This window comes from Argopecten irradians, chromosome 14 (assembly GCF_041381155.1).
Source record: "Argopecten irradians isolate NY chromosome 14, Ai_NY, whole genome shotgun sequence".
Classification (NCBI taxonomy): domain Eukaryota; kingdom Metazoa; phylum Mollusca; class Bivalvia; order Pectinida; family Pectinidae; genus Argopecten; species Argopecten irradians.
Genome location: NC_091147.1, coordinates 5611049 through 5678801, shown reverse-complemented (window position 1 = coordinate 5678801; position 67753 = coordinate 5611049). Strand labels below are relative to the sequence as shown.

The following is a 67753-nucleotide window of genomic DNA, read 5'->3' as shown; positions in this document are numbered from 1 at the left end:
AATTTATCGGTAATTTACATTGTTTTTTGTGTGTTTGCAAACGAATGTACACCTTTTAGCTAATCAGTTTTCGGATATATATACATGTATATCTCAACGTCACTCCAACTATATATATGCTGGTTTGCCTCAATTTTCAGTTATTTTGAAGGAAGTTGACTTTTTTTTATATTTGTTTCAAATTTTGAGAATTCATTAAAGTAAAAAATGGTGTAAAAATCTTTTGACATACAGCAGATTTAAGAAATCTACACTGAACGAGGGATAAATTAAAACAGAAATTTGTTTAACATCTCAAGACTAGAAGTATCTATCATTCACCTTAGGAAAAATGACATTAATAGTTTCAATGGTATTTGTACAAGGTATAAGAGGTTCGTCTATGATTTCAGATGATCAAACAAAAACGATTCAGAAAGTTATATTTTTACTGTCGTGTTATCAAACTATGGACAATGTACATATTTTGGTAATAGGCTAAAATAAAGCATTCTATATAAGATAATCATTGTTTTAACATACAATTTCTCAGTATCTGCATTTACATGAAAACCTACATATAAGAATAGGCTAATGAAAAATAACTATATCAAATTAACTATAAAGGAAGAAAAGATACATTTGTTATTTTAAATTAACTATAATTTTATATTTAAATTCTACAAAATGATTTTTTATTGCCATCAATATATGGAAAATTAACTATTTGTAAGTTTTGTGTATAATAATAGATCTTTACATGTAATATGTGATTTTTATTTTAGAAAAATAATATAAGAATAAAAGTAGAGTACCAAAGTACATGTACTTACTGTGACCTTATGGTACAGGTGTAGCACAGGTAAATACAGGTAAGTCATTTTCTAAAACAGACTATAACTTACATGTAATTAGCCCCATTGTTCTCTATTGTTCCTCCTCCTAATGTTAAAATAGGATGTGTTGGCTGAGTGGGAAGACACCGTCAAAATATATCATTCAGTAATTTGTTTTTAAAATCTATGGCTTTTTTAGGGTTATCGCACGACGTCATTTCCCGGAATTTTTTTAAATGTTTTTTAATGGTTAGATAGAGATAACAGGCAACAACAAAAAACGATGTATCAAAATTATCAGTTACTATTTAGCACATTTATTTTGTTCAAGACAGTTATTGTTAGTATGCAGTTATTTCATTCCATATCAGTCAACAATCAAAACTTTTTCCGGAGACCGAGGGAAACAGTTCCTACGATTGGTCCCAACACCGAGCGGAAAAGGTTTTGATAACCGTTTTGTTATCTGAATAGTCCCAAACATATTAATCGCCTCGGTGTTAAATAAAGCAAAAGTTGAACTTGAAAATTCTCTAGGTTTGTATCATGCAACCCCGTGCGAATTTTTATCCGTGTGTATAGCGCTTCTCCTTTCCTATTTTTCCATAGCAACCAAAATGCCATCGGCCCGAAACTTCATCAAATCACTATTACGCAATCTTAAACTTGTCGCAGCTTCTGTTGAGAATGACGATTGTCGAAAGAATATTTGTTCCGGCGCGCCGGTGTTTATGACGTCAGCAATTAAGCTTTAATCTCCTCGCTGCTCAACAGTCAAAGTAATGCATTCAATAGTTTCTGGGTATTTGTATATATATAACGATTTTCAAGCAACTTCCTGTAAAAACAGTCGAAACTATTTCATTTATATAGAGAGTAATGTAACGTAACATAAAAATTATGTATCAAATATTTTATATAATGTGTGTGTGTGCACTTTTAAGCTCAATGAAATATAATAGGTGCATTTTTCTAGTCTTCTTAATGTTTTAAAATGGGAAGCAAACAACAATATAGCGTTCCTGAATTGTCCTCTGTATATATATGCATCATACTGAACTTTTGAAAAATAAAAAACAAAGATGGTAGATATGTTGCATTAATTATTTAATACCAACATTTATACCATACACGTGTAATACTCGGTTAATCTATTCAAATTAACTTAAATGTCTTCAACACAAATTTTGCCTTTAATTTTATCGAGACGGATTTTCAGGGGAAATGCTTCTTTCATTCACAGAATATTTTATTGCATTTAACAATTATGTAATTACTCGAGGCCCCGGATAAATGTAACTGTTGTGTGCGGGCTCCTGATGTCTTCCCGTAATGATTTCAAGCATCCGTGTTGAGATTCAATTATTGCCCTGAGTATTCGCGGAGCGATACATTCTGATTCTATTTATACCTGGCCTACACAGATAAAGATAATCATTTACTTTTACCCAAAATATCACACTAATGTCAGGATACGCTTCAAGTGATCGTGTTTGTACCATTGTAAAACAATTAGTTTGGTTCTCAAAATATTCTAATTATAAATCCTAATATTGAAAGAGATGCTTAATACATCATTTGTTAACTGATATAAAATATTGATTTTCATCGTCGCATACTCGTATGTTCATTACTAATGCGCTTAGTACATTGTAATTAATTAAACTCAAACATATGCTACCATTACGATCGTGCTACAGATTTATCAGTATCAAATAAAAGGTACATACTATTTGTATGATGACATAAGATAAGATCTGTCATAATAAGACTCTGTTTTAAAACTGTCTAGATTGTATACATCAGAATGGGATCCGTCAATCAAAACAAGGCGATAAAGTTCTTGTCAGACAATAAAACAAAGACCATAGATAAAGATTGATATTCGATGGTGATGCTTTCCACTCCCCTGCACCGACGGAACTCCCTGAGCTTCTGGCCAGCCAGAACAAGCCATCTATGTTAGCCAGATCATTGCACAGACTAACTTTGAAGTCATCAACCTGAAAATCAAATCTCGCCTAAACAATGATTTGGGTGTATTGATTAATTCAAAATTCCAATCTTTCCGCGTTTTCCGGAAAAAGCGGGGAGAGCCGATTCGTGCAAAATAACAACGAATACGTATTCCTCGATTTTCGATCGATAAATGCGAGATTAGTCTTTTTAAACGTAGAAGGCAGTGCGAGCGGTGGGTATAGGCACAGAGCGAACCTCATACGACTTATTGACACTCACGGCGGAGATACCTGCTGTCCGAACAGGGCTACTGGAGATAGCGGAGAGAATCCACGGATCACTCAACTCCAAACCTCGGAAACGTGACACACGATTAAATAAAGGTTTATGTATTCTAATCAACGTTGCGCAAAGGATAAAGATTCGTGAAGTAGCGAGGGCGTGTCATAGCTTTCAAAATTATGTCTTCGTGATTAAATATTGATGTTTGGATCTGTGACTTTTAAAGAAAGACTTGACGACATTTGGAGTTTTTACAGCCACAGTGATACCTTATAGGAGAGAGCGCTGATATGATGCGCCAAGCACAGCACAGTGGCTGCTGATAGAAGCATTGCTTTCTCTCCCTGTGGACGATGGAGTGTGATGTGACGAGGAGAGTTTTGAATTTTACCGACAATATACAATATTGGTATAATCGTTAAATAATAGGCGAGGGCAAAATAATATCTGGAAATTGGGATTTTCGCTGTTTTGGGCTATTGTTTGACTATTCTCATCTACAGAAGGAATAAGTTGTAGGAATCACACTTTCGACACCAGTGAGGGAATAAAGATATAAGTGGTGATTTAATCAACTCATGATAGACGAGATCGACAAGCATTAATTAATTCCAGCATCATATCTCTCATCAAACTTTATTATTCATTGCACCATTATAACAAAATAATAGCTATTTAATGGGGACAAATGACTGTATTTTTGTGATTTACAAGCAAATTAAAACTCTGAAAAAGGGAAGCCAAAATTTTAAGGCTTTTTTGGACATATTCCTGATAATCATTTGAAGGTAAATACATTTAGAAAAAGCATTGCATCCGGCTCTTTGGTTTGTTGAGTTACGGATGGTGAGCGAAATAGACCAATACTACATTGATGTCTGTTATAATTGGACTTTATGAGACATGCCGTGACTTAGAGTGAAACGAGCCCATTATTATGTTTTCTCTACTATTCCAAGCAACGAAATGACACTATGCGCTTAGGAGTTAGATAAACTGTGCTAATGTGTTTTGGTTCCAATTGTCTACTGCAAATTAAGACTTTTTGGAAATAGGAAAGCAATCGTGGAATACAATGAGATGCGGCCGCGTGCGACTGTCCGATTTGACAAGGCTTTCTTGGTCATTTGAATGGTGTCTTATAGCTTTTCTATGTTCTTCTATTACATTTTGTCCTGTCATTCAAGCTACACAAATTGATATAGCGATCGTCTTGATTAATTCGGAGGCCGATTTTACGGCCACCAATGTACAGTCCCTAGCAGAAACAACACAGACTTTATTCTCGGACAACGTGGTGACCGGAGCGTCAGTAGTTACTCACCTGTTTAAGTACGCTGACGAACTCCAAGTCATGAATGGAGTAGAGCAAGTATTTTCAAATTCAGTATATGACGTCGTCGTTGATTTTACTTCTGAAAGAATAAGTTCCCTAATGTACATGTATGCTGAGGCATATCAGAAACCTTTGATATTTGCGAATAACTTCTACAGTCAGACCTGTGATCCTTATTTGGTTTCTATGTTTGGGAGTTATAAAGCACTTGCAGACGGATTAATGGAATATCTTAGACAGTTTCAATGGGGAAATTTAGCATTTGTGTCCTCTAGTAATCCACAATGGCGGCATATGGTGACTGGGATTCAGTCCCAGGTATTGAAGCAGGGATACTCCGTCAAACATTCAGTTGAAATAAATGACCGCCATAATAGCACCACCATTCTCAAACAACTTCAGACAATCAGCACCTCGGCTAAAGGTAAGTGGCTGGTTAAACCCGTATAAAACCTGTAATTATAAGTAGGAGATAAAGTGAACAAGCTTGCAGTGCTGATGAAAGACACTTTGTACCGTCCCGGAGCTATTAGTGTCTCTATCAATAGTCGGTTCCATTGATTATCTGGACGGACCTGAATAAGGCTAATGCCATGATGCCTCAAATAGAGATCGTGTTTAGATGATTATAGTTGATTTTATTATCTTTTATCATCTTTATTCATGAATATTTGTAATATGGTAAATAAAGATAATCGGGGAGGGAACCGTCCGTCAGACATATACTTAAAGGTCCGATACAACAGGTTTTGTATATCACGTAAAGTACCAAAACCAGCTGCTTGAAACCGGCACAGTGCAATACCTTCATAGTGACGTTTATACCTTGTACCAAAACATTAACCCATTTTGTTACACGTAACGGAGTTACAATGCAATCTTTCTTTCTACAATTATCTAAATGAAAATCTACTAATATATGGAAATAAAAACAATATGAAAATTATAGCAGCACATTGATCAAAACAATGAAAAAATAAGCATAAGTGTTAGTGTTGAATTATGATAGGGTTCTATATTGATCCAAAATCAGATATATGTGGAGGTTAAATAAAAACGAAACAATTTTCTATAAAACAAGTAATGAAGTGTAATGAACCATATACATGGACAGAGTCGACACGGTTAATGGACAGTGCGTAATTGTGGAATGTGTGTCCATAACATCATTATATACTCTTACATGTAGTTCGTCATGGTGCATACTTTGTCTGGAGATACTAATCAAACACATTCCGACGTACATAATACCAATAGCACCAATCACTAGTTACAGACACAATGTATTCCAGTATATTGCAACTCAGAATATGAAAATACAAACAATGTGTAGTTAGATTTGTATCCTTGCTTCACGACAGAATACAGATTTTGTTACGTGCTCTTAAACCAAGCAATAATCATGCTTTTGTTTCATTACGCTAGTCTTTTTATTTGATTTTGACTTGATTGATGACAAATTACCACTGGCATTGTGTCTTCTAGCGGACAATAAAGCATTACAGAACAGATCAATAATAAGGAGTCAACAAGATGTTGCAGTTTACTTAATAAATTGTCAAACATTTCCCATCACATCAAGTCTGTTATTTTAGAATAACAGTAGACTATTAAAATATCAACGATCATGTTAAGTGAAACGAATTTCAAGTAATCTGGTTCTGTTCGAAACGTAATGTAATATCATAATTAAGTGATCCCGGCTGTTTATATGACGTTTATATAATAAACCAAAATAAAGTCAAAAAGAATAAATATAAGATTGTATCTGTAGTTTTGTGTAAACAATGTAAATAAGGTTGGTTACAAGCTCGTCTTTCCTGACAAGTAGCAATCAAGTTCGGTAAGAGTTTGGAATAAATATTGCACTGCTTCCGGTAGAAACCTTGCAACATTATTTCAACTCTTAAGGAAACGTTATGTGAATAATTTGAAGAGTGAAAGCTTCTTATCTTGTAAAAATTGGGAACAATTACAGTCAAGGTAAAAAGGAAATATGAAAACAATTCAGCATTAGAAAATAACTAAATCATAGTAGCTAGTTTATTATTATTTTCGGTCACTCGCCATACAGAACGTAAAAATGTTAAAAGTGCTCCGCCGCTGACAATTGGTATTTGTTCTCTATCAAAAACAGGAGCAGATGGTAGAGTTCTTTTCTTCAGTTAAAAAATACCTATTTTACATCATTTTCACCATTAAAAAGTTAGAGCTTTTAATTTTACTTCAAGAGGAAAATAATAAATAAATAATTGAGTCCCGAAAAAATCAATGGCACTACATCCTATATGGAATGAAGTACTGATTGCGCATGCACCAAAAGCAAAGAAAGTTATTTTATATTATTTTTTTGTGTTAATTAGACACATATATCTAAACGATTAAACACCAATTATTGTTCAAATGATGAGTATCGTTTATGTTCTGTTTGTGATGGATCATCTTTAAGCGTAGTGTTGAAGTATAAACGATAAATTAATTTTAAAAAGAATAAAACTTGTATAACTTACAATGCTTAGTCTCCAATTTTAACATACCATATTTGCATACATGCCCTTTAAACTGAAAAATAATATTAAGTTTTGTCATTTTTTTTTGTTTTGTTATGCCTGTGAAGATTACAAAAACATGTGTTTAACATATATCGTTTGACAACTGGCCTCAATTTCCCGAAACAAAAATGCAGACTTAATTCAAACCTTAAGTTTTCACCTTATGTAACTTATGACTTAAGTCGGTTTTTACTTTAGTTTGTTTCAAGAAATCGGATCCTGATCACATATACTGTATCGTATGTTAAAACGAAAGTGGTGACAGATCGACAGGTTTTATGCTTTAAACAAAACAAATCTGAAACATTTAAAGTTGTGTTTGTCGTTATTTTCATCCTAAGAGTTTTATTATCACAATCACAAACATATATTATTTATATTCATTATTAATATTTTTATTATACGGTTCATCAATAGATTAGCTTTTGGCTAAGCATGTTATCTTCTTCAAATAAATTTTATTATTATCACCATTATAACTAACATTTGGGACTTATAATGCTTAACTTACTTTTAATTTTACAAGAGCAAATTAGAGCTCAATATGAATTTTGGCAGTACTTCAGACCACGAAGCCAAGTTTTGATTTTCAATTTCATTTCACCTTTTTTCAATTTCAATAATAATTGTAAATTGATTTCTTTTTTATTGATATTTTTTCATTTACACATACATCAGACAAGATATAAACAAGATTTTTACAAATCATGATTTGTTAGCTTACAAGCCATCATACATGTAGCTGGAAATGGTTTTTCGTGGTTTAATGCATCAAACCTTTTGATTTTCTATAGATTACTGAGGAAGGAACAACATGAATTGTATTACTACATTGAAACTTCGGTAACAATTGATATCCTCTGTTTTGGTCCAATATATAAAAGAAGAAATCCAAAAGTTTATTAAGAATATACCGAATGCTAACAGAATGGCTAGAAAAACTGACTATTCAACGGAAATCAGGTGTCTGTTTAGCATAAGTGTGGCATGACATGTGATTGGTAACGGAAGCATAAATCACATACATTTTACAAGTATCTACAAGAATCATTATCTTAATATATTTTTGGATATTTATCGACATGAATAGTTTAGCGGTATTTGTATGTATACTAGAACTGATCATGGAATTGCTAGGAAACCTGATTTTCGTCGGTATGTAATCTGAAATGTAGTTATGACGTCATTCGTTATAGACACAGCAACATATATATCGGGAACAGCAACAAACATGTATTTATCTGATAAACCGTCGATACAAATATATTAAAGAGTACCGTATGAATGTGATGTAATGGTTGGAGGTATTAATTGTGATATAAAAGTTGCTTTAGTTTTGAAATATGGCAAATAAATGGGAGGAATGGATTTCCCCTACATTGGCGATGCTAAGGTTTAGTATTCGACAAATAGAAAATGTATACAGTTGAATATATGATCAATGACATCCATGAAAAATCTGATTTTCTCGAAGAAAACAGACGAAGTTATTTTAGTGAACAAGATATCTTATGTCCATTCCGATGTAATAAAACTTACAAAAAATTACAAACGTGTTTCAAAATGTGAAGGGAGTTGATAAATAATTTTCAAATAAAGTGTTCATATTAGGTCATTTAATCAAGTTCGGAGCATATACCAAGATGAGCTGTTTTTAATTTGCGACATTGATATAAAATATTGGATGTATCATCTGTATCATCTGTAATAGTTATATTATGTAATAGTGATGCGTCGTCTCAATAACAGTTGCCATGCCAATCGGTACGATTACAATACACTTACAAAGCAAGCAAAACCTACATAAACAAGTCTGATAAAGTATAGGTTTGCTTGGAATCACATTACCAATGTATTACAACAAAACATCGTAAATCATGACTATTTGATTCCTAGATAACACACGCATGGATACATTTTGTCTACGTTCCCCTCACACTGCACGCATAACTATCATTATACGAGTTACGTATTGGTGAACACTGACTATTTCCCATTGTAATGTATGCCCGTTAGACGTTTCCATATAATACTGGCGTGATATATCTCTATATCTTCTGAAAACATTTCCCATCAGCTCCTCATTGTTGGCAATGATATGAGAGCTCGTATCTATAAGGAATGTTCTGGGTTCTGTCCCCTGGCCGTGACACACTTATATATTATTGCCTCTATAAGGAATGTTCCGGGTTCTGTCCCCTGGCCGTGACCCACTTATATATTATTGCCTCTATAAGGAATGTTCCGGGTTCTGTCCCCTGGCCGTGAAACACTTATATATTATTGCCTCTATAAGGAATGTTCTGGGTTCTATCCCCTGGCCGTGACACACTTATATATTATTGCCTCTATAAGGAATGTTCTGGGTTCTGTCCCCTGGCCGTGACACACTTTATATTATTGCCTCTATAAGGAATGTTCTGGGTTCTATCCCCTGGCCGTGACACACTTTGTTTTATAATAACGTTAGTTTCAGCATACGGGGGTGACATCTGTTTTGCCTGTTGTTAGTATCATGTGAATGTGTGGGATGTGCTTTGTTCTGTATATCTGATAGTATGATTCATTGAGATAGAACAATACAACGGAAAATGTCCCACAGTTACAAACGGCACGAATTGACCACTGTCACCATAACTGACCGCTCACTCAAAACAGTGTTCAGTCGCCATAAAATGACCCTGTACGTGTACCATGTGAAACCATATGTGTGACGCTCTCTCTTTCCTTGTTCCAATCTTTTCCCCACGTTCTGATAAAAATGTTTATTTGTTTGAGTATTTAACGTCCTAGTTACAGCCAGGGTCATGTATGCAGTGTGCAATGTGTATGAAGTGCGTGTTGCGCGTTTTGGGAGACTGCGGTATATTCCTGTTATGTCTTCCTGTATAATGGAACTGTTGCCCTCTTTATTTTTTATTCTAATTTTACAGTGATATATCACTGAAGCATACAGCCGATGACACTATTTATTATAAGGTATACCGTCCTACAAATACGTGAAAAACACATTCGGCGGTTCTTGACCATAGCTTTAACACAGGGACGTAAAGTCAATAGGTCGTTTAGCAACACAATATATCTGTGAGATGGTCATTTCGAAGTAAGCGAAAGGCATACAAATGTATTTATACTTTAAATGAACAATCAGCACACCGTCCTCCTGGATGATGAATATGAATAAAGATTTTAAAAGTTAACAGAAGCCCGCGTATATGTGGTGAGATTTAGAAAAAAGTCATTAGCCTCTAAAACGTTAAGTTTTATGAAATTTTGTACAGGTCATGTTTGTAGAGTCATAAAGAATGATAAAATCATTCCCTATCTATGAGAGTGTGACATCGAAATCACAACCCTCGGGGAAATTCATGAACGTCCAACTCGAGGGGTAATTCATGAACGTCCAATCCGAGGAGTAATTCGTGTACGTCAACCCGATCCGCGCCGAAGTTTGGACATTCAGGAATTTCCCCGAGGGTTGTCAATTTCACTGAATTTATCAAATTTTGCCAAGACTTCTTGTTCCGGTATATATCGGCTATAACCATAAAAAACATAATCCTCAAATGTTTGCAATGATATATTGCGACAATTTGTAGTAACCTCATACTTAAATTTATTTGTTTAAAGTGAATAGTCGGGCAAAGAAAACCAGTATAAATTCGTTCATTGGCCTTCCAAAAGTTCTCACATATTAATACGACGGTCAAGTTCTGCTTAGTTTCCCAGTTCTGACCATTAAAGTAAAGAAAAGTTGAAAGTATTGAAAGCGAGGCTGCGTGGAAATGTAACCACGGACATAGTGAGCCGGGGGACGTTTTAGAATTTCCATACTTTAAATTAATTTCTTCGTACGCAGACAGATTTTGACTTTATTTTTCCATTTCATAAGAAATTATACTGGATACATTCACACCATTTTTACCGACTTTAGCCATCCTTGCCCGACTGTTCACTTTAACATTTAGATTATACAATTATACAACAGTACAAAGTTAGTAATTATCTATTACTTTCTGGTACCTATGTGATGTGAGTGTCCGTGCACGGTGTCACAAAGCGACATTAACGGTATTATAAGACTGATAGTCTTGTTTTATAGTACTGATACCAGTCTGATGACACGCCGGGATCGCATGTATCCGACACTGAACCCTTTGATGATCACATAATGCTTGATAATGATAGCGAAAATGTTATTTCATTGAAAACGAGCTGTGACTTTGGTGTAGAACCGGAAACAACCAATACTGTTGGAGTTTGATAACAAGATAAACCGCTGCCTCCCTTATGTTACATATACATACGCGGGTTAAACCGCATCTACTATCGAACCTCATATTACACAAATACATGCTGAATCATTCACCAAGGGTGTTTTTGCAGATTATTTGATGATACTTATATTACAGATGCTCCACCGCCGACAGACCATAAACGGTACTCATCATTTGAACAACAATTGGTGTTTAATCGTGTATATATATATGTCTAATTAACACAAAAAAATAAAAAAAAAAATAATTTATTTTGCTTTTGGTGCATGCGCAGACAGTACTTCATATAAAACATAGTGCCACCAAATTTTCCCGGGATGAAATTAGTTATTAATTATATTTCTTATGTTTTTATCTTGAAGTAAAATAAGAAGCCCAACCTTTCCAATGGCGGTAATGGTGTGCAGTAAGTAATTTTTGTAACTGAAGAAAAGCACGAAATCGTCCGATCCTGTTTTTGATAGTGAAAAAATACCATGTGTTAGTGGTGGAGCATCTTTAAGCAATCTATATCTTATTGTGCAATTTCAATATTATAATTTTTACGGGTTAAGCGTACGTGACATGAGTCAAAACCTCAGCCCCGAAAACTGCGTCTTTTTCTCTCATGATGTACTTTTCTAGTACACTTATTATAGTACAGGTCACAGGAGTCGAGAATGTACGATCACTTAGACGCTTCCACAGCGTCGTCTAGAAGCCGCAATCTTACCCAGTTGACATCGACGCCGTATCCATACTCGTTGTTAAGTTATGAAGTAGAATATATAAATGAACCCGTCTCCGTTTATTACTGAAGTATCCGATCAGAGGTCACGGAATGTCACGGGGTCCGGACATTTGGTCAGTTTGTTCAGCCAAGCAGAGATAATTAGATTGGTCTGTATTTGTCTAGAGACATTGCAGCTACAGCGTCTGAGGTTCTTCAAAATTACAACCAAGCTTACACAAACAAAGGGGTTGTTTTAGGGCCAACTTATACATCATCAACATACACAAGCAAACACTTGTGTGTATTAATGAGTGATGTACGAAGTGTTTACATGATCAAATAAAGTACAGATGACATGGTTATCAAAAGTTTGAGAAATGTTGTCGTTCACTATCAGAATCTGTATTTGAAATATTGTACTATATTACTTAATGTGATCCAAGAACAGACGTAATTGGTGTAAAAGAATCCTAAACGACATATGACGAGTTTTTTCTTTGTTATATTAGTCAAAGAACTTATCCTCTAATGGAGTGGATCAATCGCCGGCGACTATTAAGCTGGTTCGATAGAGCATCTGGTTAGTATTTGGAGGTCCCTGGTTTGAAACTAGTCTAGACTTATGTTTCCTCTCCGTTCTTGCTGCATACAATACATTTGCATTTTGCCGCCGGAATCGGTATACCGTTTGGATGGTGGATTCAATATTGTTCGGCATACAGTAATTTTCTTGTCATAGCAGTCTAAAAGTTCTGAATTTATCAATATCTATTTATTTACAGAACTGACAGGACCTCAAATAAACATAGGTTTCACTGAGTTGATATGCACCTTCATCATTCTGAAGCTTTTTGAGTGAACCTTGTTTTTGAATGAACAACTTTTGTATGTATGTGTAAGTGAATGTTCAAACGTAAGCATGAATGCGCATTACATTGCATTATATCATACAACAAGATGTATGCGTGTGTTTTGTCATCAGACACTTATTTCATTTTTTTCTTTTTTCGTTTTCCTTGCAACTGCCAAATGCTCTGCTTTGTGCTGTAAGGAAGTCTATGTGCTGATACAAACGTTTAAACATGCCCTGAACATAATGTCATGGTTATATACTGACAGAAATATGTTTCATTTGTACTTGGTTTTCGGCTTCATAACCCATATTTTATTTTATATCTTCTAGTATGATGTTAATAGCTATGTTTGTTTGTTTGATTGATTAATTAACGACCAAACAAACAAACATAGCTGTAAACATCATATTAGAGTACAGCTATGTTCTTGTATTATGTTTAAGTATGATTTTTACAGCCATGTTCTAGTATGATGTTTATAGCTGTGTTCTAGTATGATGTTTACAGCTATGTTCTAGTATGATGTTTACAGCTATGTTCTAGTATGATGTCTACAGCTATGTTAAACTATGATGTTTACAGTCATGTTCTAGTATGATGTTTACAGTCATGTTCTAGTATGATGTTTACAGTCATGTTCTAGTATGATGTTTACAGCTATGTTCTAGTATGATGTTTACAGCTATGTTGTAGTTTGATGTTTACAGCTATGTTCTAGTTTGATGTTTACAGCTATGTTCTAGTGTGATGTTTACAACTGTGTTCTAGTATGATGTTTACAGTCATGTTCTAGTATGATATTTACAGCTATGTTCTAGTATGATGTTTACAACTATGTTCTAGTATGATTTAACAGCTATGTTCTAGTATGATGTTTACAACTATGTTCTTGTATATGATGTTTACAGCTATGTTCTAGTATGATGTTTACAGCTATGTTCTAGTATGTGATGTTTACAGCCATGGTCTAGTATGATGTTTACAGCTATGTTCTAGTATGATGTTTACAGCTATGGTCCAGTATGATGTTTACAGCAATGTTCTAGTTTGTTTACAGCTATGTTCAGTTGTGATGTTTACATCAACTCACAGAAGGGATATTGTATTTATCTAGGTTTTTTTATCAATTTCTTTTCTAGAACATTTTTTACGTTATTTCCACTTAACTTGAGTAATTAAGCGGTTGCTAGAGAACTCGGTAGGGGACACCTAAACACACTAGACAAATGGGATGACCTTTGTCGATGACGTGATATTTTTGACGCATAATGACGTTCTGTGATGACAACTAAAGAACTTCTTTTCATAGGAAGAAGTTTGTCAACTGTAGGATTGTAGAGTGGCTAACAACACCTCTTTCAACTGATTTGTTTGGTGCACTTGGAGTCGAATAGAGAATCCAAATTCATTTGAATATTTTCCCAAATTAAGAAACAGGTATTTTAGATAATCGTATTCCATCGGATTTTTTTTGTTATTTCGAATATTCGAAAGGTATAGATTCCGAGAACTATACAGTATGACAATTGCTAGCTTTGACAAGCCAGCATCGAAACACTCGCGTGTGGTATTCCTGTCCATTTCCGATTTTATCAGTGATTTCGACCATAATTGCAAAGTTCGAAAATAAAAACTCATCTGGGGTTGGTGCGTTTATCAAACCTAAAAATGATAATAAAAACAATGATGATAGGAGCATTCTAAACATGTTATTGTCTACGCGCTATACCAGATTAAACATCAAACGCGTATGTGAACTATGTAAAATATATTTTTGTTATTTTCATTCGATTTCAGACAAATAATGGATCAGTGGTTTGTTGTTATATTGATTTAGAACCCATACTTTATACTTTATATGTTTATGACCTGTTTTGATGTTTCCACAAAAAGGTCGGGAGACTTAAAACGATCCTTTAGTAACAATGTAACCTAGTTTTTTGAAAGTTGAATCAAATCTGTTGTGTTTAGTGTGTACAAAAATGAATTCTTGAGTGTATTGAAGCAGCAGTTGATGTTTTTTTTATATTATCCCAAAGTGCTGAAATGCCATTGATGGGTGTTTCTCTGTTCTTTTGAATATAAAATATACAAGGTTCTAGTCAAGAGTGGCACTGAAACAAGTTCTGTCTGTCAGCCTAGTTTTGTTTCTGTCATAGACTAAAACTTTTATTCGTTTTTATCTCTTTTTTGTGACTAGGAACATTTCACGAATGTTATCGAATGACAACCGACATAGCTTTAACGCTTTGCCTGTTAAACTTTATTTTACACCATATGTAAATGTACATTTCAGTACGTTGTTTTATCCATAATATATATCTGTGTTAACTGATTGCTAAAATTTGTCACATCGAACGCGCCTGCGTGACGAAAAGCGTGGGAGATAGATAGCATAATACTGTCTGGCTTTCGAACGTCTAAAAGGGTTCTGTGACAGTACTAATATAGAGGTATTACTAACGATAGAAGATAAACGATCACGACATTCGGCTAATTCATTGAAAGCATGGTAGTTATTTTATCCCTTTTTACGGATCAGATGTGTCAGTATGTGTTCGCACATAAAATAAAAATCCTTTCTGAGGGAAAATACAACTTATTCCAATATTAAAACATATAAAATGATATTTAAACTTTCAAACGTACATCAAAACACCTACAACCCCAAATAATAAGCAAATAGACAGAGAATATTGAGGGGGGGAATAATTTCAGAATATCAAGTTTCTCAGACAATAATGCTGTTATTCAGTTCATATCAATCAATGTAGCTTCTGTGAATCACTGAACTCGATAATGTCCCGTAGACGACAACACTGTTAATGGTTACCGCTGTTAGGATAAAATAAAGTTTCAAAACGTGTTCGTGTATACTGGGTTTAAATGTCACCTCACCTTTGATTTTTCATAGAGGCTGTCATTTTTCATTAAAAATCAACACAATTTTGTTATGAATAATCTTCTATACATTCCGACGAAAGACGTGGAATGTTAATAAATACCTAATCAGCATTTCAAACCAATAACCCCACCCACCCCAAACCCCCGGGGTCTGGTTGCATTGGAACGGCATGTTTGACGGGAATATTCCTCTCGCAAGCAGGAAAGATAGGAGGGACTATTTTCCTGTTTAGTAGGAGACATGTCCAGCTCATCCGCCGACACGAGAGAGCAGTTTCCTTGTCAAGACTTCCTCGACTTTACTCTAATTTAATTTTGCAATGTTGAACCTTGCGAGTTTTGTTTCTGGTTTGTGACCGATTACGATTCTGTCAGATTTAAAGAGTACTATATTGCTTGCGCCGTACGTCCTGTGTTGATAGTTATATCGATATCTACCTTACTGTCGGAGATAACTAGGATCCAAATCATACACTATTGGGTGAATCTTCTTTAAAATAGATCTAATCCAAATACATTTTATGTGTACTGTCTAACTAGAATCCAAATAATACAATATTGGGTGAATCTTCTTTAAAATAAAATAGATCTAATCCAAATACATTCTGATGTGTATTCTCTAACTAGGATCCAAATCATACACTATTGGATGAAACTTCTTTAAAATAGATCTAATCCAAATACATTTTATGTGTACTCTCTAACTAGAATCCAAATAATACACTATTGGGTGAATCTTCTTTAAAATAAAATAGATTTAATCCAAATACATTCTGATGTGTACTCTCTAACTAGGATCGATTTCATACACTATGAATGACCCTTCTTTAAAATAGATCTAATCCAAATACATTTTTATGTGCTAAAATATCAATCGAAATATTTATTTTGATGTTTTGGAGCTCAATACTGACTTCTAAAGGAACTTTAACTGCATTTACACCATTTAAATGAAAATTACATTTTAGCTGAATCATATTGCTTAACGTTGATCAGAATAAAACCAAACAAGATAAACGTACTTCGCAATATGATGGCACTCATAAAATGCCCAAATAGGACTGGATGGCTTGTACTGCACTTTAAAACAGATCTGAGATGTGTGTGTATTATACTAAAAGGCGTCTAGTAAACAGGTCCAAAGCACTATAAAGTCATCCTTAGGGATAGCTACATCTTGTCAAATAAGCTTGATGGGACATAAATGTGGTATATTGTAGTCAGTTTATCGTACATTTATTGTATTACTGAAAACGTCTACAACTTGCTTCTTTTCCTAGGCTGCATAGTATAGTTGGCTTCAAGATAAATATCCGTATCGGTAACTACTGAATACTCCAACATTAAGCGGAGTTACTGTGACACCGTTAGACGGTCTAATGGAGATATGTGCTTTAAAAGTTAAGAAAACGATAGGGTAAATATTGGTTTTGTCGCCGACCTTTTGTTTACAGAGTGAAAACCTGACTTGTTGGAATCTGGAGTGTGCGGTTATTGAGTCTTGTGAAGAATTGTGCCACATGTTTATGCGTTTCCGCTTTCACACGTATGTTAACCGTATCGACAATTTAACCCATTTACGGGAAAGATAGCCGGAATCGACGGTACTTTAATTCGGGTCGATCATTTGCCAAAGTCGATTAACCGTGATTTAGATTGAAAGCCATGTATAATGAGTATGTTATCAGCCTCCGCAGCCTAGCCAGGCTTTAGCTGTCCGAATACAACAAGTCTGATTACAGCCTAACCACGTCAAGTACACGGTCTCATGTAGTCAGGACACATGTAAGTAATTAAACACCGATAGGATTCGCTGGGATACAATTGAGCGTTTGACGTTTTTGCTTTTTTTCCATTTGCATTCGTTATCAAAAATACTATTTTGCTCTTTTTGTCAACTACAATTATTTAAGTGTGTTTTGTTTGATTTTTTTTTTTTTTTTTTTTTTTTGTCATAGGTTGTTTAGAATATGAAACAATTATAATTTATATCAAAATTAAATTGATCGATAAAATAATTAAAATATCTAAATAAAAACATTAATTGTAAATTTAATTTGATACTGTGTAAGACAAGTTTGTGTTTTTCTATTGTCATTTTTTTCATTAAATATGATATTACTCTTTAGTGTTACCTATACAATTCTTTTTTTATTTTTCATTATCGATTGAATATGACACAACATATATCAGATGATAAAAAAAAAAAATAAAAGCGTATGCTACATTAATTCTACTTAGTCAAGAATTTGCTTTCCATTATTTTATTATGTTCTGGCTTATTAAGTTATTCGATACGATTTGTTCTGAAAACTTAGTTCTGATTTTATCAAAGCATATTACAAAATTTGATTTCGTGTGTTATTTGCAACATTCATCATTCATATAATAAATAATGTAACTCAGCTTGAATCTGAATGTGTTCGTTATCTAAGTATAAACCGGTATCTATCTACAGGTCTACATACCCAATCGGTCATCAAATCAAAATATATTGTGATGTGTCCTTATGCATTATTCTTATTTCACCTTCCAATGGTTACTCGAGAATTATGAATGTGTCCATATATAAACGTAAAACAATACAGAGACATGTAGGAACTATGAAAATATTTAGGGATAAATTTGATTATGCACCTGTCGTCAATAATAGAAGCCCATTTCATACGTTTTATTTCCAGCTAATTATTAACACTTTGCTGAGTTATTAAACTCTCAATATCCGCATCTGTCGTATTTTTTAATGATTTAGAAGAAATATGAAAAAAAATCTTGTTGTAAATCATGCAAAAACTTAATCAAAGTCAAGATGAGCAATAATGATTCAGAAACGACTGCTGCATTAAAGTGATTAAGAAATCATTACAAATACTATTTGATATAACTTAATTTCAACTACATCTACACATACTAACAATATCGGGGTCGAATCTGACTTGACTTTTTGTTGATAGTTACTTTAATGTGACGTTAAATAATTCTAAATAAAATTTTATTGTTGTTACTACATCACTTCTAACATTACCGTGTGTGAGCCACAAAAATGAACAATAAATACCCTCTGTGTTCTAAAACACAGGCCACTTCAATGACTGATGGTTTTACCAAATAACACGTCACAGGTGTTTAATATGACACAAACATATTTATTGGAAACAAGTTTTAAATCATTTTATCTATTAGAAAATGTTGTATAAAGTCTTGTGAAATTATTACATGTATGATGTAATTTGTCTTGGTTCCTGTTGTCATGTGGAAGTCGTCACCACCTTATAGTGTGCACCATTAGTAGCCAACATATTCTATCTATAACGAGAAGGCATATCTTGTGTATGAGAAGACATATACATGTCTAATTGTTAGTGGGCATATACGATATCTCCTAGTGTATAATCAATAATTAAATACATTAGTCAGCCACTACTTCGGATACTTCAAATATAGTGCAATTTACCACAATTGTTACGATTCTGATATTAATATAATGTCTGCCACGGGCACTCATAGAATTCTAGTTTACGAGTCGGAGCTTAGGTTTAAGAGCTTCGGCGTTAATGACAGCCCATTGTTACCTATCATATGTGCCACAGCTGACTTTCCTCTGGGACGCAGTTATCATTCATATACTTTTGTTAAAACATGCATTCAAGCCTATTGAAGTTTGTATTGCATGCATTGATACTACGATGTATTAGAAGGACCGTAAATAAAGTTACAACAAATATTCCAAAATGAACCGTCAAGTCAAATATGCATCAACTGAAAGTGTATGAAGAATGAATCATTATGTTATTTGCATTATTTTTTTGTTGTGTGTTGCTCACACTTGAGGTAATGTTCGTACTGACAGCCCATTTACTCTAGGCAGGAGCATTTAGAAATACATCTAGCTTACATTATGTTAGGACAAACACAGTTCATGTCAAAGCATTGTTATGTTTGTCATCTGTTTCAAAAGATTATCATTTATTTGTAATGCACGCCGTATTATGAAGGTATACTATATTAAATCGCTCAATTCTTTAAAGAATCATTGTAATTTAATTATAGCAGCATTAGGTTTGCAGTACAATTAATACTCTTGTCCTTTATACAATACATCCTCAGTTAAGTGTAATTATATGATAATGAATAATAGTAACAATACTAAATTATTTCGTTTGTCAAAATCGATATAGCATAGCGTGTGTATATGTAACAAGACATAAACACAAATAATAGTTATATTGTACCAAACAGTATTGAAACCTCAAGGTAGTCAGATCAAGAAGACATCGGGATCAAGAATAGTGATACGTTTGATATTGATACAATAATATAGCTCCTTTTCAGTAATTTACTGTAAAAATCACCGGGAGCTACAAATTTACGCCTATTCCTTAACAATTACACCCCGGCTCAGTGATCCACAGACCTTGATTTGAGATGCAATACAGACAAGGCTGTCAATGTGACAGCTCATCTTCCAGACAATCCGCCTTCCTAATCACGAGCTGATCTACTGGATGTTGTCTAGCATCAATTTCCTTCATCGGCTCTGGTGACAGAAACATTACAAGTAACATGGAAAGTAACGGTCATTCAACGCCACGGTGAAGTCTCTAAGGAAACGTACGCCTCCTTAACCGGACACTGGCCGGAGTTGCTATTCCTAGTTAACACGTGTCCACAATTACATAGAAAACATAGGGAAAGTCGTGGGTATTGGAAGATCACAATCTTTTATTATAATCAAGTGAAGTACAACAACATATAATAAAGGTATTTTGTTCAGAGTTATGCCAGATGTCAACAAAAGTTCCAAATCTACTGAAGCAAAATCATTCATGTGATATTGAGATAATCAAACATATAAAACTTAAAGTCGATTTAGTATAATGTCCTGACAATCACTATTCGTTGTAAGTTTTTTTTAATATTTTCAGATTTACCATCAGATTTACCTGCAACTTGACGTTGTCACTTTAATTTTCCTAACAACAAAAATGTATATATTAAGTGACACAAAATAAATCGTTTGAAAAAATCCTTTTGGGCTCCAATTCCGCATTTTGGTTTTCACACAGAAAGTGATGACGACATTTACCTGATTTTTTGTCATTATACATCTACTTGTTCTTTGAAAAATGATAAGAACTTCTTTTATTCCGTATTAAACATATACTATTATGTACTACTGAATAGTGAAATGATTTTTGCTCTTTGGTTAGTATATTTGAGTGACAGTACCGGGATCTTAGTGAAGCTATCCCTTCTGAAGTGAAGCATATGAAGCGCTTGCGTAAAAGAGGCAAGGAAATAAAAACCAGATATATTAAAGTTAAAAACGATGACAACAATTTGGCGGTCGATGACTTACAAAGCAATGTTCTATAAAGGCTTTGGTGGTGCATGTAAAACGCGTTGATCGGCAGTATTGAACTGCTGATATTCGGCGCTACTTAAGATCAGTGTGCGAGACCGTTTATTTTAACTTTCACACATCAAAACATCTTAAGGTTCCCTGCACTTTCTGGGATTTTCCATTATGCTAACCTATGTTACAGTGAGGTAAATTGCGATTTTTCTAATTCGTTAATTATTTCATTAGCTGAACTGATTCCGCTCTATACCTGTGTGTTTGCTGCGCGATGGTATAATACCTTCATAATACGCCTACTGACATTAAGTCCTTTATACGCCAAAATCAGACCAAGAAATTGTTATCTCCCTTAAAACAAGTGCGTGTTGTCTGACACATTATGTCTCAGATATAATTTTATACAAATATTGGTTCAATTTAATTATTCTACATCTTTTTATTACGTTTTTGACATTTATGTGTCTTTAGGATTTCATATATTCACAGTATACATATTGATAAAGTCAATGCAATCACTGACAATGATATCTACAAGTTATGATATAGCATAGATATTCCTTCGATACAAATATTTAATATTGTTAACGGCTAGCTGGAATTAAATATTAAAACTTTCTTTCAACCAACAACATAACGATACGTGTCCAATTATTTCGATAATGATAGCTTAATGTGTCCAAATATATATATATAATTGTGTTGTTGTTGTTGAAAATAATATTTTCTCGTGAAAATACTGGGTTTTAATACATCAATCATATTTTCAAATTTATACTTTTTCGTTTGAAGATAACAAACGGCGACAATACACTCATTAGATATCACCAGCATTACAGCATGTCGTCATTCGATTTATTATTTTGCCTCGTTTTCACAGAGTTTCCAAGTGATGCGTCATCGAGCGTCACAAAGCCTCCAGACAGCGTCACACATGTTCATTTCCAATCGATACCCATCAACCTTGCCACATATCCACGGGGGCGCTAAAAACACTCGAAAACATTCTCGTTTAAATGAATTGTTGTATTGATAGTAGAAACGGGCGATGAAATTTCCATAATGTGACATTATTGACTGGCATGGCACATCTTCACACTTGGACTATGCCTAAAAAAGACATAGAGATACACTTTTCCGTAATTAGTTTCAATAAATTATAAAGAAAGAAAACACAATTTGAAAAAGTTAAATGTGACACATCCATATTGATATTACCTTGTTTTTTAAAGAATAACCTTGGATAAATGATCATGTGAACGGCAGTTGAACAAGTATAATATGAATATCACAGAATTATATGCATGTAATTTCACTCCGATAATTGAAGGAGCGACTTTATCTAATAAACTAATACAATATCATGAAAATGTGAATGTTTCATTAGGGATAGAAAAAACCGAAAAGGTTGGAATCACCTTGAACTCTAATGCTGTTTTGACTCGGCACTGGTCATGCATTAATACATGACTTAAAAGGTCAAGAGAGCGCTCAGACAGATTGTTGGCGGGGCCTATCGTTTGGTGGGTTTGTTATTGAAATCATTTGTCTGCTTCATCACGAAGATATGTCAATAAGGTGTTTGTACGTGAATGTGGCTACACGACTGTACATTGGGGATCACTTGTCTGGTGGGAGGAGTGGGGGTTGGTTATCGAACACAAATTAAACAGACAGTCATACACATCCATATGTACCATTTATTGTTATCGTGTGAGGCCTGCGGGTAATGTTGAGAGATTCTCATCCTCAACCTTTTTGTTTGTGGTTCGTTATCTGAGCAAAGAAAATTGTTACAATTATAACTGTTTTTTTGATTATTTTAACGCCCTATTAACAGCCAGGGTCATGTAAGGACGGCCTCCCATGTAAGCTTTGTTTTTTGTTTGATTAATTAACGACCCATTAACAGCTATGGTTATGTAAGGACGGTCTCCCATGTATGCAGTGTGTTGTGTGTGTAAAGTGCGGGGTGCGTGTTTTGGGAGACTGCAGTATGTTCTTTTTGTGTCTTCTTGTATAATGGAACTATTGCCTTTTTTATAGTGCTATATCACTGAAACACGCCGCCGAAGACACCAAGCAACACACTCCAACCGGTCACATTATACTAACAAAGGGCGAACCAATCGCCCAACTCCCGTTTTGCTGAGCGCTAAGCAGGAGTAGAAACTACCACTTTTATAGACCCAGAGCCATCCTCACAGGGGCGAAGGCTAAACTCAAGGTCAAAAGTGAGGCGGTGCCAAGGAAGGCGTTAGGAAAGATTAAAGTCAGTAAGAAGAAGAAAACAGATACGGTCCAAAATTAAGTCACCTTATACGATCATGCAATAGGGGCAGCAAGTACAATTCTAACGCCCTACCTGCAGGGCAGAATTATAACTGATATATGGTACTAATTAACAAACAGAGAATTACTCTTCGATATATATTGTATCAATATTTTCAAAAATATGTTATTTTTTTCTTTAACAGATTTACCCTCATATATAGGCATAATGGTAATGATGCGGCTTTAAAACGTATTTGCAGACAACACAAGCTGCTAGTACCATATGTCGTCGCTAAGTTTTAAAATGTATTGTTCAAAAGTTAAATGAAATTAAACCTGAAACAATGATTGCGATTGCAAAAGCATTACTGCCATCAAAAAGCAGTGCATATTGTAATGTTCACTGAGATATACAGATGGGCTTTTTCGCATTGTCATTATGTAAAATAGCCTAAATTGCATAAATTGCTAGCCCATCATTAACGCAATTGAGGTTTATATTCCAATTGATCTGTATTATTTTGATACAGAATGAATATCTACTACAATGTACCTAATAATGTTACAACTATTCGATGAAAACGTGACAGGCACTTTATTAAGAAACAACAAGCAATGATGTAAATATCTCTCACTTGTAATCTCGTACAATAATCTCTCACTTTTAATCTCGTACAATACTATAAATGCACAAAATTATCAATACCTATACAAAACAAACCGGGTCATACAACACATTACCGTACATTATTTCGAAATCGTTCTTCTGATTCTTCAAGGAGTAGCGTTTTACTCTTACATACGGACGTGGTGTGTTCTATCACGGTATGTTGGCTATAAAGGTAATGGCTATCTATAAATAATGTGTAAAAATGTGGGCATCATAAAATGGTCATCAGAGTCAACGAGGAACATTAGCTGTGAGTACCAGTATACAGAACTACAGGTATCGATTGTCCTTTTGATGACATTGAAAAACTGAAACCTGCAACCATCCTATCATTTAATTAGGTGGTTCCCTACATATTTAGCAATAAACATTCATTTTACTACATTTGTCGTTCATATTCTTGTTTCTGTTGCCAAACGACAATTTTCTGGCTTTAGAGCTATGTTTGTAAACACGTTAACTAGATCACGAATTCCCTGTTTACTACAGGAATGTCGTCCATCAATTCCACTATGAATCGGAATATATATATGCTTGCCAATTTGACCTGCGTTTTCCTTTTCGAAGACGTAAAAACTATAAACCCAAATTTATAGAAATGAATAATAAAATGACTTGTTACATGATTTTTTTAGATGTAAACCAAAAATTTATAGATTTAAATAATAAGAATAACTTGTTAGATGATTTAAATTTTTTAGATGTTCCGTGGTTCCAAACATTAGCATATTATAAACGTATAAACGTGAATAAAATAATTAATTCTATTATATTTGGATATGTAACATTGCCCCTCTGTTTGCCAATGTTAGGTCTACAAATATCAATATCGACCCCTCCCAGTATGATATTTCTGATTCTGCTTCGTAGACGACAGAATGTGTTAGTTAAAATTCAAAACGCATACATGGATGACAGATTCTAATCTTTTAAAGCATATACGTCAGTTTTTTCCGTCAGACATCGATGTTGCGGTAACAGTAGTTTTGACAGTTTCGTGTATATCATATAAAGCGGTCCTTCGGTGACTCTGAGGCGTCAGGTAGCTATTATGTTACTGGAAATATGTCTCAAAATAATTCTACGACATGAAGGTTTCATTATTTTTATTTTTACACATTGTGTGTCCAACGTTTGGAAACGCTGTGGAAAAAACAAATACCGGGTATTGCATTAAAAGTCGGTCTATACTTAGTGTTATCGATTTAAGGACCTAGGACGTCCTCAGCTAAGAAAGTGTTCTTGGGTCCATAAATCCACGTACATACTTTATCCAAGTGCTTTAATTTCATAATATCGAGATTTTTGTATTCTGCAGATACACATAAAAGATATCCTTTATTGAAACAACATCGTCTACTAAACGTTTCAACCTGATATAAAATATAATATTCTTAACGTTCTTGCTGTTTCCATTCTATACAAAATTATGAAACAATATAGAAGTGCTGAACAATATGATGTTTTAAACTGCTGGTTTTATCAAAACAGAAGCCTTGATAGTGCTTTTATCTGCGAAGAATATAACTGTCACGATAAAGCTGCTTAGCAGCCAAGATACCGAGTTGTACCATGTACTCACATTCACACTCCAAAACATATGGCGGCCTTTTATGTTTACGTCGTTACCCGTTTACATCGCGGCCGTATTATCCCGCCCATTGGAACCAAACGTATAAATAACCAAGACTCCAGCGATTTGTGTCGGAGACGGGATGGGCTGGAGACTTGGACAGCAGTAGGGATATAGAATCAACGCTGCTCAGATACGGCTGGCGAGGAAAGTCGGGCTCCCCTGGGAGGACCCGACAACGGCCGATAAATTGACATTAGGATTATTGGAATGCGCTTGATAGCTGTGTCATGATACATGTCCCAGACTTGTCCTAAATTCTGTAGTTATGTCACTGGCTTGAACTGTTTCAGCCTCCCAGCAGTATTTATAATCTGACGACATCGTGTGGTTAATCTCTGTACACGGGAAAGTTTTTGGTGTAGCCATGTGTTGTTGACATGTCTAACAACGGTAACAATGCTCAATATAAATTAATTCCAATTATGTATCTACCAGATGAATTTAACATTGATATCACACCGACTGTTTCAAGATCCAGCTAGTTAATTGCTGTTGTTATCGATAATAATTAATTTAACACGAGTTTTTATTTAGTTCATCCTAGAATAGCATAACCGGGTTCATCCTAGAATAGCATAACAAGGTTCATTCTAGGATAGCATAACCAGGTTCATCCTAGAATAGAATAACCAGTTTCATTTTAGGATAGCATAACCAGGTTCATTCTAGGATAGCATAACCAGGTTCATCCTAGAATAGAATAACAAGGTTCATTTTAGGATAGCATAACCAGGTTCATTCTAGGATAGCATAACCAGGTTCATCCTAGAATAGAATAACCAGGTTTATTTTAGGATAGCATAACCAGGTTCATCCTAGAATAGCATAACCAGGCTCATCCTAGAATAGCATAACCGGGTTCATCCTAGAATAGCATAACCAGGTTCATCCTAGAATAGAATAACCAGGTTCATCCTAGAATAGAATAACCAGGTTCATTCTAGAATAGCATAACCGGGTTCATCCTAGAATAGCATAACCAGGTTCATCCTAGAATAGAATAACCAGGTTCATTCTAGAATAGCATAACCGGGTTCATCCTAGAATAGAATAACCAGGTTCATTCTAGGATAGCATAACAAGGTTCATTCTAGAATAGCATAACCGGGTTCATCACATATTTATGCATGCTTAACACTGGAGTCCATATGATAAACTCCACATAACAGTTGACTCCTTATTACGTTTATACACTGGAAACTACAGACCCAGTATGTTAACACCTACATAGAATCTCATTGGTCCCCTCCAAACTCTCCGATTCCGAATTGGTTGTTACTTGATTTTGAATATCAATCCATAATATATATTTATTTCGCATCTTTTGATGAACCGCAATATTGAAATGTTTAAGTCGTTGATTGTCCTCTATGTGTTATATATCATTAAGTACTAAATATATTGAACTTTAATTATTTAAGTTAATGAAAACCTCATGGAGTACTTCATGTACCAAAGGGACCCGCATAGTAAATTATGTAAACGTGATGAATACGGCATCCATAGCCTCTGTCCAGCACTTTCTATCTATTATTACTTTAATTGTTCATAACTATAACATTGATTTCCACGGTTCCGTCGATGGAGTGTAACCTATATTACCTATACATTACTTAAATTGTCCTCTATTTATAGGACAATAGATCTTCAGGACGCTATAAAGGGCAATCTGTGTAATTGATATGGGAATTCCATGAAGAGGATATAATTGAAAATGTTTTAAATGGAAACAAGAGCCTGTAATCTGTCTTTTAAATACGTGTGGTTTATAATCGGTTTGACCTATTTATTCTTTACTAATCCTTCTTTCTATTTAATTTTAATGAATGCCCTTTTAGAACCTATCCAGCCCTACAGGAAGGGCGTTGTAATTTATCCTGGTATAATTTAACCTGCTGACCCAATTGCATCATAATAAAAGGCGTCTAAATTTGGAATCTTCTTCCTGTCTGACTTTCACCTTCCGCACATTGTTTAACACCGCCGCACTTTTGATCTTCAGATGAGTTGGTTCTGTCCATGTCCTCAGCAAATCATATTGGTTAGTTTTACTCCAGTTCAGAGGTTAGTATATAAAATTTCGTCGATACCTCACCATACTTATATCTAACATATTATCTCTTTCAAAGTAAGTTATTCTGTCAAAGTTAAATTGCTGAGTGACTTTGCTATCCAAGATTTGGTTCTATTCTTACTGCATTTTGTTCTTAATTATGGATAATGTGAATATATCCAGTACAATTTGCAGTAAGAATAAGGCAAAATGCGGGTCGCAAAGTCAGCGATTTTACTTTGACTGTATAATTTACTTTGACTGGATACTTTACTTTGACTGGATAATTCACTTTGAATTGATACTTTACTTTGACTGGATAATTCACTTTGACTGGATAATTTACTTTGACTGGATAATTTACTTTGACTTGATAATTCACTTTGACTGGATATTTTACTTTGACTGGATAATTTAATTTGTTTAATTTGTTATCTGGATCTGGAATATTCAGGAATTATAATAAACGGAGAAAATATATTATTTGTAAATTAGTTTTTTATTTTATCATGAATCTTCTGAAATAAAGTTAGGCTTTGGTTTTTTATATATGTTTCCTTATTTTCTCTGATTTAATTCACATTATGGTATATACGTGATAAACGTGTGTTTGCTGAGCTGGTTGGTCGATTAGATTTAACGTCCTATTACCAGCTAAGGTCATTTGAGGAGCACTACCCATGATGCACGAGCGTTTGGATTGTGTTTGTCCTTTGAGTATTGACGTTCTGTTTTTCCTGGCACAGCCAACGGCGATGCCTCGTTACGTTTGTTTTTATCCGAGTAATATCCTAAAGGCTTTTTAATTAGGGCCATATCATAATTCGCCGCTAATTGCGTTGATCAATACATCAACATCGTGTCCCCTCCAACCATATCAAGGGAGAGGATGTATATGTTATAATAGAAATACAAATGTATGAAATACTAGTGATGAAATGAACGGAAATGAACGCGTATATACACAATAGAAGAATGTTTTTGCAGTTCAGTAAAAAATGTGTCTTATTTTATCACCACCTTAATATCTAGAATACGCACAGTAGTTAACGAATTTGATATATGTAAGTTATCTTATTTAAATTATGAATAGTTCATGTTTAGCAGTTATCTATCTGAGTATTGAATATTATCTGAATATTGTTGAAATTGACATGAATTATTTATCATTTATCATAACTGACTTAAAAAACCTGTAATAGTATGAGGCCTGCCGCCTAAGTAGCGAATCCATATTAATTTTGTAATTGGCCAAGGACCGATCCTTCAACCAATAACGAACATCAACGAGATCTACGCCTGTCGTGGTACGATATGCTCGGTAATGAAAATGGTACTAAAGGAGTTTAAATAAAAACACTATATAATCATTTATGTTTCACAAATATGTTCTTATAATTAAAAGAGAAACAAATCCATTCGTATTGGCTATTAACATTTTAAAAGGTCTTTCAGCACTCTTAAATTAATACGGTTGGTAATCAACTTTCATTTTTTGTGTTTTCAAAAACAGTATCGTGTAGTTAAACGTTTTGAGTGACACATACATGTATATATAATGACAACCTTCTGTGTATAAGTTTTCAAATTAACAAACTTTAAAATATACGAGCTGATGATTACTTTTTCGTTTTACAACCTATCAACAACGCGGCTATTGCAAGTAATACCCAAAAGTTCATTATAGATTTTATGTCTTAGTGGCCTTCAGGAAACGTGAAATATATTGTTTACAAGTACTTAACGAAAGTATATCAACGCCGATATCATTGTTGTTCTCAATCCAGTCGCAGCGATGACAATACTACTGTGATATCACTCCCAAAAAACCGGAAGCGTCCGTGGATCGTGCAGCTATTAGAAATGTCAAGGTCGAACTTTAACAGCCAAAACACGCCAAGCTAATAAAGTTTGACAGACTGTGTTCAGTGTGTGCCATATACTCCAACATCCCCTATAATTGGTCCCTCACACTAAATGTCTCCCAAATCATCGATCCGTCCTGCTTTCTCATCACGCTTTTCTACGATCGCGCCACGTCGTTTACAATACCAAATAGGTCACACGCAATTAATAGCCTCCAAAAGCTGAAGAGCTCGCAAAGGTGGATAAGTCTTCTTCTTTTGTTTAAAAAGGTGAAAATTATCAAAACAAAGCCCAGGGAAAGTCTCCGTTATTATTATACAGAGGCTCGCAATTACATTATCTCCATTAACTCTCCGTTAACTTTGTTGATAGTCATCACATGGCTTAGAAGTGTTCATCCGGGCATCAAGGCATTCTGGTCTTATCGCTGATCCTTGTTCATCTGTAGCATTAATTACAAGGTCGCATTTTTGGATGTTGCGATTATGTTATTTACATTATGTTTTTATTATGTTATTTACATTATGTTGTTATTATGTTATTTACATTATGAACCGCTCCCTGTCTCCACCAATATGATCTGTCTGCTATTTGTTTCTATATCTGATATTTGTTTCTATTTAAAGTTTATATAATCATATATATTGGCAATACGTTTAATATAATAAATTAATTACATGAAAATGACACAACCATCAAATGTTCAACATAAAAGAGCCGACCTTGATATAATTTGATATGTAATGTCTTACTTAAAGATGCCCCCGCCGATAAAGCATAAACGATACTCGGTTTTGAACAATAATTGGTGTTTTATTGTGTATATGTATATGATTTGTATGTAATGCTTTACTTAAGCATTTATGCCAATATTTTTTACTTTCATCGGGCTATGAAAGACATTTTGTTTGCAAAACTGTATGAATTTCAAATCAATTTATACATGTAACGTGAATGTTTCTATTGTGACGTCACGTTTACGTCGAGTTTCCGCACCGACATAAATTATATGTACAAACAAAGAAAATATTTTTTTTATTTGTTGGGTATTTAAACATGTTAAAAACAACTTTGAATTCTGCGTATCGCAATATAGGCTATATCTGAAACACTTCTACCTGGCTATGCGATATCCAGCCCAACACACACACTCCACACTCTTCAATTCCCCATAGCGCGTTGGGGTGTAACTCTATTTTGTTGACGGCGTCAAACCAGTTTTTAAAAATGAAATCAATAGACGGAATTACTGGGGAGTAATTCAATTGAGTTGAAAGTGCAAGTAAATAGCGTTCTAACACCAGCCATCTTCTCGTGGAAGTGTTTGAACAAAGCATTATATCATGGCAGTGTACTGGTTATCCCTTTATCTGTACCTAAAGTAACCCGTTAAGAGATGCACCGAGATCCTACAAAGTTACGTCTTGGGAAAACAAATCACTTTAAACTGGGATAAATAGAGAGTAGTTTGAGAAGTAGGGCTACACACTGTGATGATCAATACTTGATTGTCGTGATCGGCCTTACTTAAAACAGAAAAACAAATATGTATGTATACTGAATAGATAAACCAGGGGCACGTATTGTTCAGCAGGGAATCGTAGTAAGTAATCTTCCTTTCTTCAGCCTGCTTCTATGGGTTCACTGTGCGTACACTGTAGCAGATTAAATAACCTACGGAACAACAGGGTTACCAACACAACCCAGGATTAAACAAAGGAAACGTATTTCGACCTGTCGATCTGAAATGTTTTGTTAATGTGATTACCATGAAAGGTTAGATGCAATTAATTGTATGGGTAAAAATGCAACAAATAAGTCAATGATTAAATAGAAGACTTTGTTTTATATTTCCATAGATAAATGTCGAATAACATCTGTCTTAGTATCATGTTATTTAATACGTGAATCATTTTACTACCACAAAAAGTGATTTGTCTCGAACAAAACGTTTCTGTAATCTGTTAGTTACTTCTTGATGGTAACAGAACAATGTTGTCTACCATATTACCTTCACAAAAGCCAATTAAAATATACTGTCCAAAACATTTTCATTTTAAAGTTCTGCACTATATCATTATAAAATCGTGTTCGACATAATATGATATAACTACTGAATGATACACATCCAATGGTACATGTATTTTTCTTTATTTCATCCGTTCTGCAGCTATAACAATCTAAATTCAGCCTACATTACGTTCGTTGTAACTGTAAAATGCGACAAGAAGATTAAAAATGTACAATGTTATTACCCCAATATTTTTTATAAGCAAAATACTTGGATTTGTTTTGTTTACCGATTATAACATGGTAACACATCCATGCAACAGATCAGGTTCAAATGAAAAGTACCTCGACTAATCCATATAAAATCATATTGACGGAGAGGTTAATACTTAATTATCGGTCAGTGTAGTAATTGTAGGATTATGTACTACATATTTTTTGTTATTTTTTTACCATTTTAACACAATATTATGCAAATTTGAAGAAACTGTGTTTTGGAAATTATACTGTATATGTCTTAGGAATATAAAGTTGGTTCAAGGATGCGCTTTATGGTTTCGAGATGAAAACGTCACAAAAATATACATAAAATATATGATGAAATTTTCACATTTGTGTCATTTATGTGTTATATGTTATTTTGTGACAACATTTATCTACTTGAAGAAGTATATCAAACAACATCACAAGATAACGATCATATCTACATATATTAGCTTTATAGTAATCATTTTATTAATTCTCATACTAACTACAAGACATGATAATATTAATATAAAAAACCTACTATCATTCTAGAATATTAATTAACTGATTGTGTTAATTAGTTATTTGGTTTGGTTTGGCTTAGTTTAACATCCCATTGATAATTAAGGTCATTTACGGACGGTGTCACATTTGTGCAATGAGTTGTGTGTGCAAATTCTCGATGCTTTAAATTCCCTTGCAGTTATGGGGCACACGTTGTATAGTGATTTCTGTCCAACGAATGTCACCGAGATGCTACAGAGACCATATTACTTCAGAGGTTCATATTTGGTTATAGGCAAAGTAACACCACATCCCAATACTTATAACAGGCCGACTGTATCTGGGTGTATGTTAGTATCACCTTTATAAATGTTGCAGCTAACGCATTTAGGTCATTCTGGTACGAAACTATCCGATTCATTATAATTACACCGGAATAAGCCAATTAGACGAGGGAGCCGTCCTGTTGACTGTAGTAGGATTTACTGTCGGGCGAGAACATTTAGTACATCTTAGTGTCCCTGGGCTGTTTGGTCTGGTCTGGTTTATTATAACAGCTTGTGTCATTTAGGACGGCCTACCGTATGTGTGGTGTCTACTTGTGTGAAGTGCGAGATGCGTGTTCCACGAGACTGTGTTATATTGCCGTTGTGTCTATTTGTGATTGGCACTATTGCCGTTTTCTTTGTGCTGGGTATGACTTGTATTACTCATTAACGAACATTGAGCACAATAATCAGGATGGTTCGGTACCCATCTGCATAGAAGAAATAATGAGTAAATTAAGAATACTTTTTATACTAGATTTGAATTGCGTAATTTTGCTTGCAATCTTCTCAATAATTCTGGCAGTGTTATACTCACTACCCTTTATAGTTCAAGCAAGCGTTCGATGTATATACTTTTGGAAACGTATTAGAGAAAAGTAATCGCACCTGCTATTTTGCGTTCAGTGTTCAGAATCAAGAAAAAGTTGTGACTATTCTAAGGTGATCGATTTCAGTAACTGATTAACAAATAGAAGTAGACAATGCAGTTATTATCCGGGTTGTTTATATATTTAGGGAATGGAATGTCATTTTTCGTGAATCTACCGGTGATTAAATCAACGATTTTATTTTCATCTCGACTTATATGAAGTTCTATCCCCATTTTAGAATAATTAATGTGGTATTGTATATTTGTCGTATTTTCCCTTACAATTCATGAAAAAGATTGCTATCTAATTTGAAATGTATTTGAGATCGCACGCTTCTTTCCCAGATCGCTACTTATAATCTGTTAACCATAGTTCCACCCAATGTAGATTTCCCCAGATGATCACACTGTTGATCCTTCGATTTGATATGTAGCGTTCAATGTGTGGCATTTCATATTTTCTGTCAGAATAACCGATTCGATTATTTATTAATGTAACTATTATCTTTTCAAGACGCACGTCTGTGAGGAATCATATAATTTGTCTTTAACATCGATGGCTTGATTGGTTGTGGAATTTGCTCTACGATTGATTGGCCTTCAACACAGAAGTTGAGTCGATGTTTTTGCATGGATATTTTGGAATTTACATAATGTTGCATAAATAACACTTAAAAATGTAAGAACTACTAGTCAATTATGTATACGAGCTTTACATGTACTATGAATAGATATATATATATATATACTGTATAGTTGTGATTGGAATCTGCTATCGTCGTGTCCAGTTTGTCAGCCGATCCATCCATAGGCCTTTTGTAACAACTGACCAAAACCTAGGTAAAAAGCGTTAATAATGTTACCAACTGCAATCAGTTTTACATTTGATTCACTTGTATTCCCTGCTACGTTTCGATAGCATTTTCATGTATCCCTTCCTCGCCATCGGCATCTGACTATTTACCGGTTTCAACTTCGTCACAAAAACGTCATAGTTCAACGGTCTTACGAATATACCACAATCTCCAAAACACGCACCGCACACAAAACACATGCTCCACATCGCATACATGGGGAGACCGTCCTTACATGACCATGGCTGTTAATATGACGTTAATCATCAATCAAACAAACAGATCAATTCGTTGAAGAAATAATGAATAGATAAGCATGAACATCAAACTGTCAATACAGTGTATCACCCAATAATTGCTTTAAGGAAATATGTAAACAAATATGGCTTTCGATTCACCAATAATGCTAAGTATAGAAGAAGAGAGTCAAAATGAAATTTATCTTCCATGGAGAGGTTGGTTGGTTGTTTTCCAGACATCATCTAAGCAATACGTAATGAGAGGCTGCGGTACATTGATGTTGTGTTATCTCACTGAAGAAACCAATCAGCATACCCCGCACGGCCAATGGTACTGTCGACGGAACGCTCTAAGTTATGACAAATGTTTAGTCGAATGATTTGTGTTTCATATTACTGGATCTATTAGCCATTCTAGAGATGTAGAAAGATGAATGGAAGATAGTACGGGTTCATTAAATCGTTGCAAAAATAGTCCTACTTCTCGTTAATATATTGAGAGAATGATTGAGTTGTTACAATAACGTGATGTTCTATGGTATTATCTGTTTATCATATTGTATGCATTGAAATTTAATTTTGCTGATTTCCGTTGCTATATATAGATATATATTTCTTATGATTAACAGGAATAAGTACTAGATATATTCTCGTAAGTAAATCTCGATAATTAAACTTTCGAAGACAGAACATTATCCTGTGTACAATAATGCAAACTTGCATTTTGTTTCAATACATTTACTAAATTAGACACGATAAAAAGAACCTGTTCCATGTGAGTCTAACCTGCGTCGTGACTACTTATTTCCTGCAGCGTTCGCAATCGCCTTATGAAATTTTGATAATTTCCTATGGAAATGTGATCAATAGTTACAGCTCCTCTAATGCCCTATTTGAGCTATTATTTACAAATTGGTTTTGACGCGTTAATGACTAAATTCATATGAAATGTTTCCTTTTGTGCATTTGATAAGACACGAAGAGGAAATTGTCTACAGACTGGCTTCCTTGTAGTGGTGACAAAGGGATCTTACTGAGTGCGGAATCGATCATAGGAAATCGGAACAATAATTATTACAGATGTTATTTTGAACCAAACATTCATTAAGACATAGGATTTTATTTTTAATTTTGCTTATTAAGCTTTTGATCCTGCCGCAGTCTCTTTTGTTGTTGCGGCGAATGGCATACTTATTTCGGTTCGACGCCTCCTTCAGGTGCAATCATCTATCTGTTATCCATACTTCTATTGATGTAGCTATCAGCCTAGTCAGACATATCAAATTTTGAATATATAGATAAGACGTTTCAACTTTGTTTTATTTTTTCTATCGTATGTTAATGTTGACACTTATTATTTTGTTTCATTTCCAAAGCGCTTTGTGTTTATCCTAGCGAACAAGTCGTGACGACATGACGAGAGACCTCGAGGTTCAGACCTATAAAGATCCGCGTCTGTATTCAATATGACAGAAATTGATGAATTAGATAGAGGACAACATTGAAGCTGTAGAAGTAACATAGGAGGCTTAGCTCCTATTGATTATTCCAGAAACAAAGACATCCACTAAGATTTCGCTGTATGTCCACGATTACTTGTCCACTAACAATACACACCGCGTACTTACGGCAAACCTCCTCTTATGGACACAAATGATCCACACATTGTCTCTTTATGCACAGGTGCGTTACAGACTCGTACATTATATCCGACTTTATGGACTTGCTGACACTGATAAAACTTCGTAGATATTATATCTCTAGTGATGTGACACGAAGCGCAGTTGGTTTTGAAATCAACAGAATAATTAAAATTAATTGACAAATAGTTCACATAAAGCGTAATATTGATTAACGCTGATGTAAGTATGAAACCGGGGGATAATTATCCTTTAAGTTTTCTTTTTTTTTATTTAGTATCAATAAAGCTACCGCCTCTTCAATAGATTCTATCAGAAAATATAATATATAAGTTTTCTACAGAACAGTATAATCACTATAGAGTCAAGTACCAAATATAACCAAAAACATAATGGATAAAAATAATAGCAGTGATTAACAAGAACTATATAAAAATGTCATATAATTAGGCCAATATACTATATTGAGATATTTAAGAATAAAAGTCTTCCTTGACGGTTTGAAATATCTAGGAGTGGCAGGGTTATTAAACAGTTTCGGATATCTCATAAACTAACAAACAATACATACAACTATCATGACATACTTCTGAAATGTCTTTTGTTTGTCATACAAGTGCAACAAGCTGTCCGTCATTGTGTTGTATACCAATACAGATGTTTGCCGCTGCTTCATTGCCGGCATGGCCGGGACCTGAAATCGTCACAATTGAGTTGATGCTTAACGTGCAAAACTAGAGGTTTTTCGAGACCTTGCAATGAACGCATTGATGATGTATACAATAGCATTCTCTTCTCATCAGCGCAGGGTGAACTATTTCGGGTTACTTGATTTTGGCGATTTTATAAATCTTTCCGAAAAACAGCATGATCGGTGTCTGCAAAGCAGTGCTCAGTGGAATTCAGTAGGTAGGATTGAGGAATAGAAATGACATTTAAAATGCGTTCGTATAGAAGTAAACAGGTGCTATTCTTTTATAAATTGATCTCCTTAATGTTCATAGTGTTTGGCAGGGAATATGTTCCTTTACCTAATGTAGAGGGGACTTTCTTTGTAAAATCGTTCTGATAATGACGGGATTTATAAATTATCAATCTAATTTTGTTGTACCAAAATATAGATGTAATGTTGCACTGATAATGGCACTATGTGGCATTGTTTTACTTACCTTAATTAATTAAACAGTAAAGTAAACAGTCCCCAGATACAGTTACTGCCTAAAAGTGAACTTCAGTGATATTTCCACTTTATAGGTATAAACCGTAACGTAAGCTGCATATTTCCCTTGTTATTTGGATATAAGATATTTGCTTTCAGTTTATATTTGATAAAAATTCTTATTGTTTGAAGGAAAAGTCCACTGGTTTAACAATAAGAAATATATTGTTTGTGCATTCTTGTATATTGCCTATCTAGTCTGAGCTTATATATTCAAACTGATCTGGCATATTAATATTACACTATTAAAGCAATCGCTCCTTTATAAACAATAGTATCATTTCGATAAAAATTGTGATGCTCAATCTTACATATTCCGCATTTGAATATTACAGAGTTATCTACCCTTGCATGTAGATATTGATTGTGACGTCATGTATTTGCAAGCGTATAACGTCATACGTTTTTGAGAAAACAACGTGAATTGTGCCCACAAAAAATAGTTACATCAATGCTTATAATTAATTTTTCAGACAACTTGATAACATAAAACACGTTTAATCGTACGATTCCATTGACTTTCCAATGGATTATTTTTTTCTAAATCAACACGCAACATAGACGTGTCGATTGTGACGTCATGAAAACGTCGGGTTTTCGCGCCATTCTCGGATTTTTTTGCTTCATGTTGTATGAAGAAAAAGTATCTCTCAATCAGAAAGTCTGATTTACTATGAAAACAAATAAAATTCATTCTGAAGTAAAATGAGAAACCGAAATTTTTCAATGATGGCAACTGTATAAAGAATTTGTTTTTTGTTACTAAAGGAAACGACTAACTGGTCTGCTCCAGTTCTAATAGCTAAAACTTACTCTTCTCTCGTCGCACCTTTAATGGGTCACGTGACTGGATATCAACCTCGTTTACATGTAAGATAAAAGTACAATTGATGCCACATAAGGCGGTGTTTTAACCATTATAACACTGACATGCCCTACTTAGACATTATACAGGGTACTGCAACAAGAACCTATACCGACTTAGACACTATCATCACCCTTTTATAGCTAGCGGTCATACTAAGACGAGCAAGTGTCAATACTTCTGCCATCAACTTGTCAAGGAGAGAACTTATCCTCGTCCATATTAGGACGACAGATAGCAAATTATTACCAAAACACAACATTACCGACACGTTAGATATACACTAGATCCTAGTAAACAAACAAAGGAGGTTGATGACACCGGGCCTAAACATCTCATAGGATATTCTAGACTATGGGTGACAGTAATTCTGGTTTAAGTATTCTATTGTGTAATGTATGATTTCAAAACATAAATAATCATTTCATTTGATTTTAAAATTGTATAAAAGCCTTCGCAAATTGCATGGTCTTTTTTAGTAATATGTATTAAGTCTATATTTATCATACTAAACATATGTAAAGTGCACCCGTCTTTTCACATGTACACACTCGTGTCTAGTTTACTCTTTTTACCCATGTACACACTCGTGTCTAAGTATACTCTTTTTACCCATGTACACACTCGTGTCCAAATATTCTTTTTTTACCCATGTACACACTCGTGTCTAAGTATACTCTTTTTACCCATGTACACACTCGTGTCTGAGTATACTCTTTTTACCCATGTACACACTCGTGTCTGAGTATACTCTTTTTACCCATGTACACACTCGTGTCTGAGTATACTCTTTTTACCCATGTACACACTCGTGTCTAAGTATACTCTTTTTACCCATGTACACACTCGTGTCTGAGTATACTCTTTTTACCCATGTACACACTCGTGTCTAAGTATACTCTTTTTACCCATGTACACACTCGTGTCTGAGTATACTCTTTTTACCCACTCTTTTACCCATGTACACACTCGTGTCTGAGTATACTCTTTTACCCATGTACACACTCGTGTCTGAGTATACTCTTTTTACCCATGTACACACTCGTGTCTGAGTATACTCTTTTTACCCATGTACACACTCGTGTCTGAGTATACTTCTTTTTACCCATGTACACACTCGTGTCTGAGTATACTCTTTTTACCCATGTACACACTCGTGTCTGAGTATACTCTTTTTACCCATGTACACCTGTACACACTCGTGTCTAAGTATACTCTTTTTACCCATGTACACACTCGTGTCTAAGTATACTCTTTTTACCCATGTACACACTCGTGTCTATATACCATCGTGTCTAGTATACTCTTTTTACCCATGTACACACTCGTGTCTGAGTATACTCTTTTTACCCATGTACACACTCGTGTCTGAGTATACTCTTTTTACCCATGTACACACTCGTGTCTGAGTATACTCTTTTTACCCATGTACACACTCGTGTCTGAGTATACTCTTTTTACCCATGTACACACTCGTGTCTGAGTATACTCTTTTTACCCATGTACACACTCGTGTCTAAGTATACTCTTTTTACCCATGTACACACTCGTGTCTAAGTATACTCTTTTTACCCATGTACACACTCGTGTCTAAGTATACTCTTTTACCCATGTACACACTCGTGTCTAGTATACTCTTTTTACCATGTACACACACTCGTGTCTAAGTATACTCTTTTTACCCATGTACACACTCGTGTCTAAGTATACTCTTTTTACCCATGTACACACTCGTGTCTAAGTATACTCTTTTTACCCATGTACACACTCGTGTCTGAGTATACTCTTTTTACCCATGTACACACTCGTGTCTGAGTATACTCTTTTTACCCATGTACACACTCGTGTCTGAGTATACTCTTTTTACCCATGTACACACTCGTGTCTGAGTATACTCTTTTAACAATCACGCAACATGTCCTTAATACAATATATCAAATAAAAATATAACCGTCATATAATGGGTCGACTTAGTCTTTATGACTTAGACTTGGTATGGGATCCATACGACGGGGAATGCGTTTTATCGCTAACTCTGGTTTAAAATTGAGGTTTTGCGTGAGCTATTCTCCTGAAACGGACCGACTTTGGTCCAGCTGGTTCACTATTAATGCTGCACATGTCTTTCTGACGGTCATAAAACAAACAACACAACAATACATACGGAAGGCTACGAATGCTACCAGTGTTTGTATATATGTATGTCCATCTGAGGTTTTTACCATTACATCGCTTCTAAAACATTCACTAACACCAAACACCACAGTCATAGATAAAACTGAAGGTAGCCCTAATGGTGATTGGTCTCTTACCATAGACCTATTGGTCTCACAACGCCTGACGTTACTTACTGCTATTGTAAATTAAAAATATCAACGAAAACAAGTCGCTAATAAGTCACAATTTAATCATTGTTCCGGCCAAATTGTGAGTACTGTGTACGCTAGTTATCTTTTGTAGTTATATAAGCAACATTTTGATATGAACATGGCGATGTGATTGAAGTACATGTACATATTTATTCAAATCAGTAACTTTAGCGACATCGCATATTAACTCACCAGATTTTGATTTTATGTATTTGTGTTTTAGTCAGATTGTGAAACTGGCTGAAATATAATTAGATTTTAATCTGATCACTATTATAAAAGCCTTCCGTAATCAACTGGCTCCGGGCTATACGATCTTACTATTTATTAGATTTTGCCTTTCTGTGAATTGTGTATCAACTTTGTAGAAAAAACATAACGAAACCTTTTTTTCAAGTATTTTCAATCTTATGAATGTCTGACACTAAAAAAATTGTTTGTAAACTTGAATAGTACTGCTAGGCAAATTAAATCTTCTAGTGGGGTTACTAGTATTTAATATAATCTAAACTATCACAAAAAATGTTCAAATTAACGTTCCCGGGTCTATTTTTCTATCATACACAGGATATTACTGTAAATTGTACGTAATATATAGGATAAACAAATATGGGGAATGTTTAATGTGAAATTCAAAGTTAACGTTATTTCAGCCTTATTGAACGCTATCATTTATTCTGATTATTGTACGACCTAAGTTCTGTATACAGTGAGTAACTCTAGCCATATTTTAATGTATAGACATAATACTCTTCATGTCTATTCAGATCCTTGTCAAACTAAATGTAGGTTTTGTTTCAAAGTTTAATTCCAAACACGTTAAAAGTCGATGGCAGTCCACCACCTTTATAATAATTGGAACATTAACATGGTCTATTGGAGTTGACCCCGGTACTGAGATCAATGGTATGGCGCAACCCAAGGTCACAGTGTAATAGAAGAATACTACACGTCTGTTGTGTGTTGTCACTAATGCTATTATTAGTCGACGTTTTATTGTTCCTGGTCGAACATTATCTTTAACCACATAAAACCGGTGTAGCTTATATAATATAGATGGATAAATTCACCTCCCGCATGATGACCTATATAGTATAACGGATGCGTTATGTTCTGGTGGGTGATAGCTTCCGTGGTATTGTTTTTAATTCTTTATTTGGATTCCAGTCCTTCATCCCTAATCACATCACACTACACACTAATATATCGGATTTCCCTTGCTATTAGGAATATAAACCAACTCTGAATAATCACTTTGCTACGTCACTTCCTCCTGTCCTCGTTGTCAGATCAGGGTCACCGCTGTGATTTGTAGCGAGACAACCTTGTGCTACCCCTACTATAATTACAATTTTCATCACCCGGATTCTTTCGTTATCAATAAAAATCAACTCGGACCATAAAAGAATCGTTACATTGCACGCATAATCGCATCAAATGAGAACGTCTTCTCTTCCTGGTGTAATGTGAAGTGCGTCCCAGCGCGTGATTTCGGAGAGAATTATGGCGCGTGATATCATTATGTCACCGACCCCACGTGATCACGTGATAGGCAACAGGCCGTCATCTGTCAATGGAGAGAGATTGCCTTCTAACTAGTGTTCATACCTCACTGCCCCGAGCAAGCCTCTATACTACACAAGTCAATTCCGTCCAAACGATCTTGTTATCAAATATTTGTTGTCTCTGGGCTTCGGTAAATTGGCAAATCAATCAAATTTGACGGGATTCAATCCCTTATTTACACGCTGTTTATAATTGCATATACCAAACGCGCTATGCAAATCGCACACATCATAATTGGTAGCGCGAGATTCATGGGATGACATGCTATTGATCTATTGATCTGCTTGTTGATTTCCGTTTTACGTACCGACAGGACAGCTTCAATTGTGTAGAAACAGTGTGTTTGTTGTTATGGAATCGGGGGTTTGTTATCGGTAATGCCGTTGTCATGCAAAGACGAAAGAGCCAAATATTCTAACTGTGAATGATCAACCAAATAGAGATCCTAAACTCATTATTTTCACATGTGATTTTTAGATTATTTTGATATTTCTATTTGTAATAATTGGCTTAATATATGAACGTACTTAATTCTAATTTAGATTGTGTTACATATGTAGAAGTATTGAGGACGTCTTGAGACAATACAGCGGAATTAGTAATGTCCTTTAACGTATGAACAGTATTCAAATCGAATCGCGAAGCCATAATAAGATTATTTCGTTTAATTTTATTTTTGACGTATGCTTATATTTATCATTAATTCCGAATAACAAATTGAAAATGTTATTTTAGCATATTCATTTTATCATGACGATTTTTGTTCAAAATATGTACCTAGATGAATATTGAGGAAATTTTGAAACGAAAGAATCAAAAGTGGCAATAAGTACAGAAACTCATTGTTCAACTTTGATAATACGATGCCAATAATATGTAAAATCACACGAAACGTGTACTGTACTAACACGCGAGAACATGAGTTCAAAACAAACTATTTCATTTGCGAAATATAAATAATGGTCGTCAGATGGTGACTTAATATGATATATTTACATTTTGCCACTGCAACTCCCATTACTCTAATGATAATCGTGATCTGCATTATGAGCCAATAAATGCAGCCTGGACATGTTTACTAACACCATGTTAGTCCTCACGAGAAAATTGACATTGTAGACGAATGAACCATTTTGGTTATGAAACTTATGAAAAAAAAAATTAAAAGTCTGGATAATTGAAAGTAAACTGAAAAGCTATTGAAAAACATTGAACTTTTGGTATCTTTTATTTTTTGTATATGGAATATTTTTATCACATTGAACCTGGCTGTTGAGGTTAAATGGCTGAAGCGGGAAATTCAAATGTCACTCAATGTCACTCGCATCTAAATAATGCTTTACTTTGAACTAGAAAGTAAAATGTAAATATAACAATTAAAGGATTGTTAGATTGTATTTTTTGGAGATACAAATGCTATCTTGGTGGCAGATTGCATTTATTGGAGATATACAATTCTTTAATTGTTAAATAATTTATCAACAGGGAAATTAAGCATCATTTGTGACGTAATACTTACTTCAGTTATCGGTGACGTGAAATATTGATGTTAAAAGACACTCTGGAAATGATTGATGTGCTATATCATTTTCAGATTTCACAGTAAATTGGCTAACTCGTCCTATCTAACAGTTTTATCCTCTTAGGCAGAGCAAATCAAGAACATGAAAAATAGGGCGATACTATAAAGTACAGATAACATAACAGCTTCACGGACGTGTTCCATTATAATTAACAAAGGGAGATATGCATACACTAATATATCAACAATGTACTTAGTCATTTACGTAATATCTGATACTGTTAACGTAGAACCTCGAAAGAATTGTTTCTTCGAAAATTTTATTCTCGTTTAAGTTTCGTTTGAACCTATATCAAAATATTTCTAATGTTAAAAGTTTGTAGAATATTTTAGCCGGTATTGTTAGAAATGATCCAAATGGCGGCCAATTTGAAAATGAGTCTTTTGTTATTTCATTATGTTAACTTAAATCATCTCTGTGACATATTGTTAATTGTATCCAACTACGTTTTGCTATTTATCATTACGTGGTTCTTATAATTGAAACACTGAGCAGTTATGTGGGAAATGGAGCATTTACTGTTACCGTTTGATAGATTTTCTTCATACAATAAAAGAAAATAACAAAGACGAACATGCTGAGTATGTAAAGAGAGTGGGACGACTGCTTTTCCCGTGGTCAATATGATGTGACTACGTAAAGTGTGTTTCGGTGATATAGCACTATACCAAGGGCACTATACCAGAGCCTCCCAAAGCACGAAACCTTCCATACATCATGACACATAGCACACATGAGATTTCCAGGTACACTTTTGTAATCGCTGATTCAGTTAATAAAGCAGAGATGTTCCAGGTACTCGACATTTAGACATAACCTGCATTTACAGTAAAGTCATATAGATCGTCACTTACCGTAACGTCATATAGATCGTTACCATAAACTCCACTTACAGTAACGTCATATAGATCGTTACCATAAACTCCACTTACAGTAACGTCATACAGATCATTACAATAAACTCCACTTACAGTAACGTCATATAGATCGTTAACATAAACTCCACTTACAGTAACGTCATATAGATCGTTACTATAAACTCCACTTACAGTAACGTCATATAGATCGTTACTATAAACTCCACTTACAGTAACGTCATATAGATCGTTACTATAAACTCCACTTACAGTAACGTCATATAGATCGTTACTATAAACTCCACTTACAGTAACGTCATATAGATCGTTACCATAAACTCCACTTACAGTAACGTCATATAGATCGTTACTATAAACTCCACTTACAGTAACGTCATATAGATCGTTACTATAAACTCCACTTACAGTAACGTCATATAGATCGTTACTATAAACTCCACTTACAGTAACGTCATATAGATCGTTACTATAAACTCCACTTACAGTAACGTCATATAGATCGTTAACATAAACTCCACTTACAGTAACGTCATATAGATCGTTACCATAAACTCCACTTACAGTAACGTCATATAGATCGTTACCATAAACTCCACTTACAGTAACGTCATATAGATCATTACTATAAACTCCACTTACAGTAACGTCATATAGATCATTACTATAAACTCCACTTACAGTAACGTCATATAGATCGTTACTATAAACTCCACATACAGTAACGTCATATAGATCGTTACTATAAACTCCACTTACCGTAACGTCATATAGATCGTTACTATAAACTCCACTTACAGTAACGTCATATAGATCGTTACTATAAACTCCACTTACAGTAACGTCATATAGATCGTTACTATAAACTCCACTTACAGTAACGTCATATAGATCGTTACCATAAACTCCACTTACAGTAACGTCATATAGATCGTTACTATAAACTCCACTTACAGTAACGTCATATAGATCGTTACTATAAACTCCACTTACAGTAACATCATACGGATCGTTACCATAAACTCCACATACAGTAACGTCATATAGATCGTTACTATAAACTCCACTTACAGTAACGTCATATAGATCGTTAACATAAACTCCACTTACAGTAACTCATATAGATCGTTACATAATCACTAGACGTTATAGATCGTTACTATAACTCCACTTACAGTAACGTCATATAGATCGTTACTAAAAACTCCACTTACAGTAACGTCATATAGATCGTTACTATAAACTCCACTTACAGTAACGTCATATAGATCGTTACTATAAACTCCACTTACAGTAACGTCATATAGATCGTTACTATAAACTCCACTTACAGTAACGTCATATAGATCGTTACTATAAACTCCACTTACAGTAACGTCATATAGATCGTTAACATAAACTCCACTTACAGTAACGTCATATAGATCGTTACCATAAACTCCACTTACAGTAACGTCATATAGATCGTTACTATAAACTCCACTTACAGTAACGTCATGTAGATCGTTACTATAAACTCCACTACAAACGTCATATAATCGTCATAAAATTACGTCATATAGATCGTTACTATAAACTCCACTTACAGTAACGTCATATAGATCGTTACTATAAATCCACTTACAGTAACGTTATATAGATCGTTACTATAAATTCCACTTACAGTAACGTCATATAGATCGTTACTATAAACTCCACTTACAGTAACGTCATATAGATCGTTACTATAAACTCCACTTACAGTAACGTCATATAGATCGTTACTATAAACTCCACTTACAGTAACGTCATATAGATCGTTACTATAAACTCCACTTACAGTAACGTCATATAGATCGTTACTATAAACTCCACTTACAGTAACGTCATATAGATCGTTAACATAAACTCCACTTACAGTAACGTCATATAGATCGTTACTATAACTCCACTTACAGTAACGTCATACAGATCGTTACTATAAACTCCACTTACAGTAACGTCATAAAGATCATTACCATAAACTCCACTTACAGTAACGTCATATAGATCGTTACTATAACTCCACTTACAGTAACGTCATACAGATCGTTACTATAAACTCCACTTACAGTAACGTCATATAGATCGTTACCATAAACTCCACTTACAGTAACGTCATATAGATCGTTACTATAACTCCACTTACAGTAACGTCATATAGATCGTTACTATAAACTCCACTTACAGTAACGTCATATAGATCGTTACTATAAACTCCACTTACAGTAACGTCATATAGATCGTTACTATAAACTCCACTTACAGTAACGTCATATAGATCGTTACTATAAACTCCACTTACAGTAACGTCATATAGATCGTTACTAAAAACTCCACTTACAGTAACGTTATATAGATCGTTACTATAAATTCCACTTACAGTAACGTCATATAGATCGTTACTATAAATTCCACTTACAGTAACGTCATATAGATCGTTACTATAAATTCCACTTACAGTAACGTCATATAGATCGTTACTAAAAACTCCACTTACAGTAACGTTATATAGATCGTTACTATAAATTCCACTTACAGTAACGTCATATAGATCGTTACTATAAACTCCACTTACAGTAACGTCATATAGATCGTTACCATAAACTCCACATACAGTAACGTCATATAGATCGTTACTATAAACTCCACTTACAGTAACGTCATATAGATCGTTACTATAAACTCCACTTACATATAGTTTACTTACTCCACTTACAGTAACATCATACGGATCGTTACTATAAACTCCACTTACAGTAACGTTACCTTAATTGCGTGTCGTCACGTCTATAATTGCACTTGGGCACGAAACAAGATATAATTATGTGAGCAAGAAAGTACAAGTCGGGAATGTTATTAGACTGGATAGAGTTCATGCGTACTAAATATGATCACGTTATAGAGACACCACAGATATGGTGCCAAAGGGCACTACACATTGCTGAACGCTGCAGATATACGTAGGTAAAAGAATGTACATTTCCAAAGATCAATTACAATTTTTCAGAATATGACGTGTCATTTGTGTTTTCTTTAATTAATATTAATGCATTAATATTTTGCTTAAAATATATCAATTTGAAATAACATAGCCATTTATCAGCTTCGGTACATTTTTATCTCAAGCATCACTAGCGAGCAGCAATAAGACAGAAAAGTGGCCATTCCTTTAAAAGGAATAATTCCACAGTTGCGTAACAGATCACCAACTCGGGTAAACATATCCCTGTCCACCTGTCATGCTTGAATATTTCACCTCCATACGGACGTTGCAATGCGTTAAAATTCCATATGCACAGATGACGTCACGTCGTTTCTTTACCCTGGTGAAACAGATCTATCTAATAATCAACAACCACAGAATGACCGTCTGAAGAGGAAAACCCTGTCAAGTATGATAGATAAACACTATCTTACCTGTGAAGGTAAAATAGGGTCCACGTGCTCTAAAACAATATGTGACGTAATCAATACGTATGGTTTAGCCATGGATTACAACGTCGACAGCATCACTTACTTTGACCTACACTGACATTGTCTGTAATTATGGCATGTTGTGATGCTTTTAAGTAATTAAAAAATCGGATGTATTTAGGTGTAAGAAAAAATAATCAAAGCTAAACATAGATATTCAAATGCCTGACCTCGTAACATTTTTCTTTAGGGTAAAATTAACCTTTCTTCTTTAAAATACAGACAAGGATGGCCTTAAGTTAGGTTTCTGTCATTTTAGCTTTGGTTCTAAAGAGACTGTAGTGGATAAGGTACCGACTACTGACCATAGATCGGTTGTAAAACTCAGCTACATTCCGTCACACAAACCTGACTGTAGTGGATAATGTACCGGCTACTGACCATAGATCGATTGTAAAGCTCAGCTACATTCCGTCACACAAACCTGACTGTAGTGGATAAGGTACCGGCTACTGACCATAGATCGGTTGTAAAACTCAGCTACATTCCGTCACACAAACCTGACTGTAGTGGATAATGTACCGGCTACTGACCATAGATCGATTGTAAAGCTCAGCTACATTCCGTCACACAAACCTGACTGTAGTGGATAAGGTACCGGCTACTGACCATAGATCAGTTGTAAAGCTCAGCTACATTCCGTCACACACACCTGACTGTAGTGGATAAGGTACCGGCTACTGACCATAGATCGGTTGTAAAGCTCAGCTACATTCCGTCACACAAACCTGACTGTAGTGGATAAGGTACCGGCTACTGACCATAGATCGGTTGTAAAACTCAGCTACATTCCGTCACACAAACCTGACTGTAGTGGATAAGGTACCGGCTACTAGACCATAGATCGGTTGTAAAACTCAGCTACATTCCGTCACACAAACCTGACTGTAGTGGATAAGGTACCGACTACTGACCATAGATCGATTGTAAAACTCAGCTACATTCCGTCACACAAACCTGACTGTAGTGGATAAGGTACCGACTACTGACCATAGATCAGTTGTAAAGCTCAGCTACATTCCGTCACACACACCTGACTGTAGTGGATAAGGTATCGGCTACTGACCATAGATCGGTTGTAAAACTCAGCTACATTCCGTCACACAAACCTGACTGTAGTGGATAAGGTACCGGCTACTGACCATAGATCGGTTGTAAAACTCAGCTACATTCCGTCACACAAACCTGACTGTAGTGGATAAGGTACCGGCTACTGACCATAGATCAGTTGTAAAGCTCAGCCTACATTCCGTCACACACACCTGACTGTAGTGGATAAGGTATCGGCTACTGACCATAGATCGGTTGTAAAACTCAGCTACATTCCGTCACACAAACCTGACTGTAGTGGATAAGGTACCGGCTACTGACCATAGATCGGTTGTAAAACTCAGCTACATTCCGTCACACAAACCTGACTGTAGTGGATAATGTACCGGCTACTGACCATAGATCGATTGTAAAGCTCAGCTACATTCCGTCACACAAACCTGACTGTAGTGGATAATGTACCGGCTACTGACCATAGATCGATTGTAAAACTCAGCTACATTCCGTCACACAAACCTGACTGTAGTGGATAAGGTACCGGCTACTGACCATAGATCGATTGTAAAACTCAGCTACATTCCGTCACACAAACCTGACTGTAGTGGATAAGGTACCGGCTACTGACCATAGATCGATTGTAAAGCTCAGCTACATTCCGTCACACAAACCTGACTGTAGTGGATAAGTACCGGCTACTGACCATAGATCGATTGTAAAGCTCAGTACATTCCGTCACCATGTAGTGGATAAGATCCATAGATTTGTAAAACTCAGCTACATTCCGTCACACACACCTGACTGTAGTGGATAAGGTACCGGCTACTGACCATAGATCGATTGTAAAGCTCAGCTACATTCCGTCACACAAACCTGACTGTAGTGGTAAGGTACCGGCTACTGACCATAGATCGATTGTAAAGCTCAGCTACATTCCGTCACACAAACCTGACTGTAGTGGATAAGGTACCGGCTACTGACCATAGATCGATTGTAAAACTCAGCTACATTCCGTCACACAAACCTGACTGTAGTGGATAAGGTACCGGCTACTGACCATAGATCGATTGTAAAACTCAGCTACATTCCGTCACACAAACCTGACTGTAGTGGATAAGGTACCGGCTACTGACCATAGATCGGTTGTAAAGCTCAGCTACATTCCGTCACACAAACCTGACTGTAGTGGATAAGGTACCGGCTACTGACCATAGATCGGTTGTAAAGCTCAGCTACATTCCGTCACACAAACCTGACTGTTGTGGATAAGGTACCGGCTACTGACCATAGATCGGTTGTAAAACTCAGCTACATTCCGTCACACAAACCTGACTGTAGTGGATAATGTACCGGCTACTGACCATAGATCGGTTGTAAAACTCAGCTACATTCCGTCACACAAACCTGACTGTAGTGGATAAGGTACCGGCTACTGACCATAGATCGATTGTAAAGCTCAGCTACATTCCGTCACACAAACCTGACTGTAGTGGATAAGGTACCGGCTACTGACCATAGATCGATTGTAAAACTCAGCTACATTCCGTCACACAAACCTGGCTGTAGTGGATAAGGTACCGACTACTGACCATAGATCAACTCTAACTCCAGAATTATGATAAACTTCAGCATTGGGACACTAAATCCTCATGAAAAGCTTTAAAGATTTTCCACCGCCGACAGAGCATAAACGGTAATCACCATTGAACAATAATTGGTGTTAATCATGTATATACATGTATAATTTACACAAAAATAATATGAAATAATTTAGTTTGCTTTTGGTGCATATGCAATCAGTACTTCATTCCAAATAGGACATATCGCCATGGATTGTTTTCGGGACGCAATTAATTATTTTTGATATTTCATCTTCAAGAAAAATTAGAAACTCAAAGTTTTTCAGGGTGGCAATGGTGTAAAGAAGGAAACTTTTACAACTGAACAAAAATAATTCGTTTGCTTCTATTTTTTGATAGAAAAAAAAATCATTCCTCAGCGTTGGAGCATCTTCAAGCTCGAACTGATCTCGCCAAAAAAAATAGTATGGTTTACAGGACGTAATATTAAATTCAACGGTAATCGTGAGTAGTTATAAATATCTAACAAATGTATGATATAAATTGTCTAATGACTTTAAAACAGAAAATGTATCTTAAGTGTATCCTGCAGTACTATAAACGCAATCTTTGAAAATCCGTAGAGGATATCAATTATCAATTTTGTTTGTCCTTTTATGTTGCCGATTGTGATTGGAATTGGAAGAGACAAAGATTAATATATCAACCCGAAGCACTCTGATTTTATCTTATAGCAATAACCTGGAAATTTTATATTCTCAAATCTAATTCATTATTCACTTCACTATCCGTCTTACTTGACAGGCCTTGTCAAATGACAGAATATTTTGATCAAGATAAAATGGTATCTGTATGCCTCTAATGCAAGTATGAAACATAAAAACACCTCATTACAGTTCTTTGACAAATTAAAATCTTACAAGTTTGACATAAGCACTAGAACCTCTCTTTATCTAGCTGTGGGAGTATATGATCAGATTGGATAAGCAGCACAGCTTTCCAAGCACAGCATTGTGTGTTAATGTTAAAACTAAGATTGGAATACGCTTAGTACTGTGGTTGAATATGATTTATATGATCGATAGAGGCCAGGGCACATGTATTATTCCTATCTCGAAAGAGAACAGATAAGACTGATTGTATAACAGTGCCTATCGTTTATAAATTCAGATGTCGCACCACAAGAACTTTCTCCTCTGTATACTAACGACTTGTTTATACGTCCTGCTTAAATTAATCAAATGATAAGAGTTGCCCGGTATCATCTTTCCATACCCTTATAAGAGAGCAACCAACTAAATGATTTTACATAGACCACAGTGTTAAACTTTGTTAAAGTTTTGTACTGTATTATTAAAACAAAGGAATATTAGTTAGCTGTTGTGTTCTATAATTAAAGTCTAGGTTCTCATATAACACTAAATAGAAAAAAAAAGTTTGGGTCCTTCTGCTCAAACTCCAACCAGGGTAGCTTTATTGAAATCAGGCGCATTTTGCACTAAAAAATCCGGAAATTCTAATGGTTTTACCTATTCATTATCAAAGTTGATATTTTGAACCTAAATCTCAATATGAATTTCCAAATTCATATCATGGTTATCTAGGAATAATTACCTGTCAGAAAACATTTTTACTTTTGAAATTCATAATTAGCCAGCCAATCAGCGGCCGGGTTAAAATTCTATCCTGGGCTCAATCTTGTATACACAGGGGCCATTTCGAAGGTCTTTTTTTTATTTAGTTGGTTGATCCCTATAGCAGAAATTAAAATTCCAATACTCACCTATGATGTAAAGTGTATTTCGGCTGTATGTCAAATTTGTAATATGAACTTAATCGGTCAAGTGGTTTGTCCAGGACAGGGCTTCACCTTCGGACAGTCACCCGCGGAGTAATTCTGAAAACATGAAATATTGAACTTACACACTGTGTTGATTAATTGCAAATTATGTATTAAATATTGAAATAGTATTAATGTTGTTTAAGTTAATTATTGGTTACATCATTAAACTTTCTGAATATAATGAAAAAATAGGAAAAGTCCCCAGCCAAGGGGAGATAATCCATTACATAATCAGGTACCCCTATAATATAGAAAATGTCAAGATTTTGGAAGAAAACCAGATATACCAAACCTTTTACATATTTTAAATTTACCAGGAACATGGTTCTAGAGCCTTTCTGTTTAAAATAAACAAATTAAACAAAGATCAAACCTGTAATGAGCACAAAAGATGCATGTCTTTGTCCGTGACTGGAATCTGTGCAACCAACATATATTTCCGGAAATCTTGAGTGACCCTGAAACACCATTAATATGTTTCATTAACAGAAAAAATATTCACAAAATGATATTTTTATCATTATAACATAAAATGCATACTTTTAATAAACTTATTAGCCCTAATATTACAATTAATCAGTACAATTAGTTAAATTGGCTTACCTGAGATGAACCCCCCCCCAACCCCCAACCCCCCCACCAATTATACCTGGCAGGTATAAATACCACAACCAAACTAGACATTATGTAATACAATATAATTGTCTCCCCTTAATGTTACCAATTTCAAATGTATAAGCTGTAACGTATGTTTTATACCTTTATGGCTTTCGGCACTCCAATATGGCAGAGACCCCCCCCCCCCCCCCCCCTCTTGATTTGACCGCTAATTCCTGGTTCACCTAAACCGGAACATGCATACAGTTCCGTGAACTAAATTCTGACAACTGAGGAGACCATGCACCGCGCACCCATGTGATCGTACCCATCTGATGTTAAACGCACATGTCACACGTTTATAGCCGTGCTAATTACCTGAATCTACGTTATATGTACCATTAACTTACTGGCCAATTCTAAATAAACTGCATGCATAGTCACAGTGACACGTATTATTCTAAAACTTGGCGACTTACCTTTGTATCTATGGACTCACTCGGCTCCAGTGACTGACTCTTATACTTCCGGTTGCGTTCGCGCTATAGAGAGCAACCAACTAAATGATTTTACATAGACCACAGTGTTAAACTTTGTTAAAGTTTTGTACTGTATTATTAAAACAAAGGAATATTAGTTAGCTGTTGTGTTCTATAATTAAAGTCTAGGTTCTCATATAACACTAAATAGAAAAAAAAGTTTGGGTCCTTCTGCTCAAACTCCAACCAGGGTAGCTTTATTGAAATCAGGCGCATTTTGCACTAAAAAATCCTGAAATTCTAATGTTTTTACCTATTCATTATCAAAGTTGATATTTTGAACCTAAATCTCAATGTGAATTTCCAAATTCATATCATGGTTATCTAGGAATAATTACCTGTCAGAAAACATTTTTACTTTTGAAATTCATAATTAGCCAGCCAATCAGCGGCCGGGTTAAAATTCTATCCTGGGCTCAATCTTGTATACACAGGGGCCATTTCGAAGGTCTTTTTTTTATTTAGTTGGTTGATCCCTATAACATGTAGCTGCTGACATTATCTCCCTCATTATTTTCTATTTAACCTTGACAGACAACGCTGTTACTGACATCACAGTGCTTCTTCAAATACTTTTGTACTAACCGTTGTAGAGGACGTCGATTGTTTGTGTTAACAACCCGATTAAAAACGGCCAGATCTTGGAGATGGACGAAAGCTTGAATCTCTCTCTAAAATAAAAACAATACAACAAACAAAAACACGCGTCCTAACAACCCATACCTGGCTAATGACCCATTTAAGATTCGAACTCAAAACCCAGAGAGGAAGTTTAGTAGGAATATGTCAAACCACTTTAATCACTCGAAAAATGCGCTCTTAAAACGTGTATGTTCAAACTAAAAATAAAGGAGTTCTAGGAAAGATCCATATCGCTGTTTGATTTAAGAGTATTCATGTACGTATGGATTTATTCGCTACAACGCTTGATTGCTTTCCCCAAGGGTCACCACAGCAGTCTACTGTACGTACATAAGTATGCATAAGGAGCATTGGCAGAATAAGCTTTAGCGCCGAAAATATTCACTCTTTATCACGTGACGTTTTGGTTTTTTTATGCATATAATGCGTTGATACTTTCGTAAACTTTAAAAAACGACATTCGTATTTTTGATAAGGACCTCGAGTGTTACATACAGTAGGGTTACATAAAATGGCGACAGAGACCGTCAAAATTGTACTACTACAAAATGTATTTTGTTTCGAAGTATTGACTTTAAGTTCAGATCGCATAGCAGTATTATAAAAATAGTTTTTGTGAAGACAAATAATTATGTACAAAAATGTGATTTGTAGGTGCATATCATTGAAATTGCTCCTACTGCCATATATCAACAGTTACGTAAACTAACCCCACTCACTAGATACTGTCGACTTCCTACAACATGATAGGCATGTTTTGAAAGTTCCTGTTGAAGTAACATTATATTTTGCTTCGCTCAGGCATTTTTTTTACTTTTTGGCCTTATCAGGCCTTCCAAAAAGTATCTTTCAGTAGACCTCACACCATCTATACATTGTAAGTCATGTGTAAAGTGACGATACCACAACAGATTCCGTAAGCTGGTAGACATTTCGATCTCAGTATAATGTTGAATTCTAAACTGTAACCACTGCAGTTTAGTATTGTTAGTGACCCGAAAAGGAACGTTATATATTTGTCCATAATCAAACGTTTTCCTCAGTATTCATTTTTTTAAGTTCCTATTCATGTTCGATTATATATTACTACGCCATATTTGTATGTGTAATTTAATTAAACCCGACTTTCCGAAACGTATCATTCGATAATTCATATAGACAATGTGTTGATATTACAGCCAACACCGTCAAGTCATTGCACTCATGTTAACCCTCGGTTTTTGAAAAAGAATAAAACAAGAAACCTACATCTGTGCCTGAAAGGAGCTCAAGTAAGGCGATTACGTTACAAATCGTGATAATGTGTGTAACCCTTGTTATTCTGGAGATAAACAGAGTTGTATTCCTCCTTGTAAATACAGGGTTTAGGACTGTTACACTGCTGTGTAATGAAGAACGTCACTGAATATTAGGTACAGCGGGCTGGTTAGCGGGATCTTGTTAGGATCTAATGAATAGTCATTCTATTACTGTAAAATTACACTTTACCATTCGTGATTTTTATTCCAGTTTTATCTCAGATAAGCTGTGATTTCTAATCATGGTAAAACTGACCAACACATCGCACGGTTGGTTTACAAATAGAAATTACATATTATGTATATTCTATCTTGATATTGTGATTTAAACAACGATGTACAGAATGAATTATCAAATGCGGTTATTGTCTATTTCTGAAAACTGTTTCTTCTGGTGTAGTTATATGACATTTTTCTGTTTAATTTATTGTAATTATATCCTGTAAATTCAGAAAGATGGCTAAATTGTCTAAATATACTGGTTCCAGTGACATCGTGGTTGGATAGGGTACCCTGTACATTTATCCATTAGCTTTATCTTTGTTTTTTTTAATTTGCGAAATGATATGATTTTTTAAATAATTTTATCGGAGACCAATTAGTTAAGTTTATACTTTATAAGTTATTATAAATTGGCGATGTTTCAATAGTTTCCGTCAACATTGAGCTAGCACTCAACACGATGTCATTGCATACTATATAATGATAAAGCAAGAAAACAAACCATCATGTCATCTAAAATATTAAATCTGAAGTTTTATCGATGGTACTGAATAAATACATGTTTGGATTATATTACAGTAATGCCTACTATTCTGGCACGATTTAAATGCTTATCTGACGTGTTAGTTATTTATGTTAGTTATTAATTATTAATATCGGTCATTTAGTACATTTGTATTTTAATTTTAATGTATTTGTAGGTAGGGATGACTGATATATATACATATATAAACAATTCCATATTGGCTATATCCAATAAGATAATGTTTGTGGTTTTAATAAATGTGGATTTCGTTTGTTCGAATCAGTTGTTAATCAGATCAAATTACTGGTAAAGCATGGGCCGGTTGAAGCTGATTTGATTCAAAGTGCAGGTATAGACCAGCACTGAAACCACGTAATTCATGCAACGGTTTAATTGCTATAAGTCTCGCAGAAAATGTAATATACATATATAGATGACACCTTCATCAAGTCGGCCTGGTACTTAACGATTCTCGGGAGATTGTATGTTGGTGAAATCACTCACCATAAAGGTATGTCGGCTTAAGTAAATGTCATACAGCAGAAAATCAGAACGAATTGCAATTAGATTAATTTGATGTTGCTATGTCAACGACAGGAACGTTGCAGATCTTGTTTACTACGGCATGTGTAGCTACATTGTAGCCTTGACATGCTTCATACAGAATCAGGATATAGGATCACTTAAGCTGTCGAAAAGAAACAGTATGTAGGTCAATTTCTGTGGATCTGATCAGACAAATAACAGGGTCTGGCACAGATTTGCGTGTTGTCGTTCTTTTCCTCCAATCACGTGACAGGGTTATCAACTCTCCGATGGATTTCTTTAAAACGCCTAACAAAACATCTCGAGAAATCGCTCCCACAACACATTCCATGCATGAGGCTGGCAGACGAGGATTTCAAATGTATTATTGAGCTGTGTTTTTATAATGAAGAATGGGACAGGCTTGGTCGTCCTTTGTTATCTTACCATTTCTATCTTAATGCCTCGAATCATAAAAAACAGACATCTTACTGGGCGAATATTCACAAAGCTCGTTTTACGTTTAACGCGAAAAAACATCAATACCAAATATTCAGACAGCGATCATTTCCACTAAACGTATCGTAAAGATGTCATTTCTGACACTACTGTAATTGTGTTTTCTGATGTATATGTATGTACGTAAAATTTCAATTAAATATTTGGCGCCAATTTAAACAACCTTCTTTATAATAGCGTACGAGGTGAATAGACTCATATTCAAAGCAATGGGAACAAGACGAATACACAAGCTTTTTTCAAGCAAACATTTTAAATATACTTTTGGCTCTTAATTTGATAAAGCATGCCTTTTGTACGTATTATTGACATTATGGTATTCCTAAAGCTGCCTATCTTAATAGAATGTATACAGACAGACATATTAGTATAAAACATATGAGCTCACAAAGGCCAAATCAGCATCTTTCTGGCGGTTTTATCGAAGGATAAAATTTAGTTGTATGCTGTCCATGGAACAAATATACTTATGGTCTTAACTATTATATTTACAGCTCAATAGTTACCACATTAAGTGTTTATGGTATTTAAAAGATTACAATTGAATTTTATCGCCTGGTTCCGGTATTTGGAACATTGACGGGAATTCTCGCAAATTTATTAATGACCATAAAAATAAAAGTAGATCCATCTGATAAAGCATGTGTTTTTCCTGATAATAAACTACAATATATCTATCATTTTAATTGGCTGATGTTAAAAAAATCCACACTGCCCATCATTTTGATTTAAGTCTTTTGCGTAGCAATATTACACACGCGTACACAATGCATGACGTGACACGATATTAAGTAGAGCAGTTGTAACACGGCGTCAGGTACAAACTGGCTTTGGGTTCAAAGCCCTGTATCTAGGTCATGTGGCGAACAAAATGGTTATCCACTAGTGTCAAACACCTCTATACACACTCAATTGTTCATACAATATTAGATTAAAGGTTTTAGTTGTAAGTCGTGTTGTTTGGTAGACTAAGTCTTTCTGTCGTGACGTAGTTATTTCGATACGATATCTACACTTTTACTACCAGAAATGTAAAATCCAAGTAATATATACTGTTCGATTGTTGAGACTTCGGACATGTTTCAATTAGCACTTATAGAAACGGTAAGTTGATATCGAGACAGAGAGTCGAATAGTATCCGGGACATAGTGTGAAGCAGTATCATTGACCATTTTCTGTTATAAGAGCTGGAAATTTTATTCCAAAGCTCGATGAAACAACCATCGCTTCGGAATAAATATGAGATGCTGAATGTCGGCTTCACTTAAATGATACATCCAATACGTGTTGTTTATACTGTTTTTGGTTTTAAGACGTACAATTTTGATAAAATGATACCATGTTCAAAACAATACCTCGGCGTTATTTGCTTTATTTAGCTACAAACGGTAACATAATGCATTTTAGGGAATTCACTGTCATTAGTCTTCCGCCAAGATGTTGCGAAATGCCAATTTTGTCCCTAGTTGAAAAATGTCCGCTTCCTTTGCTCACTGCAATTGAATCTTATTTCCATTTCCAAGTCGTTTGTATCACTACCGCTGCTAGATTATAGAGTGTTATGTACAGGCACAGTCTGTACTTTCAATAACCTTTCTGCGAGGTAGGCACTGGAAACCATGCGGTTGATGCGAAATGGGCACTTAGAGTAGAAAACCTAAAGGACTTAATAGTCCTTAGAGTAGAAAACCTTAAGGACTTAAGTAACTTCGGGTAGAAAACTTAAAGGACTTTAATCGCTTGAGTAGAAAACTTAAAGGACTTTAATCACTTGGAGTAGAAAACTTAAAGGACTCAAATCACTTAGAGTAGAAAACTTAAAGGACTTTAATCACTGAAAACTTAAAGGACATTAGAGTAGAAAACTTAAAGGACTTAATCACTTAGAGTAGAAAACTTAAAGGACTTTAATCACTTAGAAATGAGTAAAACTTAAAGGACTTTAATCACTTAGAGTAGAAAACTTAAAGGACTTTAATCACTTAGAAGTAGAAAACTTAAAGGACTTAAATCACTTAGAGTAGAAAACTTAAAGGACTTTAATCACTTAGACTAGAAAACTTAAAGGACTTAATCACTTAGAGTAGAAAACTTAAAGGACTTTAATAAACTAAGACTTAATACTTAGTAGAAGAAAACTTAAAGGACTTTAATCACTTAGAGTAAAGACTTTAATCACTTAGAGTAGAAAACTTAAAGGACTTTAATCATCACTTAGAGTAGAAAACTTAAAGGACTTTAATCACTTAGAGTAGAAAACTTAAAGGACTTTAATCACTTAGAGTAGAAAACTTAAAGGACTTTAATCACTTAGAGTAGAAAACTTAAAGGACTTTAATCGCTCGAGTAGAAAACTTAAAGGACTTTAATCACTTAGAGTAGAAAACTTAAAGGACTTTAATCACTTAGAGTAGAAAACTTAAAGGACTTTAATCACTTAGAGTAGAAAACTTAAAGGACTTTAATCACTTAGAGTAGAAAACTTAAAGGACTTTAATCACTTAGAGTAGAAAACTTAAAGGACTTTAATCCACTTAGAGTAGAAAACTTAAAGGACTTTAATCACTTAGAGTAGAAAACTTAAAGGACTTTAATCACTTAGAGTAGAAAACTTAAAGGACTTTAATCACTTAGAGTAGAAAACTTAAAGGACTTTAATCACTTAGAGTAGAAAACTTAAAGGACTTTAATCACTTAGAGTAGAAACTTAAAGGACTTAAACTGACTTAACTTAATCACTTAGAGTAGAAAACTTAAAGGACTTTAATCACTTAGAGTAGAAAACTTAAAGGACTTTAATCACTTAGAGTAGAAAACTTAAAGGACTTTAATCACTTAGAGTAGAAAACTTAAAGGACTTTAATCACTTAGAGTAGAAAACTTAAAGGACTTTAATCACTTAGAGTAGAAAACTTAAAGGACTTTAATCACTTAGAGTAGAAAACTTAAAGGACTTTAATCACTTAGAGTAGAAAACTTAAAGGACTTAATCTAGAGTAGAAAACTTAAAGGACTTAATCACTTAGAGTAGAAAACTTAAAGGACTTTAATCACTTAGAGTAGAAAACTTAAAGGACTTTAATCACTTAGAGTAGAAAACTTAAAGGACTTTAATCACTTAGAGTAGAAAACTTAAAGGACTTTAATCACTTAGAGTAGAAAACTTAAAGGACTTAATCACTTAGAGTAGAAAACTTAAAGGACTTAAATCACTTAGAGTAGAAAACTTAAAGGACTTTAATCACTTAGAGTAGAAAACTTAAAGGACTTAAATCACTTAGAGTAGAAAACTTAAAGGACTTTAATCACTTAGAGTAGAAAACTTAAAGGACTTAATCACTTAGAGTAGAAAACTTAAAGGACTTTAATCACTTAGAGTAGAAAACTTAAAGGATTATCACTTAGAGTAGAAAACTTAAAGGACTTTAATCACTTAGAGTAGAAAACTTAAAGGACTTTAATCACTTAGAGTAGAAAACTTAAAGGACTTAAATCACTTAGAGTAGAAAACTTAAAGGACTTTAATCACTTAGAGTAGAAAACTTAAAGGACTTAAATCACTTAGAGTAGAAAACTTAAAGGACTTTAATCACTTAGAGTAGAAAACTTAAAGGACTTTAATCACTTAGAGTAGAAAACTTAAAGGACTTTAATCACTTAGAGTAGAAAACTTAAAGGACTTTAATCACTTAGAGTAGAAAACTTAAAGGACTTTAATCACTTAGAGTAGAAAACTTAAAGGACTTTAATCACTTAGAGTAGAAAACTTAAAGGACTTTAATCACTTAGAGTAGAAAACTTAAAGGACTTTAATCACTTAGAGTAGAAAACTTAAAGGACTTTAATCACTTAGAGTAGAAAACTTAAAGGACTTTAATCACTTAGAGTAGAAAACTTAAAGGACTTTAATCACTTAGAGTAGAAAACTTAAAGGACTTTAATCACTTAGAGTAGAAAACTTAAAGGACTTTAATCACTTAGAGTAGAAAACTTAAAGGACTTTAATCACTTAGAGTAGAAAACTTAAAGGACTTTAATCACTTAGAGTAGAAAACTAAAGGACTTAATCACTTAGAGTAGAAAACTTAAAGGACTTAAATCACTTAGAGTAGAAAACTTAAAGGACTTTAATCACTTAGAGTAGAAAACTTAAAGGACTTTAATCACTTAGAGTAGAAAACTTAAAGGACTTTAATCACTTAGAGTAGAAAACTTAAAGGACTTTAATCACTTAGAGTAGAAAACTTAAAGGACTTTAATCACTTAGAGTAGAAAACTTAAAGGACTTAAATCACTTAGAGTAGAAAACTTAAAGGACTTTAATCACTTAGAGTAGAAAACTTAAAGGACTTTAATCACTTAGAGTAGAAAACTTAAAGGACTTTAATCACTTAGAGTAGAAAACTTAAAGGACTTTAATCACTTAGAGTAGAAAACTTAAAGGACTTAATCACTTAGAGTAGAAAACTTAAAGGACTTTAATCACTTAGAGTAGAAAACTTAAAGGACTTTAATCACTTAGAGTAGAAAACTTAAAGGACTTTAAATCACTTAGAGTAGAAAACTTAAAGGACTTAATCACTTAGAGTAGAAAACTTAAAGGACTTTAATCACTTAGAGTAGAAAACTTAAAGGACTTTAATCACTTAGAGTAGAAAACTTAAAGGACTTTAATCACTTAGAGTAGAAAACTTAAAGGACTTTAATCACTTAGAGTAGAAAACTTAAAGGACTTTAATCACTTAGAGTAGAAAACTTAAAGGACTTTAATCACTTAGAGTAGAAAACTTAAAGGACTTTAATCACTTAGAGTAGAAAACTTAAAGGACTTTAATCACTTAGAGTAGAAAACTTAAAGGACTTTAATCACTTAGAGTAGAAAACTTAAAGGACTTAAATCACTTAGAGTAGAAAACTTAAAGGACTTTAATCACTTAGAGTAGAAAACTTAAAGGACTTTAATCACTTAGAGTAGAAAACTTAAAGGACTTTAATCACTTAGAGTAGAAAACTTAAAGGACTTTAATCACTTAGAGTAGAAAACTAAAGGACTTTAATCACTTAGAGTAGAAAACTTAAAGGACTTTAATCACTTAGAGTAGAAAACTTAAAGGACTTTAATCACTTAGAGTAGAAAACTTAAAGGACTTTAATCACTTAGAGTAGAAAACTTAAAGGACTTTAATCACTTAGAGTAGAAAACTTAAAGGACTTTAATCACTTAGAGTAGAAAACTTAAAGGACTTTAATCACTTAGAGTAGAAAACTTAAAGGACTTTAAATCACTTAGAGTAGAAAACTTAAAGGACTTTAATCACTTAGAGTAGAAAACTTAAAGGACTTTAATCACTTAGAGTAGAAAACTTAAAGGACTTTAATCACTTAGAGTAGAAAACTTAAAGGACTTAAATCACTTAGAGTAGAAAACTTAAAGGACTTTAATCACTTAGAGTAGAAAACTTAAAGGACTTAAATCACTTAGAGTAGAAAACTTAAAGGACTTAAATCACTTAGAGTAGAAAACTTAAAGGACTTTAATCACTTAAGTAGAAAACTTAAAGGACTTTAATCACTTAGAGTAGAAAACTTAAAGGACTTTAATCACTTAGAGTAGAAAACTTAAAGGACTTAAATCACTTAGAGTAGAAAACTTAAAGGACTTAAATCACTTAGAGTAGAAAACTTAAAGGACTTTAATCACTTAGAGTAGAAAACTTAAAGGACTTAAATCACTTAGAGTAGAAAACTTAAAGGACTTAAATCACTTAGAGTAGAAAACTTAAAGGACTTAAATCACTTAGAGTAGAAAACTTAAAGGACTTTAATCACTTAGAGTAGAAAACTTAAAGGACTTTAATCACTTAGAGTAGAAAACTTAAAGGACTTTAATCACTTAGAGTAGAAAACTTAAAGGACTTTAATCACTTAGAGTAGAAAACTAAAGGGACTTTAATCACTTAGAGTAGAAAACTTAAAGGACTTTAATCACTTAGAGTAGAAAACTTAAAGGACTTTAATCACTTAGAGTAGAAAACTTAAAGGACTTTAATCACTTAGAGTAGAAAACTTAAAGGACTTAAATCACTTAGAGTAGAAAACTTAAAGGACTTTAATCACTTAGAGTAGAAAACTTAAAGGACTTTAATCACTTAGAGTAGAAAACTTAAAGGACTTTAATCACTTAGAGTAGAAAACTTAAAGGACTTTAATAACTTAGAGTAGAAAACTAAAAGGACTTTAATCAAAAAGTGGTCATGTGACCCCAATCACTCAAAAGGATGAGGAAATAATTTACTCCAGAAAGTTCAAGATCTGTTATGGAATTGAAAACATCAGACTGTGATGTATACTAATCAATTCGATTAAAATAGAGATCCTTTACCGTCAGTACATTTAAAGAGTAATAGCGTTTTCGATCAATGTATCACGTTGATTTGATTTGAAGTACAGGTCGTCTAAGGTCATTTGAACATGACAACTTATGGGATGTTGTCAACGGACTTGTTAGAAGGATCTGTATTTTAATCAGATTGTATACTAATGGAATGCAAACGCAAATTTTACTGTTACCTAAAACAAATTCTAAAACAAGTTGACCTCACGTAGAATCATTTTCATTGATCTTTCCTTCCAATAGAGAGTAGTGACTTTATACTTCTTTAAATGTTTTGTGCTTTAATCTTTTATTTATGATTCGACATTAGAACTAGAAATACCTGCCAATGAAATCATATGAACTGTTTGAAGGCACATACATGTACATGAATGGTTGATAGAATAAGATAAGAACATGCATTATTTTCAAAATAATCATAACCATCTATTTTATATCATGCTAAGCTTAATACTATTGCTATAAAGGTTGGTTGATACAATCACATTCAAATGTAGTACCTAGTTATTTACGTAGAAATCACAAGCAATTTTGACATACAATTAAGAGAATTAAAGAGTTCTGAATATATATTACGGTAGATTCCTTTGAAAATTCTAAATATTACTCTCATAGCATTTAAATTCTCTATTTCAGCATTACGTCTGAAAGTAAAAATTGACAAATAGTTATGATTTTGATATATTGTTGGCAATCTTGAAAAGTGGCCACCTTTTTATGTCTTATGCATTGCGGTGAACTATACTTGTCTTAAAACATACACGCTGCATGCTCCAAGTCTAATATCAGGGTTCAGAACTTAGAACGTGTCAAGACTTAGTTTAAAAATTAAAGTTATTTGACCAATGTGGTCTTGAATGAAGGTCAAGGTCATCAATATTCTGAATCCTTGTATCCCATTATATCAGCATGTTACAGGCCTAATAACATGTGTCTAGGCCTTCCAGAACTGGGCAAGAAGTGGTTTATATAGCTAAGGTTATGACAAGGCATATGTGACCTTAAACAAAGGTCAAGGTCATTCATATTAACATATTAACTTGTGGTAGCCTTTAATTTATCTCATCATGCTGTAGACCCCCTATCAGATCTCAAGACATTCAAGAACTTTACAAGATGTCATTTGTTAGTTTTAGGTGATTTGGGCCTAATGACCTTGAATGAAGGTCAAGGTCATTCAGTTAACAAACTTTATCTCAGCGTTCTACATGCAATAACAGGTATATTGGCGTTCCAGAACTTGACAAGAAGATTTTAAATTAATTTTACGAAGAATTTCACTTTTGAACATTTTTTTAATTCTAAATAACAGATCCAAAAAAGAAATTTCTTCGTTAAGCCATTTATGAAATATTGACAAATGTAAGTTAAAAACAGGAAGTGGGTTCAAAGCGGCCATATTGGATTTTGACCAAGATAAAATTGCTGCTATCACACTTTCAGCTTACGCCATACACAATGGTGACACGTTCATTAGCATATATTTTACCATTTTGGAGATCGTTTAATTGTATACAACTTTAGATGCAGAAGAATAATAAAAAGAACAAAAACAACAGGTCTATCACCCGAAGCCCTAACAATTGTTTTTAAAACATCTGGTAACGACGATAGGGTTTTTGTATGGCCAAAATGTAGAAGCAGAATGTGGCAGCCATGGTGTTTATTGGCCTCTTATTAATGTCTTTAAATTATATTTATATTGAACAAAAAATGTTTAAAATAATTTATAAGAACCTTAATTATTATATATTATTCTGAAATGGGCTTTTAAAGTGTTTTTGGCGGCCATCTTGAAAAATGGCCGCCAGTGACGTCATCAAAAAATGTCGTTTAATACTACCTTTAAAAAATAATTCATTCAGACGTTTTAACTTTGTTTGAGAAGGATTAATGGCGAACAATTTCAGAAAAAAGACTTACAATTAATCTGAAATTGGGTTTAACAATTAATCTGAAATGCGGTTTTTAAGTGTTTTGGCGGCCATCTTTGAAAATGGTCGCCAGTGACGGCATAGTCATGTCTGTAAATTCCTTTTTAATGTTTATTTTGTTTTCAACATTTTAGTATCATTTACGAAGGAACAAGTTTTGAAAATTAGTAAATTCTCTAAAATCAATCTATTACGGGGTTTTAATCAATGTTGGTAGCCATGTTGGAAAATGGTCACCATTGACATCATCAAAAATGTCGCTAAATGCTTTTTTTTTTAAAGAATAAAGTGATTAATTCATTCAATCATTTAAACATTGTTTGAGACGGCTTAAGGGCAAACAAATAAATAAATAAAGACTGAAATTGGGGTTTTAAGTGTTTTTGCCGGCCAAATTGAAAAATGGCCACCAGTGACGTCATATGGATTATTCGCGATGGCCCAGAGGCCAAAAAATTGCTTTTGGCCTAAACTTCATTTGTGCCAAGTTCCATGCTTTTATTATAATGTGCACGAAATGTGCACTTATCTGCCCCAATATAAAATATTCAATTTCGAATTTATTTTCTAAAGAGTTTTAAAGAGTGTCTTTACGTGGTATTATCATTTTGACAACCATTTCACCTTTGTAACGAAGAATTTGTCGCGCATTTTTATAACATAGACACAACGATGTACATATATAAAATACGCCTTGAGGAATAAGCGACTTTGTGTTGTTTGCTAAATGAACCTAGATCGAGTGGTCAGTGTTGATGCAGGCACAACGTTATTACAATGTAACATATCCTCTCAATAAAACGTTAGGTCTGTTACTATGTACTGTAAACCAATTTACTGTAGCATGACTTTTAATTTTGCGAATTCGGCTATCCAAGTAAATTCGCGAAGGTTTTATCTTCGTGAATCATTATCTACAACATGTATATTGAAGGGCATATCCGTTCAATGTTGAAATTGAAACAGCAAAAAAAAATGAAGTAAACGCAAAAAAAGATGACATACAGCTGAAGACTATCTTCAGACGTCTTCGAATGATAAAGTATTTGTAATAGTTCATGTTACAGGGGTCGATGAACTTGTACGCACTAACTTTACCTCAGACTTAATACCAAGGCTTAGCACTTCCAACTAGCTAAAACCATAGACCTCGACAAAATGAGCCTTTAATTAATTTTGAAGAAAGATCGCAATTCAGTTATATTATTTAATCAATTTCTTCAAGATAAGGCAATGACTCGGATATCGAGACACATGGATTTTTCTCTAAAATCCATTATATTTCCTTGGTAATTTGATTAAATTTCAGTTTTCAAGATTTCCGGTTCTCGGCAATGTTCACTAGAGACCAGTTCTGAGATGTTTTGTATATTTAATCGTATTAGCGAGAGTATAACCTGAAAGATAAACTTGAGTTTAGCTGTAAAACAACTAGTACGTAATCCTAACATACACAAGTAGACCACTGTCATTTTATATGGTAGTAAAGACATCACGTCTTGTATATAAACATAGGTTCGGTGGGCATGTGTATATTGGTCCTGTATTGATGGTTATGACATTGCTTATTTCACAAATCATGGTATTCAATACGACATCATTTAAGTAAATCTGTTAACAACATATATGAGTTAAAATTCAATTTCATCTCAATTTAATACAATATGGCATTATTGAAATCATTGAATAACAATGAAACCGTACATTATTTTCTTTTATTTAATAGTTAAATGAATGTTGACAGATTATTTGTTTCATTATGCTAAATTGGTGAAAAGTATTTTTTTCTTAATTGTAACATTTTTCCCTTTCAACACTACGTAACGCCTGATCATAATATTGTGATATAAAACTTTTAGAACCTTTATAAAATATAGAAGAATTTCGTTCTAATAATCGATTTTATGTACAAACTGATCACTAGTATTTTTTTACGCGTAACATCACATCTTGTTGACAAATAACGGTGACACCGTATTTATAATATATTTTGTAAAGCTGATTACTGGATATCTCTACGTGTAACACCAAACACAACTGGTGGTTGTATCCACCGTAACACCATTTAGATATGATTAAAGTAAAGACGCTAGAACCTGATGTAGACGTGATTATTTCTCCTTTGACACTTTTGATGTGTTTACGCTGACTTAA

The 67753-nt window shown here is 34.3% G+C and overlaps 1 long non-coding RNA gene across 2 annotated transcripts; it reads right to left on the bottom strand.

Moving 5' to 3' along the window:
* Nucleotides 1-20436: 20436 nt before the first annotated feature.
* On the bottom strand, nucleotides 20437-53503 carry LOC138308346 (uncharacterized). Of its 2 annotated transcripts, none has more exons than XR_011206117.1 (4): nucleotides 53479-53503; nucleotides 52776-52860; nucleotides 52343-52456; nucleotides 20437-22160 (listed from the first exon to the last, which is right to left on the bottom strand). It is a non-coding gene; the product is annotated as an uncharacterized lncRNA (long non-coding RNA). The 2 variants fall into 2 exon arrangements; XR_011206116.1 differs by lacking the exon at nucleotides 53479-53503 and adding an exon at nucleotides 53162-53204.
* Between the last annotated feature and the right edge of the window lie 14250 nt (nucleotides 53504-67753).